Source organism: Crinia signifera, chromosome 9 (assembly GCF_055691185.1).
Source record: "Crinia signifera chromosome 9, ASM5569118v1, whole genome shotgun sequence".
In the NCBI taxonomy this organism is placed as follows: Eukaryota; Metazoa; Chordata; class Amphibia; order Anura; family Myobatrachidae; genus Crinia; species Crinia signifera.
The window spans coordinates 129,146,234-129,218,322 of record NC_139225.1 but is presented as its reverse complement, the minus strand read 5'-3'; the positions used below and the strand labels follow the sequence as shown (position 1 = coordinate 129,218,322).

Sequence of the window (72,089 nt, the reverse complement as noted above, 5' to 3'; positions counted from 1 at the left end):
TTGACTGGTTTGTGGTTAAATAAAGACCATCGCCTTGCTTTGTGTACACAAAAATCAAAACATCTCCCTTTTATGGCAATAACTATATTAAACGTTTACAGTCCAATGCGTGTTTCACAATAATTATATACAAATGTCTAAATAAGAACAGAAACATCCAGACGAATAAATAAATCCAGGAAGTGTGAACATACAGTATATGAGATGAGCAACCCAGGCTTAATTCACCGGGATACAAGAGCCCCCTCCCCATCTGTCTGGTAAACACAGGAACGTGCGCAGATGTGCAGAAAGTGAGGACAGTCCTTGGCGATCCAGACAGACCACGGCCAGCTGGAGTAATGGAACAAGCACCAGTTTATCAAAACACAGCAACTGCCTGGGTTTAATACAATAAAACCAATAATATGCATCTATAAAGCAATGCTTTTTATGAGCCTATAACCTTTTCTCAAAGTGACTCATAAGGAAGCCATGCAGGATTGGTGCACATGGAAAAAAGGTTGTGTAGTCATAGCAACCAGTCACCTTTGCTTTTATTTTGTGAGGTCTACTACAGAACGGACAACTAAACCTTTATGCTTGATTTTTTTTTTTTTTGTGAATGGTACAACCCGGGTCCAAATTCCCGGGTCTCCAGCTCTGCTCTTTACCTGGGTTGGAGCCCCGACCCCAGTGGAAAAAAAAAACCCTTGTTGAAAGGCAAATTACCGGTTAGAACTGCTTCACTCGGTAAGTTGACTAGCAGTGAGAATGCGGATGCAGTCTCCAGCATTTAAATGCCGGGTAAAAGCAGGGTTGTTCTCACTGGCAGTGTGCACGTAGCATTAGTCAAAATTCAACTCCAAAGGGGGAGAAAAGGGTAGTATGCTCCACCCAACAAACCATTGACCAGTTAAAATTGGCCCCATCAACTTCCGGCTGTAGGTCAACACCAAAAGGTCGACAAGGTCAACACTGGCAATGGTGACATGACATGACAATGGTGGACACATAAACAGGACAACATGAGTTTTTAACTATTAGAAAATAATATTTTGGGACAATTTCATACTTTAACATCCATATGGACTCCAATTGGGAATAGTAAAGTGTTTCTGTGGTGCCAAAATGTATGCATCATAAATGTAGTAGCTGAGGTAAAAATACTGTTTTAAGATTCCTAAATCTCACCATACACTAGTGCAATTTGGGCACTTTTCACCCAATTTCCGACGCATCAGGCCGAGAAATCACGAGAAAAGTGGCAAATGTGCCTAACCGCCGATTCTGATCATTGGATTGTAGCCGGAGATCGCAGGGGCAACACCTAGGATTTTTGGGATCCCGCCACCCTTACTGGGATTGCATGCGATATATGGTATGCAATCCTGCTGCCCGGGAAGGTCCCTGGTGGTTCTCCTAGGAGAAGTGGCAGTAGCAGAGGCGGAACTACCATTGGTGCAATGCAACAGGGCACCTGCTACCCTCTTCCTGTAACCCACTGTGCTTCCCTGGCACACTCTACCTCTCCCTGGGCCAGATGTATCAAGCTTCAAAAGTGATAAAATGGAGAGTGATAAACAGCCAGCCAATCAGCTCCTACCTGCCATGTTACAGGGGATTCAGTATTAAATCCCGGCGGTCGGGATCCCGGCGTTCAGAATCCTGACGCTGGAATCCCGATTGCCGAAATCCTGACAAGGGGGGGACGTGGATGGCCCCCCCTTGCGGGCTCGCTGTGCTCGCCACGCAGCGAGCCCGGTGCCTCGCTACGCTCGGCACACTAATTTATTCTCCCTCCGTTGGTGTCGTTTACACCCCCGGAGGGAGAAAGTGTCGGGATTTCGGCGATCGGGATTCCAGCGTCGGGATTCTGAACACCGGGATCCCGACCTCCGGGATTTACACTGCATCCCGTTACAGGCTGGGTTTGAAAAATAACAGGTAGTAGCTGATTGGCTAGCTCTTTATCATTCTCCATTTTATCACTTTTGAAGCTTGATACATCTGGCCCCCTGTCAACCACTGCTGTGTTGCATATTGTGAACTTGGGTTGGGGTGGAGGACGGGGTCCAAATTATAATTTTGCACCCGGGCACCACCCACCAGTTCCAACACTGTGCAGTATAAGAATAGTTTAAGTGAGTGCGACAAGTTCATCATTTCAGTATGTTTTCCTCTGCTGTTGGAGAGAGCAATGACTGCAGTAAGAAGGGGAGCTGTGTATAAATGGGAATTAGGACGTGTATATCTAGAGATGATCTCTGCAGTCACACGGAGGTACGAGTCTGCTACACAAGCAGCATGTGATGTTTTCCGAAAAGAAGCCCAAGATGTTTATATGTATGAAGGGGTGTTTCTCATTACTGCATTCTTCAGTCCCGTTAGTGCAGGCACTGACTGTCACTGGGAAATACTGATTGAGGCCACATGTCAATCCCTGAATGAAGAACAATAACACAATGATAATGGGCTCGGAAACGAGTGGGATCTGTACAACATCTTCAGAGGGTAGCACTGGGAGGGCGGCGATCAGTCAGAGAGTAGGGGCCCAAATGTATTTATTTATTAACTGTTATTTATATAGCGCACACATATTTTGCAGAGCTTTAAAAGAGAATATTTTAAACATTCACATCAGTCCCTGCCCCAGTGGAGCTTACAATGTATGGGGGTTATTCTGATTCACTCGGAAAAGCACAATCACTCTCTAATGGACAAAATCATGTGCACTGTAGGTGGGGCTGATGTAACGTGCAGATAGTTACATTTGGGTGGGGGTGTACTTCAAACTGATATCTATGTTGCAGTGTAAAAATAAAGCAGCCAGTATTTACCCTGCACAGAAACAATAAAACACCCAAATCTCACTCTCTCTGCACATATAATAACTAGAACACGAACACTAAACATTTCAAAAGGGAAAACTTGCAGCTGATTTTTGGGGGGGTTCAACAACTCCCACAAAGCTCAGACCTAAACCAGCAAAGTGGAGATTTGAAGAGGAATGCTGGCATCTGATGGACCAATGACGAGCTAAAAACATAATAGTTTGTGATTGGTCCAAGTGAGAGCACATTAGTAAATATTTCCTGCCAGGGATGTGGAACCTTTGGCCCTCCAGCTGTTGTTGAACTACACATCCCAGAATGCTTAGCTACAGTTTTAGCATGGCCAAATAGCAAAACTGTAGCAGTGCATGCTGGGATGTGTAGTTAAGCGACACCTGGAGGGCCAAAGGTTCCCCCTCCCTGTCCTAAGTAGTGCAGCTTTTAAACCATACTTGCCGACTTTGGCATACTCCTTTCCGGGAGAAGCCCGGAGAGGAGTGAAAGGGGGCGGGTAGTGGCTTCGTTTTGGGGGCAGGGCACGGGTGATGTCATCAAGCCACGCCCCCATGACGGGCTGAAGCCTCAATTTGCGGGTCCGTGGGTGGGGGGAGGGGCTAAAAATGACGCGAAATGCAGCGAATTGCGTCATTTAGCCCCGCTCCCTCCCCGCGAAAGTCATAGTTTTTAGACCACGGGGAGAGGGGGAGCCGGGGCTGTAGGGAAATGCGGGAGACTTGCCCCCCCTTCCCGGGGGAACCGATTTGTGGGACCCTCCCGGCCATTCCGGGAGGGTAGGCAAGTATGTTTTAAACAAACCAAATTAATTTGAGATGCCCAGTGGATGACTACATGTTACACAATGCGACCCAGCAGGGTTCCGTCTTCAACAAGTTCAGAAAGTGCTGACTGTTGATGGGGGGGGGGGGGGGGGGATTCAGTGCATTCCGCAGCATGGTTCCTACAGCATGGTTCATCCTCTGTCGTCCTGCATGTACAGACAAAGGATGTCTCTGAAGCATAGCCAGCGTCCCTGAGCGTACACACTGGGCGATATTTTGCTTTTGCTTTACACTCCAACGCTGGATCTCACAAGTACTAGCTAAGCAGACGAATGACACTGATTACTGGAATAAGTGACTAGATTATTAGTATTATAGACCAGAGATTCTCAAACTCTGCCTTCAAGACACATTAAAGGGGTGTACACACTGTTTGACCCGGCAGCCATCGATACGATTCGATATCGATGGGACCCGGTGGGTTGCCGGCATCAGCCAGGAGGGAGGGGGAGATGCTGCATTAAGCAACATGGAACTGCGGTACTTATGTAGTATCTGGGCTGCCGATTTAGAAATCGGATCGGATCGCATCGCATCGTATCGCATCGCATGCGACCAAATCGTATGCGATGCGATGGTCAAGATTTTTCCATAGGATTCAATGTTAAAATGGTCTGAGTCCATTTTAACATAGAATTCAATGGGAAAATGGGGTACTTTTCCTTTCCCCACTATCCAAGTGGGCATGGAGTTGGATATAAACCTGTGGCGAGCGTAGCGAGCCACCGAGCCCGAAGCGTGGCGAGCGTAGCGAGCCCCGCGAGGGGACACAGAATACTTTTTAAGAAATATGCGGACGCTCGCCACGCTTCGGGCACGGTGGCTCGCTGCGCTCGCCACGCTATATAAAATCAACTCTATGCCCACTTGGATAGTGGGGAAATGAACAGGACCTTCTTAACATTGAATCCTATGCAAAATCGCATCGAATCGCATCGCATCGCATCTGATTGTATGCCTTAAGGTAAGGCATACAATCACAAAATCGGCAGCCCAGATACTACATAAGTACCGGAACTGCTTCCAATCTGGCAGATCGAAGCAGCTATCTACTTGCCTGCCAAGACAATTTCTGCTTTCAATTCCAATATTCCTAAAGCCTGTACTATTAGTGTACAATGCGAGAAGCACTGCTATTTGCTTGTGTTTTTGCTCCATTTCACATTAATCGTTCCCCTTCCATCTTTATACACCCCAGGATCATGTTTGCTTTGCAGCAGCCTCCTGGTATACATTTGCTGAACTATTTTCCATGTCCTATTCACCGCATAAATAACAGTATTGTTACCACAATCTAGTAGTATTCCATTACATTTATCTATGTTACCACAGCTTCCATCTCTGCTGTACTGTTCTGCTCTATATCAACAACCCTACATAGCTCAGTGTCATGTCCTAATATGGACACCTCTCTCCATTCCATCTAAAGGCCATTAATAAAACGAGTGAACGCCACTGATCGCTGTGGTAGACCAGCCGCTGACATCTTAGTCAGGACAACGGGTCTTGTCTTTAGGGTTGTAAACAAATCTGCATTTCAGATCATCCATGTGATAGAATATCACATATACACACATACACACACACACACAGTATAACCTATATGATAAGAGGCTATTGCTGCTCTCATCTATGTGGGAATTCAAGACTTTTGCAAGCAGTGGTCACTAAAAGGTGCCCGATGGGGAAATTAAAGTGTTGCTCTGTTTGGCCTGACATTGCCGTTATGTTAAGTAACTAGTGTATATAAAAAGCTAAACACTGCTCCTCACCTCTGTGGTCCCACTGGCACCCACTGGGGGGCACCTGACAGAGCTCCTTTTCTACATACATACACGTGTGGCCGATTTACCGCAAAGCTAACTGCTTAGGAATAGTCAACAGGGCTATTTGCTTGCACTGGCGCCATATGTCTCTCTGTGTCATACCTCCCAACATGACCCTCTCCAGGAGGGACACAATGCTCTGTTTCAAGAGAATGAGCTGAAAATAGCAGCGAATGAGTATAAAAGCTCAGCCTGTGCCCCACAAAAGAGACATAATTGCTGCAGGGGGGAAGGCAGGTAGGGTAGGTGCCAGCTTAAAGCAAGAGGGAAGATAAGGTAAATCCCAGCCCCCCAGGCGGTTACATGATTCAGTTGTGATAAAGATAGCACTGCGGTCCACCAGCCCTTATCACCCAAATTAAGTAACAGTAAATTTGTAATCAAGTTAATAAATTGTGACCATTTAATTTGCCCAAAATACTAGACTCCGACTGGTTATTTCAGGTACAAGGGGAAGGTTACAAAAGGGGAAAGAAGGGGAAGAGATGGAGCTTTGGGTTCAAGGTTAGTTGACTGGTGAGGGGCATCAGGCGCTCAGCGGTTTATGGACTTCTCTCTTCATTTATAATTACCACCACCTGTTTCTTATCAATGAACCCGTTTTAAACAGGTGATGGCAAATCATAAATGAAGACAGAAGTCCAGAAACAGAGCATTGTGTCCCTCCTGGAGTGGGTCATGTTGGGAGGTATGCCGTCTTCTCTCAAGAATAAAGAACTGTGCCAGCGCACAAGAATAGAATGTGAGGTGAGGTGCAACAAGGGAGATTTGTAGCGGCAGCAGACAGTTGGGAGTATGGAGCAGCAGAAACGGATGATTGGGAGTTCCTGATTCACCACCTGGAGCTTTATGCAATCCTCCCCACTTCTAGCTCCATGCTCATCACTCCAGGTGCTGCTATATGTCTCTAGGGGTGAGAGTTATGGTGCCCATACACTTAGGTGATCAGATGTGATGTGCCATTGCATCTTTGGGTGCCCTTTCAGCACTCAATGTCGCATGCTATTTTGTGACAGCACATCGGGTGCGGGAAGAGGAGGGCAGGAGGAGGCAGAGTATAGTGTAGCGCTAGCAGGCGTCAGCGGTGCCGGGAAAATGGTTTAAAACACTGGGCTGCCCTCTGATTGGCTGAGAGAGCTCAGCCAATCAGAAAGCAGCCCAATGTTTTAAACCAGGCATGTCCAACGTTGGCCCTCCAGATGTTTTGAAACTACACATCCCAGCATGCTTTGCAATAGTTTTAGCATTCTCTAATAGCAAAACTGTGGCAAAGCATGCTGGGATGTGTATTTTCACAACATCTGGAGGGCCAACGTTGGACATGCCTGTTTTAAACCATTCTCCCGCCACCGCTGACTCCCATCGCCCGTCCTCTTCCCGGCTGCATTCGGGACCTGATCTGGACAGGGACTGAGGCAGAGACGGCTCAGCACATGCGAGTATGTCCTCCCGCTCCCATGCTGTGTCCTCCATGCCGCAAGTGGTCCCTTTGGCCCCCCTCTATCCAAACCCCAAGCCGCCGAAAGCGTCCCCTCCGCCCCACCTGTGGATAGCATTCCATTGATCGCATGTGGTTAAAACCTACATTCGATCGCTCTTGAAATTCCATAGATATTCTGTGCAGCACATAATATCTATCGACGCAACATTAGACGGAGTGCCCGCGCATTGCAATGAATGGCACCTTAAAAATGCACATGATCATTTGCTTTATCGTAGAAATCGAATAATTGTATGCAATAGCTCACGTGTATGGGCAGCATAAGGAGGTGGTGTGGCGTATGGTGGTTAGCGGCTGATGCTGTATTCTTCAACTCCCCCCCCCCCCCCAGTAAAAATGACTTTTACTGGCAGTACCTGGATACACAGAAACTTCTGTACCTCTTCGACTCTGCGATTGTGGAGAATGTACTGTGCTCCTCGATACTGGTCTGGTACGGCTCTGCCAGCGAGAGAGACAAATGCAGACTCCAAAAGGTAGTCAGAACTGCGGAGAAGAACAACGGGACGGACCTTCCCACTGTCCAGGACCTGTCCAGAAAAAAGCGGGCAACGAAGATAGCCAAGGTCAAACTACATCCTGGGCATGGCTGGTTTAACCTGCTGCCACCAGGGAGACGCTACAGGGCTATTCCTACCAAAAGCCTAAAAAGTTTTTTCCCTCAAGTGGTTCACCTGCTGGCACGTAAACTCCTGAACACCTCACTGTCTAGTCGCGCCATAACCCTCTGCACCCTCAGAATATCTTTCTGTATGACTGCACGTTTTTCCCAGCTGTTTATATTGTATATTGTTCACTTGTTCCCACCCTGGCTATACCGAAAACAACATTCCTAGTATATGCAAGTACTGTATAATAAAATAGAAAAAACCCAAAACACACGACCAAGTTCTTCCAACCATATAGTACCAGTAGTACTATGGTACACTTGTCATAGAAACATAGAAACATAGAATTTGACGGCAGATAAGAACCATTTGGCCCATCTAGTCTGCCCCTTTTTTACCCTTCAGGTAAACTCAACCCTTTTTAATCCTTATTTCTTTGTAAGGATATTCATATGCCTATCCCAAGCATGTTTAAATTGTTCTACTGTCTTAGCCTCTACCACCTCTGATGGGAGGCTATTCCACTTATCCACTACCCTTTCTGTGAAGTAATTCTTTCTAACATTTCCCCTGAACCTACCTCCCTAAAGTTTCAGTGCATGTCCTCGTGTTTTATTACTTGTTTTCCTTTGAAGAAAATTTCCCACCTGTACTATGTTAAAACCCTTGATATATTTGAAGATTTCTATCATGTCCCCCCTTTCCCTTCTCTGCTCCAAACTATACATGTTAAGATCTTTTAGTCTATCCAGGTAAGTTTTGTGATGTAGGCCATGAACCATTTTAGTTGCCCTTCTTTGTACACTCTCCAATGTATTTATATCCTTCTGAAGATATGGCCTCCAGAACTGGACACAGTATTCCAGATGAGGTCGTACCAATGACCTATAAAGTGGCATTATTACGTCTTTTTTTCTGCTACCGATTCCTCTCCCTATGCAACCAAGCATCTGACTAGCCTTCCTCATTGCTTTGTTACATTGCCTCCCTGCCTTTAAGTCACTTGAAATAGTGACTCCTAGATCTCTTTCCTCCTCAGTAATTTCCATTATAGTACCCTTGATACTATATTGAGCCTTTGGGTTTTTGAGTCCCAAGTGCATAATTTTGCATTTTTTAGCATTAAACTGTAGTTGCCATTCTCTTGACCAATTCTCAAGTTTACTTAGATCATCAGTCATTTGATTTACTCCTCCTGGTGTGTCTACTCTGTTGCATATCTTTGTATCATTTGCAAAAAGGCATACTTTCCCTTCAATACCATTTGCAATGTCACTAACAAAGATATTAAAGAGCACTGGTCCAAGTACAGATCCCTGGGGTACTCCACTGGTAACATGTCCCTCCATAGAATGCACTCCATTTACGACAACTGTCTGTTTCCTATCCTGCAACCAGGTTCTTATCCATTTAATTGTTTTATAATCCAATCCCACACTTTCAAGTTTATTTAGCAGCCTGCGATGTGGGACAGTGTCAAATGCCTTACTAAAGTCTAGATATGCCACATCTACAGCCCCCCCTTCATCTAGTATTTTGGTCACGGAGTCAAAAAAAGTCAATGAGACTTGTTTGGCATGATCTCCCTGCAGTAAAACCATGCTGTTTTGGATCCTGTAAGTTGTTTAATTTAAGATATTCCACTATTCTTTCTTTTAATAGTGTTTCCATTATTTTCCCTACTACTGATGTAAGGCTCACTGGTCTGTAGTTACTTGCGGTACTTATGTAGTATCTGGGCTGCCGATTTTTTGATTGTATGCCTTAAGTTAAGGCATACAATCAGATGCGATGCGATGCGATATCGCATCGCATCGCATACGACCATGCGATGCGATGCGATGCGATGACCCGATTTTTCCATAGGATTCAATGTTAAAATGGACTGAGTCCATTTTAACATGGAATTCAATGGGAAAAAGGGGTCCTTTTCATACCCCTACTATCCAAATGGGCATGGAGTTGGATATAAACCTGTGGCGAGCGTAGCGAGCCACCGAGCCCGAAGCGTGGCGAGCGAAGCGAGCCCCGCGAGGGGACGGTATTCTGTGTCCCCTCGCGGGGCTCGCTACGCTCGCCACGCTTCGGGCTCGGTGGCTCGCTACGCTCGCCACAGGTTTATATCCAACTCCATGCCCACTTGGATAGTAGGGGTATGAAAAGGACCCCTTTTCCCATTGAATTCTATGTTAAAATGGACTCAGTCCATTTTAACATTGAATCCTATGGAAAAATCGGGTCCATCGCATCGCATGCGATATGGTCGGGTGCGATGCGATGCACCCGATTTCAAAATCGGCAGCCCAGTTACTACATAAGTACCTTACTTGCTTCTTCTTTGCTTCCGCTTTTGTGCAGTGGAACTACATTTGCTTTTCTCCAGTCCTCAGGAACTGCACCTGTATCTAGAGACTGGTTGAATAAATCTGTTAATGGCGCTACCAACACATCTTTTAGTATCCTTGGATGCACTCCGTCTGGCCCCATTGATTTATCCACTTTCAGTCTTGAAAGTTTTGTTAGGACTTTCTCCCTAGTAAATGTACCCCCATCTACCTTATTTTTATGAATGTCCTTGCAACTTAACTGTGGTCCCTTCCCTTCTCCTTCTATAGTGAATACAGAGCAAAAGTAATTATTTAGATGATCTGCAATTGCCTTGTCTCCCTCCACCAAATTCTCAGTGTCTGTCCGCAGTCTTATTATTCCTCCATTTGATTTTCTCCTTTCACTTATATACTTTAAAAAATTTTTGTTTCCTTTATCTACCGACTGAGCCATTTTCTCCTCAGCTTGTGCCTTGGCACGCCTGATCACTTTCTTAGCCTCTTTGCGTCTGGCAAGATACACTTCTTTGTCATTATTATTTTGAGTCTGCTTGTATGTCCTAAAGGCCATCTTTTTTGCTTTTACACTAGTTGATACCTCTTTTGTAAACCACACTGGCTTCCTTTTCCTGGTACTTTTCTTAACCCTTTTGATACAAAGGTCCGTTGCCTTTAGTATTGCACTTTTTAATTTTCTCCACCTCTCCTGCACTCCTTTCAAGTTCATCCAATCCGCTAATGAGTCGCTTAAACATCTCCCCATTTTTGCAAAGTCAGCCTTCCTAAAATCCAAAACCTTAGTTTTTGTGTGACTGGAGTTGGACCCTGCCTTGATACTAAACCATACTGCTTGATGATCACTGGATCCCAGGTTCTCACCCACATATATGTCTGATATCCTGTCACCATTTGTGAGTATTAAATCTATTATTGAGTCTTTGCGAGTAGGCTCCCTCACCAATTGCTTGAGAGAGGCTCCCTGTAGGGAATTTAGAAATTTGCCACTTGTAGATGATCTTGCAAAAGACTCCTCCCAATTCACATCAGGTAGATTAAAGTCTCCCATGATTATGACTTCTCCCTTTAAAGCCATTTTAGTGACATCAAGCAATAGGCTCCTGTCCAAATCCTGCCCCTGGCCTGGTGGCCTTTAGATGACCCCAGTACGAATAATGTCCTTCTCCCCCATTGCTATGGTCACCCAAAGGGCCTCAGTTTTTTCTTCAATGTTTTGTATTAAAGTAGCATTTATGTTTTTCTTTACATACATTGCTACCCCTCCTCCGATTCTTCCCATTCTGTCCTTCCTAAATAATTTGTATCCTGGTATAGCTACGTCCCAGCCATGGTTCTCATTCCACCATGTCTCTAGTGATAGCCACAATGTCTAGGTCATCCCTTGTCATTATTGTGATTAGATCAGGAATTTTGTCTCCTAGGCTTCTAGCATTTGCACACATAGTTTTAAAAATTTTGCCTGTGCATCTGTTATTCCTAGCCATGTTACAAAATACAAAATCGAAATCTAAAGTTGAAATTACCTGTTTGATGATGTTGTTCAATGTCTGTTTTTTATTTTTTTACTGTTCAGAAAAGCTGCAGGGCACTAATTCTAAGAATATAGTGAGTCTGTTCAGGTCAGGCTACACCTGAACACTAATGGCCAAATGGTCAAAGGGGATAATTTGCACTGTGTTTGAGTAGACATCAGGCAGAATGCAACACTAAACTATGCTTCACTGAACAACTTCACCAAACAAGTAATAACAATTACAATCAATTCATTAAATCAGAACTTTTCAAATCATACAAGAGTTTGCATAACACAGAAATAAAGAGAGCATATTGGAGGTGAATTACATACTCTTGAGGTATCAATGCAGTCCATGTGTGTTTTTGATGATTTGTAGTAGTTTGCCTTGAGTTTTCCTTCGGTGTAACGCAGGTATAACGCTCGTAGTTATGACTCTGTTTTCCCACTTTAAAACGGTCCACTTCAATACAGGGCCACAGCTAAACTATGGCCACAGCCGTATGCAATGAGAACTAATATACTCTAACAAAGCCTTCTTCCCAATTTCCAATAATTGGAATCTACACCCTCAGTCCCCACCCCCTGCTATACAGAGCAATAAAAGTGGCTTACAAAAACAGTTCTGGCATTCCAGGATACTATATCTCTTTTAGAATAAAAAATACATGCCTTACTACACACAGGCAAGGTACTGTTGTTATTTACACAGATCAGATATTTGGTTGAATTTACCTATAAGACAATCCCACACACAAGGGATGCAATGTTCTGCAGTGAAGACACTTGCTTGCAAATGTACCCAATAGAGTTCAAAAGCATGTGGATGTTACAGCAGAGAGAGATAGTCTGCACGTATGCCTGTCCTATTATAACACAATGCGTTTTCCTCCCTGTGCAAATACTAGCTACAAGAATGCATTGCACTTGACGTCAGCTTACTAGTATATCATTTAGTGACTCAGTACGGTCGGTTCTTAGCCAACTTTGATATCATTCGTTTCCCTCCTTGTACTTCTTTAATGACATCCAGTATTAATCAAATAATAGCTCATTTTCCCAACATACAGTATAGCTGCTATTTAATGTCTAAAGTACATACCGAAAATACCAGCAAAATATTTTTAAAAAATGCCAAGACTGTTTTAGCCTCAGTCCTTTCCATTGAAAGTCATCACAGAGTCTGCGAATTTAACACAGTACTATTGGTTACTCTACCCTCCCATACATAACTTGTTATAGAAACACATTTTGACCCTTATCAATATTCCCCACAGTCCCCATTACCACATGCATCTAATGTGGCACGATACTCTGTTATGCTGGTCGTTGATCAGCCAGCCGCCAGGGAATCGGGGAGATTTGGCAGGTTCAAGATCTTAAGATGGCCATACACCTACAGATTGATTGTCAGATTTGGCTGGTTGGAACAAAAACCTGGTAATATCTGAATGACAGTTTGGTAGTTTTCCAGCAATTCAAAGCAAATGGTCAACGGTCATTTGCTCTCATCCATTACCAGGATTTTGTTCCAACCAGCCCAATCTGACAATCGATCTGTAGATGTATGTGGCCTATTAGACTCACCAGATTTCTCAGATCTCACAACCCCAGCAGAACAAAGACAACAGGGTCCTCCCCAACCAAATGCGGCTTGGTACAGACTAAAGTCCCATGAAATGGAGAAGGGACTCCAGAATTTTACATAGAAACATTTCCTCCACAACAGGTCATAGGTGGTAAATAAAGTTTTATTAACAATAAAGCAACAGTAAAATAACAATGTTAATACTTATATTACAAAGAAACACACCTGTAGAAATATTTTGTATAAGGCTTGCTCAACATTATGTCAGTAAACTAGCCAGCAGTACAAAATGTTATAAAATGGGAGAGGGTCCGAGAGCGAAGTATTTAGGATTTTGCCATAAAGCATAGTATTTTTCACAAAGCCAAGAGTTTCTGGAGTCCAGGGTGTCTTTCCATATGGAACAGGTTTTAACTATAGCCAGATCACACAAAATGTCACCATACTTTCAGCCCTGCGGACATTTTGTTGGAGATCAGTAGGTAGAACAAGTGCAGCAGTGAATTGCTGATTTCTATTGTGAAAACTAGTGCTTTGCACGTGCCCCTTGCAATGAAACATGAAGAAAGTACACAAATACCTACAGAAAAATGGCATTTGCTGATATATTAATGTCTTCCAGAATAAAATAATAGCTCATTGTTAAGCTCTGAATGTTTTGTAGTAAAGCCATATCTGGGCCACAACGGCTGTCCATGTTATGTAGCACATGAGAGGCAGCCAGATTACAAGTTACTAAGGAGTCTTCAATAATAAGGTTACTGCATATCTGTGCCACAAGACTGAGCCCAAAAAGGGAGACATACAGTACTGTACACAAACAGATGCAGTGGCTCAGTTACATCTATGTCCAAATTAGTCACATGGGTGGTCAGATCAGGTAGAGCGGTTTGCTGCTCAGGCTTGAGATGCGATGGCGCCCAATTAATAAGGAGAGATGAAGATTGCAAGTCTTTGAATTGTTCAATTCTACAATAATTTTGGTGAGTGTTCCGTCCCCGCAGTGAGGCCGGCTTCACGATTTTCAAACGTTTCTCAAAAAAAATCTCCCGCAGCTGCCGCAGTTTAAGAGTCGCCGGTCTGTGTGGTCCGGCGGCTGTGCAGGGAGTCAAGTACAGGGGAAATCTCACGAGAGGTCGGTAGCTCTCGCAAGATTTCCCCTTTACTTGACTCCCTGCACAGCCGGCGGGCAGGCCACAAAGACCGGCTGCGGAGGCTGTATATGACCCGGGGCTGGAGTTTCCCCACCGCTGACCTAAGCAGTCCTAGTCAAAACCAGCTGACCTGTAGTGGTCTCTCACGTACTGTAGGTCAAAAATAGCTGAAAATTGAAATTATAAAACAGGTGCATCAGGATCCTCTGCATAGCTTAGCGGTGTATATTAGGTTGCGTGCGGTATGTAGGAGGTAACTGGCAGAATTCAGCAGCTAAGGGGGGCCAGTCATTTACATATAGAGGCAGCAGCCATGCCATTGGCTAATATACTCATGCAGCTTATCAAATCAGTAAGAATTAGCTAAGTAATAACCTCCCATACATCAGCAACATGTGCTGCTCCCCTGATGGCTGGGTCGAGAAATCGGGAATATTCATGGACCGGATTTCCCAATGAATGGCAGATCATCGGCACATCCAGCCAGCTGATGCACTGGGACCTTAACTTAGTTGTTGATGTATCAAGCAGGGAAAAGATCGGAAAAGAGGACCAGTGAAGAAGTTGTTCATGGCAACCAATTATGTTCTACCTATCATTTTATAGAATGTATAATATAAATAATACCTCAGAGGATTGGTTGATGTGGGCATTCTCTCCACAGACCTGCTTCTGCCTTATCCCACAATGAGGTAACGGATTACCATTAAAAAGGCTATATCTGGGGCCTGATGTAACAAGGCCAGAATTCGGCGAACCTGCAGGCCGATGGCCGAATTAGGAGGTTTTTATAAAAGGAACAATCAGTCACAACAGTGATGGCTAACCTTGCCACTCCAGCTGTTATTGAACTACACATCCCAGCATGCCCTGCTACAGTTTTGCTATTTGGCCATTCCAAAACGGATGCAGGGCATGCTGGGATGTGTAGTTCAACAACAGCTGGAGTGGCAAGGTTAGCCAACACTGATTTACAAGGCATAGTTTTGCTTTGTAACTAATTGCCCCTTTAAAAAAATTCAAAGTCTGGCCAACATCCTGCACATCGGCCAAACTTGGGACTTCATTACATTCTGCCCATTGGTTCAGACTACAACACGGATTAATATCGCTGTGTGTAGAAGAGAGGTACAGATCATATTTGGGAACTAGTTCCATAAAGAATCTGAATGTCTTTTCTTCTATTCAAGGTGTCTTTTTTAAGGCGATCAATGATATATTGCTGTAAAATACATCAATTCTGCCACTCAGTAAAGAACAGGAGATAATGCAATATGGCGTCAACTCTGGCTCAGGCTTCAAGGCCTGTAATATGAAAACAAGATGAAATGTCTTGAAACAAGCGAAATGGATAAATGAACATGGGTACATGGTCCTATCAGGCGGAGTCACCTCCGGCAAAGTCCTGAGGTCACACAGGTCATTCTAATTCACCAGCTTGTCTTTGTAGGAATGCTCTGTACACCTTACATGCTGACCTGCACCCCCAGTATATAAGTGTCAGTCTTGTGGAAGGGGGGGGGGGGGGTGGTGTCACACGTGTTCCTGAATCTGCTCTTCAGTCCTGACCTCCAGTCCGTTCTTCCTCAGCAGAGTCTGTTTCTGGAGTCCTTTTAACTTGAAGAGAAGATCCCGTATAAACACCTGCACAACAACAAGGGACAGCATTACCTACGGGGTTCATTAAACGTGATTGTGCCATGGTTTGGAGAACAGAAAGAACTTCTACGTTACACATTTGAATACAACGTGTAATACAACAAGCCCAAGAGGACGAGGTCTGTGGAAATATTTAAACCGTATCGTAATTTGGAATATTTTATAGTTTAGTAATCCAACTTCACAGGAACGCCAAACATTGCCCTTGCTCACTGCAAAGGGGTATGGGCCACTAGATCGACCAAATTAAGGTCAACATGCATTGGGTCGACAGTAAGGTTGACATGGCTAAGGTTGACAATGGAAAAATCAACATGAGTTTTTCCCTTTTCTCCCGAATGTCGACAGACACCATATTTGTGCACCGTATCCGCTCACCAGACTCTCCGTCCACGCCCTAGTGTATGGTAGGGCACATGTTGGTTCAAAAAATAAAGTGAAACATCATGTCGACCTTTGAATGTCAACCTTCTTAGGTCATCCATTTGACCTGGTCGACCTTAATCATGTCAACCTAATGACCGTGTACCACTGCAAAGAGCTTGGTGGTTTTTAAAGATCATTTGATGCGCTAAACGGTCGATGAGACCTATTTAAGTTTTACTGTATCTCTCTCCATGGGGGAAATTTACTAAGATGTTAGTTCTATGTCACATGGGATGTTGCTATGGCAACCAATCAGATGCTATCTATTATCTCCTAGAAGGTGCTAAATAAGTTGATTCTTATTGGTTGCCCATAGCAACATTCCATGTGACAAACGCCTATCTTGCTAAATTTCTATATACACTGTACATCACTAAGGTTCATATTTCTAGATTGACTCTTTTTGTGTTAGATGGGAGATCAACAAAGGGATTAGGTGCTTTGTGGTGTTCCGATATGGCACAGCTATATGACAAAGTCCAGTCGGCGATGAGTTGGTAGACACCTAAATAGGTCGACATTAACATGGTCAACACAGGAAAAGGTAGACACAAGTTTTTTTTTTTGGTTTAAACCAACTTGTAGTAGCTAATATGCGGTAGCAATCTGGACTTGATAAAAAAAAAAAACACACACTTATAAGTCCATTGTAGTGATCAATGTTTCAGACCTTTAATGTTCCCAAAACATTTAGGACTACAACAGACACAAGTGGTGTTTTTTCATGCCACCTACACACTTCTCCCCAGCACTGATGGATCTATAGCTCTGTACAGACAATATGCACGTTAATGATAACCACAAGGCTCAGTGTGTATGAACGATAACGACGTGGGCTCCTGAGAGTCATTATCGACCCCCTTTCTCATCTGCACATGCAGTCAATTTTGCCTATATTGTTACCGACTAGGCGCATTCACTGTGCACGAAAGATAAAGACACATTTTGCATCAAACAAGATGGTCAGTGGTAAAGCAAACTGTGCGCCGATTCTTCCAACAGTGGAAATATCGGCAGTTAAGGTATTCAATCCCGTCCAGGACTCTCCATCTCAGCCAGGATTCACCTGCTACAAACCCGCCTCCATATGGAAGATTAGGGCAGATGCACTAAGCCTGGAGAAGAGATAAACTGGAGATGAAAGGAGATAAAGTACCAGCCAATCAGCTCCCAACTGCCATTTTCAAACACAGGTCATTGGCTGGTGCTCTATCTCCTTTCACTTTACCTCAAGTTTATCTCTTCTCCAGGCTTAATACATCTGCCCCATAGTCTATTGTCAGGAGTGGCTGCGTTTTCGACAATCCTCAAACTTTCCGACACTTGACCAGCCGGAACATTGGATTATGGCTGTCGAGTGAAACTAAAACGGCCCGGGATTCCGACCGTTGTAATGCCGGATTGAATCCCCCTTTTATCTTTGTCTTTATCATTTGAAGTTATTCAGTGTGTACAGTATGCTCTATATTGTTCATTCTGTAGCTCTGGGGAGTACAAGGGAAATCGTTAACGATATCATTCTCTGCTTTTCTAGCATAGTGTACAGTGGGTAGTCTGTTGTAACACAGGTTCCCTTACTTAAAGTTACAGAAAATCAATCAAAATGTTAAGACCAATCAACATATAGGCACTATAGTAACAAACAACCCCCCCCCCCCTCCAAAAATATAATAATAATAAAAAAATAAAAAGAATGTAGCCTAGGTGAACCCACTTAGCTGACTAATAGATTTGAGCATTGGATATAGGGGTCAGGTTGCCCCAGGCAACACAGCAATGGCCGTCCCTTAATTTGATTTTTATTTTCTTTGAAAGTGGCGCCCCTAGGCACATCATATGCCCAATGGGAAATTCACCACTGGATTTTTAGAGCTCACCCTCCTACAGCTGGCTGGAATGTAATTCTAGTAAACACTTAAGGCCCCAATACACTAGCCGATTTTGGTCAGATTTCGGCCAGATCAGTTGGATCTGGCCGAAATCGGACCAAAATCGGCTAGTTTTGATGTCCCCTCAGATCCGATGCACGGTCCCGTGTGCATCGGATCTGCGTCGGGTGGTCGAACCTGCTGCACGTCCGACCACCCGACTTGGGACCTAGTGGGGAGGCGTGGCGGTGGAGGGAGCAGGGGGGCTGGGGACGCTGCGGGGGACACAGGCAGCATAGAGCCAGGCAGGGGGAGCCGGGAGCTGTCAGCACTGAATAAAAAAAAAAATCCCATACAATGAATGGGCGGCCTGTGATTGGCTGAGCGCTCTCTCAGCCAGTCAGCAATTGGCTGAGAGAGCGCTCAGACAATCACAGGCTGCCCATTCATTGTATAGGCTTTTTTTCCTAGCACTGACAGCTCCCGGCTCCCTCTGCCCGGCTCTATGCCGCCTGTGTCCCCCGCAGCGTCCCCAGCCCCCCCTGCTCCCACCAGCAGCCCTGCTCTGTAGCCCCCCCCCCCCCCCCCCCCCCCCGCTCCCCGGGTTTTTTTACATGTGATAAATCGAGACGATTTATCACATGTAAAAAATGGCACATCAAGTGCCAATCTAATCAAGCTCCCCCGGGGAGCAGCCGGAAAAGCTCAGGGGGAAGTCGGGGGCGACTTGTCCTAAGGACAAGTCGCCCTAGTGTATGGGGGCCTTTAAAGATTGTATGTACATGCATCCTGTGTAATCCTCGGGTAAACATTGCAAGCAATGCCAGGAATAATCATGATCTGTGGATAATATATGCAGCTTAATCACTGTTACAGTACATGTACAGTATCCTCACATTACTTGGAAAAACTCCCCCCAAAATATATATAATTTGCATTAACCTCCCTAGTAGTTGGTGAATTGTGAAGGTTATAGGATAAAGGGTCGATAGGTCCAAACATGAAGAGATCAAAATTAGTTTTTTTGGGGTGTCAGTTTGTAGATCACGTGGACCCTAAATGAACGCACTGAGGGTTAGATGTATGAAGCAGTGATCCAATGAGGAGAAGTGGCCCATGGCAACCAATCACCTGCTCTGTATAATTTTATATTATGCAAATTATAGATGTTACTTTGGTGCTGATTGGTTGCCATAGGCCAATCCTCCTCTGGCTCACTTCTCCCTTATCGCGGCTTCATACATCTACCCTGTGTCTTCTTGTATGGCTCTTCACATTGCACCTGTCTTCAATCGGAGTCTATGTGGATGGAAAAAAATTCAAATAAAACTCATGTCGACATTTCCATATGTCAACCTTATCAATGTTGACCATACAGTGCTGCCCGATGGCCCGGATACAGATTATGTAATCTTATAGATATTAGAACTCTAGTAACCCTAGCTGGTACTTTTATAGGTCGCCTCTGGCTGAGAAAGCACATTAAGGTTAAACTTCCTCTGCGTGAAAAACTGAATCATTTGTGTTATTCAGAGAAATGCTGTCAGCTGCCGTGGAATGATCTTTTCCATCCTGTCATACAACATATGCACAACTTGGTTGTGCCAGAGGAGGGAGAGTGGATATATTACATAACCGTGTAGGTAGTATGAAGGGCGAGCATGAGAAATATCTGCTCATGTGACATGTCAGTGCAGTGATGGTTGTATTGGTCACAATACTGGGGATCTGAGGGAGTGCTGTGCATTACTCATTCGCCCACCAAACAAAAAAAGGGTACTTGTGGAGTATCACGGCTCCCATCGTATGGCATCGTATGCCATATGTAGTGGCATACGATGCGATTTTTACAGATTTTTGAGCATTTTTGTTCAAAAATCGTATGCGATGGCACCCGATTTTGCACTGAAATGCATCAAAATGCATTGAAATGTGTAGTAAACATGTTAATTGGCCCCCAACTGTCATTTTTCACTGTGTACCACCCCCAATATCAACGCCAACCCGAAGCGTGGTGAGCCCGCGAGGGGCGGCGGTACGCGTCCTACGACCTTTTCATACCCCCACTATCCACGTCGGCGTGGAGTTGAGAATAGAAAGTGTGGCGAGCGCAGCGAGCCCCGCGGATACCTGTGAAGCCCGCGAGGGGACGCGTATAGCTGTGAAGGTATCCGCGTGCGCTCGCCACGCTTCGGGCTCGGTGCGCTCGCCACACTTTCTATTCTCAACTCCACGCCAACGTGGATAGTGGGGGTATGAAAAGGTCGTAGGACGCGTACCGATGCGCTTGCCACGCTTCGGGTTGACGTTGATTGTGGGGGTGGTACACTCTGAAAAATGGCATGTGGGGGCATTTCACAACTTTACTACACATTTCAATGCATTTTGATGCATTTCAGTGCAAAATCGGGTGCGATCGCATGCGATTTGATCGTATGCGATTTTTTTGCATCCGATCAAGGTCGTGGGAGCCGTGATATTCCACAAGTACCAAAAAAAGTCTTGCACAACAAAATGGTGGGTTACAACTGATGGCTGGCAGCGCTACAGTGGAGGTATGTAGTGATCTGCAACAGCTGGTTTCTACATGGGTTGGTAGGCTGTATGATTTTGTCGCTATAGCCTATGGGTTACATTCCATTGAAAACACCAGGAGAAGGTCCTTAGGAAATGTATGTATTTTTTTTAGTTGCTGTGAGTAGCGGTGATAAGAAATTGTAATTACCGGTTCTGAATGTGCCAAATTGCAAATTTACTACTTTATCTTTATTTCATTTTTTAAATGTCCTGTTCTATAGGGCCACATCCCTGATTTCCTTTGGTGGACCTGAACACTGCTGACACAGCCATGTGATATTTCTGTACACGCACAGCACACCCTTAACAGGAAAACATTTACACTGGGGTTGCAGCGAGGGGCATCACAGCCCAAGCAGCTCATTTATCATTGCCAGGTGGAGGAAATGTCCTGGACATAAACACAACAGATACATTTTGCAGACAAATGTGAAACCCTGGCTATGGAATCTGACACAAGCCGGTTATTGGTTCTGTGAACACTGCACAGAGTGTACATTGCCCAGATACAGACACAGTTTTCAAAACTTGACCCTCTATGTTCCCGGACCAGCACATACAAATACGTACAGATCTCATCATTCATAAGAAGAAAACCATTCATCTAGGTCTAGGATAAAGGCTTGGTTTTACCAAAGATGGTGCCTCTCCTTATTTACCAAGCTCTCTCGGCTGATTGTGCAATAAGCGAACAACTAACACGCTGTCTTGTGCATAGAGATGGCCACTGCTGGTATCTTGCATACATCGCTAACATACAACAGCGGAAACATCAGACATACGTTGAGAAAGTCGATGCGGTTTAATGCTGGGTACACACCAGGACGACTAGGGCCCGATCCCCACAATCTAGATCCAATTCCGATCAATTGGATGTAGATTGTGTGCTGATTGGGCCCTTTTCTGACCTGGTGTGGACCGATACCGATCCGATGCGCGGTCCTGCGGGTCGGTCGGTCGTTATTGAGATCCTACCTGCTGCAAGTAGGATCTCAATGACGACCATACAGCCGGGTGCGGGTCGCCATCGGATCGGACCCGCTCACGGTGCACATCGTGAGCGGGTCGTGCCCCCCGCGTCACCGTGAGCAGGTCGGACGAGACATCGTGAGCGGGTCGTCCTGGTGTGTACCCTACATTAGACCGGCTCCCCCAAGATGTCGAGGGCTCTCCAACTTTGGACGAATTCGCAGTAGCCGTGTTTGGCATGCACAGAAAATGGTCCTGACTCCCCTGTGTTACTCTGACCACTGTCACTTGCTTTGCAGCTAAATCCTCATTAGTCCCTACACTGGCGCAGAGCAGGCACGTATGCAGTGGCCAAAAATAAACAATACATTTAAATAATAAAATCCCTCTACTGTGTACATGTACATTGTGTATATCTATGACCTGGCAATGCATGTTTAGAAACTTACAAGAATGGCTGGTGAGGCAGAAAGAGGACTCACAGTGCTGCCAGCCATTATCGCCTGGTAGTTATGGTGCCCAAACTCAGTGTGATCTGTGCGGCATTGTACTAGATTGCATCTAGTTCAAATCGCATGCGATGCACTAAAAGAAGAGTAATTTGAACTAGATGCGATCTAGCACTGCCTGCACGGTTCTTTTTGTACTTTGTGATATGCCCGTGCAGCGCGATACCATAAAACGTTCAAATCGTATGTGACCATTAGTGATAAATCCTTGTAGAGGGGAGAAAACAAAAATAAATCTATCCACATTGACAGAACGATGACTCATAAGCAGCCTTGTGGTCGGCGCAGGTGATATTCATGAGAAGGTAGCCGCTGAATGCACCGGGCTACTAGAACACATTACTGTATTGCTATATACATGCCCATCAGGCAGCATACTGGCGGAGTGCGTCATGTATATAAATCGCTCGATGAAGAATTTCCTGGTAACAAGCTCCTCTCCCACCCAATAAAGCACATCTGATGTTTATTAGGTCAAGAACATTAGGAATTCTCAGTAATTAAGTAAAAATGACTTTTCCCAAACAGTGTTTCCCACAACTATCAAGTAGATTAATAGGAGAACTCTCAAGGATTAACTTCTGCAGTGTAAACACATCATTAGGACTGCATTCCTCCACCTGCACTGCCTTCGCATACTGGCCCAAGTGTGGGGCACCGGATGAGGGGGTAGTCGATATCAGGGACACCCCCCCTACCGATTGCTAGAAACTTGTGTCCCCATATATGAAGGCGATATACAGCTGTCACTGCTCCTGCTGTCTTACAGATTATACCATTGATGCTGCTCAGTCTATTGAGAATTTTATTACAATCATTGGAAATGTAATTAACTTCGTTACAACGATGCAGCGCACGATGCTTAAAATATCCGCTAAAAATGCATCTGTTCTTTTAGTATAAATACAAATACAGCCGAATCAATTCAATTGAAGTTTAGTTAAATAGTGCACCCAAACAAAGAACATTCGCCTGCATTTTAACAGATATTTTGAAGATCTCACAGCAACGTTGGCACTACAAGGGTTAATAAAAAAGGCTTGATTGGCAATATTCATAATTTTTTTTTTTTAAAGGCATTCCAAGGGTTAAACAGTCAATGGTCTGGGGAGAGGGGGGGGTGGGTAAAGAGTACCATCATCGAATGGTAAATGGACTATAGTCTCCCTGGCAAAATAGGAAGTGGGGGGGAATGACCATACTGACCTTGCACTGCATAAAATATATATATATTTTAAATACAGATGTAGCTCCTGTCATTCAATCCCGGCGCCCACCAGAACATCCCCTCTGGCGAGCGCCGGCGGAGAGGGACTTGGACGTGTGTCAAACTCTCTCAGCGGACAGGCAGGGTAAGGGGGGGGGGGGGGTCAGGGCAGCGATGGGGACGACGGAGAGCTCCACCGCCACAGGGAACATGAGCGTCTCTTGCTATGCCACGGAGTGATATACTCAAGTGGCATCGGTCTCAAACTTGTATAGTCTCATTGCAGCCAAAAGCAGTAAATAATCTGTACATAATGCAACAGAATACAGTATAGTGCAATAAAATGCAATATCATAACTGCATGGTTCGTTTTATCAAACCACACACAGCTTTATGCTCATTTTATGTATGTATTTGCTACTTTATTTTTTAGGTGCATAATAAGTAGTCAATGATAATGTTATTTTCTGGGGGGTGAATGGAGTATTGTTAAGAACAGGGTACGTTTTTGTCATTCCTAGCAGAATGTACACTAAATATGAAACCCTGCATTTAATACAACTTACTACAAAATAATGTAATACTAAACAACTAATATTATAATTCAAGAGATATAATAAAAGCACAATATAGAAATCTTCTACAGCATGGATGTAATAAATACCTCTGTGCTGTTAGTACAGGACCGGAGGGTGATCTGCAAATAAACAGATTGAATGGTCAGAGAGCAGACAGATATAGAGGAATGCATCAAAGAGGACAACAACACTCATATAAAACCATCTTCTGAATCTCCACATATACTAGAAGGAGTTCTGCCCACATATAACAGACAACCACCATCCTTGAGGACCTGTATATAGCATAGTGTGCACATGAAGTGATATTTGGAAATTTTCTGAGCATTTAAGTAATTTCACTAAATTGCTCAGAAAATGCCTGAATATCGCGGTGTGTGTAGTGCACACAGCGATGTAAATGCGCGGCCCCACGGGTCTGTATCTGGGGCCCATTAATAACCCGCACGCAGGTTATTCAAATCGGTCAGGGCCAGTATTCTCAGCGGAGAACACAGCCCCTGACACATCGCTGAGCATTGTAGCATCGCTCAGAACGCCCATTCCCTCCTGTCGCCCCGTGTGTAGGACCCTTTAGTCTTCTTTTTAACAAGGTCCATGTTTTGGAGCAGTCTCTTATAGCAAGGACCATATCCAGATGTGGTCAGCCGCCTTGTCCTAGGGAGAGCGCCGTCAGAGTGTAAGGAGGCGTACACACCTGAACGATGTCGGCTCAATCAGCCGGATAGTACAGTGTGTATGCCCGCTTGCAGCATGGAAAATCAGAAGATATTGCGTACAATACTATGCTGCAGCATTGCACATCGCGACACCATCCCCTGCATTACTCTGGTGTGCACCCGACCTAACTTATCATCATCAGTGATTGCGGTCAGTGAAAGAATATATGGGACCCCTCACTTTATAATGCTGGGGTCCTACTCCACGGTTTCTAGGTCCCATCATATATTATGCCACAATGTCTACTCTTGGGGGGGGGGGGGGGGGGAGGAGAAGAAAGAGTGAGTGGAGTGAGCGTGTCGAGGAGAGAGGAGCAAGAAGGAATAGGAGAGGAGTGGTCAGTGAGAGAGGGCTTCATCGAAAAAGAGGGAAGAGAAAGAGGGTGTCAGAGGGAAAGGGGTTAGAGATGGAGAGAGGGAGAACGAAAGCAAAGAAGAGTTGAGAAAGAGAAGGGGAGAAGTGAAAGGAGAAAGACTAAGGGCAGAGAGATAGATTCAGGGCCAGATGTATCAAGCTTCAAATATTGATAAAGTGGAGTGATAACCAGCCAATCAGATTCCACCTGCCATTTTTCAAACCCAGCCTGTAACATGGCAGTTAGGAGCTAATTGGCTGGCGGTTTATCACTTTCCAAAGCTTGATATATTTGGGTCATAGAGAGGGTTGGGAGAAAGAGAGGGGGCATGGGGAAGAGAGAGGGAAAAAAGGACACAGAAGGTGAGAGAGACAGGTGGGGGAGAGAGAAAAGGGGACAAGTTGAGAGCAAAAAAGTGGAAAGACGAGGTGGAAGGGGAGAGAAAAAAAAAAAGGTAGAGAGAGGGGAAGGTGATAGGGTGAGGAGAGGATACAAGGGTGAGGAGAGGATACAAGTCTCCTTCTCACCAGCATCCTGGCTGTTACAGCTCTATGGAATGCAGAATTGCCTCCACCATCCCCCCTCCCGTGGCCTTCTGCCAAGTGTGCATGTACTTGCTGTCCGCTTAACAAGAACGATGGGTACACATTTTGTCCAGTGTGTAACCAGCTTCAAAGAGGTGGTATGGAGAAAGGGAGAGAACCAAGAACAGTATCTTCGGGATACCTACAGTTAGTGCGGGGAGCGAAATCATGAGAGGAGGCAGAGAAGGAATGGTCACAGAGGTAGGTGGACAACCAGGAGAGGGCATTATCATGCAGATCAAGGAAGTGAAGGTTTGCAGAAAGAGGGTGGCCCACAGCATAAAAAGCAGCAGAGAGGTCAATGGGAATAAGGAGAGAGAAGAAGCCTTTGGACTTTGCAACAAGAAGGTCATTGCAGACCGGACAGTTTTAGTGGAGTGAAGAGGATGGAAACCAGGCTGAATGGGTCAAGCAGTGAGTGGGAGGAAAGAAAGGCAAAAATCCAGATGTAGACAATACACTCAAGGACTTTGGAGGCAAAAGGGAGGAGATGGTTCAGTAGTTGGAGAGGATGTTTGGATCATGGGAAGTTCTGTTAAGAATAGGAGAGAAAATGGCATGTTTGAATGCAGACAGGACAGTGCCTCATGATAGCAATAGATTGAGGAGGTGGGCAAGATGAGAACAAGCAGAAGGAGAATGGTACTGGAAGAGGCAGGAGGGCATAGTGTCAAATGGAATGTGGTGGGGGTGAGGAACAGATGAGGGCCATGAGTGACATCTTTCTCCCATGTATCTGATGAGGAAGAGTCGGTAAGGAGGATGAGGAGGGGTGGTAAGGGAGAGGAGGTGGCTGGTTGCTGATGTTCTGGTGGGATTTGAGTCCATTTTGGATGTAAAGTATTGGCAAAGTCCAGAGAAAAGATTGAGGAGGAGAGACTAAGTAGGGTTGGGCGGAGAAGGGAGTCGACAGTGGCAAAGAAACGCTGGGGTTTAAAAGATGGGAGGAGAGGAGATTCTTGCAGTACGACTGTGTAGCAAGGGAAAGGGCAGCACTGACAGAATAGAGCAAAGGTTTGAAATGGAGAAAGTCTTCCTTAGAGAGCGATTTCCTCCATTGTTGCTCAGCAGCATGTGAGCATTTTATAGCAGAAATCTGGTGCATTTGGTGAGCCAAGGTTGAGGAATTGGGGGGGGGGGATTCTGATTGAATAGATCCTCCCGTGCGTTTGCACAGGGGACTGATTGCTTGCAACTGCGCATAGGTTTTTATGCTGCTGTGTGTGAGCACCCATAAAAGTCCAGATGGGGGCTCATGGGGTGGCTGGCTGGGCAAATTGCATATGGGAATTCCCAGCGATTTATGGGTGTTCCCATGCAAATTGCCAGGTAACGCGGGTGTGGGGAGGTCCTCACACAGGATGCCTTGGGACTCAACCAGAATACGGTCCGTTATCTGCAAGAGTAAATTGTGGTCAGTGGAGCGACACCATCAAGAACAGAAGTATTACATAGTGCATTAAATAGGGAGGAGGGTTGAGCAAAAGCTGGGAAAGAACACAGGGGCAGATGTATTAAGCCTTAAAGAGAGATAAACATGAGGGTGATAAAGGTCCAGCCAATCAGCCCCTAACTGCCATATTTAAACCAGCCTATAACATTACAGTTGGCTGGACATTTATCACACTATCGTTTATCTTTTTAAGGCTTATTACATCTGTCCCACAGTACTGTAATTTTCCACCGCTGTTCCCCCCCCCCCACCCCCGCTAGAGCAGAAGGACTGCCTGCAACTCCCCGAAGCAGCGGGTATGCCCGCACCCCCCCCTCCCTGCTGGTCTCGGTAGACCACCCGCTCCGGCGTTGTTGGCAGACCTGCTGTTCCGGTAGGGGGGTGCAGGCAGACCCGCTGATGCAGCAGGAGGGGGGTGTGCGGGCTGCTTACCTACACCAGTTGGATGTGGTGTATAATGGTGGATGGTGGGCGGGGGCGGTGGTGTGTCCCAAGGCAGAAACTATTTGTGTATAACGCTGTCAATCACTCTTGTAACCCCGCCCAGCATTATACACACAGGGGGTGAGTTAAGCTGTGTACACATGGGGGCGATAGGGGCTGAAATCGCTGGAAATATGGTCGCTGGCGATAAATCGCCGGGTGCGCGCTCCCGTTTTCAGCCCCATTCTAGCTCCTGCGACCAGCTGATTTCCTCTGCCGCACCACCCAGCATGGTCGCTGATGAAAATGAGAAACTGAGCAATATTTTCCCCCCCTTGTGTGCGCACCTTAACAGATCTGGCTAAATATAGAAGAGACTGGGCAGTGTATAATTATTGAAGGGCCATTAGAAAGCTCTCATGCCACAAAATGAAATCTCATAACCATGGAACGCCCTTGCTGCACTCAAAGTCTCCCAACAGTATATACTTCTAGCTTGTAGACAAACTCATTTTGGTGTAAGTTCAGGTACACTTGTGCACATTACCTCCAAAAGTGCACCATGCCCATTTTACATTCTCTGAATGAAGCCCACGGACTCCGACAGTATCTTGTATTGATTGTGGGCATTGAGGAGAGGTGGCAATAAACAACTGTAGAGCTTAGTAGAACCCTCCATACATTATCTGTCTATAATGGGGTCATCAGCTCAAGTGCAAAAGGAAGCCACTAAATTACATAAGGATATTGACGCAGGGAGTGGGAGGTTGGGGGGCTGAGAGCACTGTAGATAGAGACTTGTGTTTAGTTTTCCCCAATGGTTTTATCTGCCCACTGTATGTGGGAAAGGCATTCGTTGTAGACCACATCAAAGCTGGGAGAGTCTGAGGGAACTACTCCGAAATGTTACAGATTACAGTTAATCAGCTGAATGTTATTCATCCTCTTGCAGATGTTTGAAGTGTTTTATCTCCTCTCTGTGTAATCCCCAAACATAGCCAGACAGCCCATCATCACAAAGACTCTTATAAAACCATCTTAAAGCAACACGGTCAGGACACGAATTGCCTCACAAAACAGTAGCACACACAGGGGGTGTTTCCGTGTACCCTGAAACCATAGACAGACAGAGGAGAGAGGCCAATATTACTAAGACAATATGACATTAGAACTGGCGTCTGCATCACTATGGCCCCACCCCCTCCGGATAGACCAGCGAATCTCGGGGCTTAGTAATATTGTGCCTGCCCCCCCCCATCTACATATTGTCGCTGCTGTAGGTAAGTGTGTGTGTGAGTGTATGTATGTATGGTGTATATGCATGTCTGGGTAATATATGTAGAATCCCCCCCCCCCCCAGCAGCTGGAATGTGCAGAAGGAGTACTAGTAGAAGTATAAGATGAGCAGGAGGGTTACATCATCTCTGAGTGGGAAACTTCTCTATCTGCAGCTTCTCCATGTCATCAGTTCATTCAAATAATACAATACCACAAAATGACACAAGTGTTTCCATTGCAGTGCAAAATGAAGCCCGATGATAGCCCATAGCCTGTATTTAGCAAGGGAAACCTCAATATATTCCATTCATTAGTATAACTTGCTCATTCTTGCACCCTCGCAGATGCCACCATCTTGGTTTCCATTTCTATGATAAATTCTATTTGCTTGTACAAACCAAGCAGCATGAGGTCATGTATTCAGTGTCTGGCCTCCCAGTCTCACAGCTCCCCAGATATAGAAGAGTAAAGAGAGGTTCTTTGGGTCTATCTTCATTCACCAAGTGGTCAGGTTTAAAACAGAGGAGCGGCAGAAAGGAGGCGAGGTGAGAAGAGTGTGGCTGGAGAGTGTGCTAGGGAAGGATGTGCCGGATTGGGTGAAACACTGACATCTAGGTAATTAGCATTGCTGTTTAATGTAATTAACTCCAAGCAAAGTACATCTAGCCTCCATGGTATACAAGTCATGTTATACACAAGGCCGGCGCCACCACTAGGCAGGATTAGGCCACTGGAGGGCGGCACTATGTATGGAAGTGGAGGCGGCTGTACCCACCATGGAGCCAGGTTACCGGTGCCCACAGCCCTCCCCCTATGAAGACCGGGTCACAGGTGACTGACTGCCTCCTAACCACCCTCCCTCCCCTACACCCCCACCACCCGTGGATCACAGCATACATTGCGCGTATCACCCCTGCCCCGTGGAGCAAGGGGATTGGTGTCAGCACCCCCTCCCGTGGACCAGGTCGGAACGGGTGTTGAGCGGAGGGGAGTGGGAGAGTGGTGTGGCATCCGTGCCACCCCCGCCCCTTCCCCCCTGTGATCGGTGCCAGCAACCCCACCCCCGGACCAGGTAGGAGCTGGTGGTGAGCAGCGTTAAGCAGCGGGGCGTCTGCAACCCCCCCCCCCCCCCCGGACCAGGTGAGCAGAAGGGAGACGGGGAGCAGAGGGGGGAGGGCACGAGGGGGATCGCCTGGGGCGCTGACAGGGCTTGCACGGGCCCTTGTTATACAAAACACTGCTTCCTGTGGCACCGTATTGTTAGGTGCTTTTTTTCTTCCTTTTTTGTTAAATATCATCTTACTGTACTTGCAAAACAAATAGGATCCACAAGCGGCTTCTGCTGGATAAAATGATGCGTGGCATGCCTATATTCTGCAGCTGTATCTGCATAACAAATGGAACGTTACAGCATTTTCCTGGAAAACTGTGTAATATAACATTTCCTATGCAGGTACTACCAAGTCGTACACTGAATATAGACATGACACATTTTAATCTGCAGAAGCTGCTTGTGCATCTTATTTACTTTTTTTTTTGCAAATAGAATGCCATTTAACAGAAAATGTCACATAAAAAGACGCCCAGCGCTATAGTCACGCCATGTCTGTTTACCGCGGAAGGAGGCTAAATATAATGTAAGTGGATGCATCTGTAGACTATTTTATAGAAAACCTTTTTTGCTTTCACATTTTATAAACAATAGGATGGTGAAAACCATGTATCTGCCCGCTTTCCAATATAATCTTAACATTTTCAGAATGTGCCCCCTCTGAAATATGATGGGTGACTCTGAAGTAGCGTTTTGCTTACACTTTCAATAAAACTTATATAAGTGATGTAGTATTACCTGTTGTGGTGGCAATGGGTCATTAAGAAGACTCACAGACAGAATGAACTTGTATTAACCCTCAGTTAGCAGGTTGGGGTTTCAATACGATCAGTAACTTGCCATTACTGGCCATTCCGCTTATGCAGCCCGCCTAAACCAGCCAAACATCAACTGTGTCCACTGTGCAGAGCTCATGGGTGTAAGGCACGCAGTGCAAACGGACTCCCAAGTCCATTTAAAATACTTCTATATCTGTTGGCTCTAGAAGAAAGCGCCTGGATTCCCAAGATCTGTGCCTGTGAACTACAATCACCAGGGAAAAAGCATCTGAGCCATTTTCCTGTAGATCAGCACAAGAGTCTACTGAGGAGTCAGCCAGAGAGATCCCCCCTGGGAGTACAGCAACATGGCACCCCCAGCTGTAGAACAGCAGTACTGCTACCATGTCACCCTATGTTGTTGCATCACAGGGCTATTATTCTAGTATAGTTTAGAAAAAGAAAGAATGTATATTGGGTTTCTATGGGTTGCACAGTGTAGATGGATGGATTAGATCACAAGTTCTCCAACTCGGCCCTCAGGACCCCACACAGTGCATGTTATACAGGTCTCCTCACAAGGGTGTATTCAATGCCGGGGGCGAGCGGTGACAGCGAGCAGTGCTGCCTGCTCGCCCGGTCAATAGTCAACTGACCCCCCGCATACGCTGATTCCCCCTTGCTCTTATTTTGGAGTGAGAGGAATCAGGGTATGCGGCCGCAGAAACCGTGAGATTTGCGGCTAAATGCAGCAGGCTCCCTGCATTAGCCACAAGCCTCGCTGTTTGGGGGAATCCTCGCTGTCCTGTGACCGTGAGGTTTTCCCCCCGAACATTGAATATGGTGAACAGCCGGCGAGGTAGGTTAACAGTGAGGACCGCTTGTTTTCTGCGATCCTCGCCGTTTAACCCCTCACCGGCCGCATTGGGGTTACGGGCCTCAGAATCAGAAATTAAATTCTCCCGAGTTTGAGAACCCCAGGATAAGATTCAATATTTTTTTTACATGTGCCACAAATTTGGTATGTCACTAGTGTGTCCCAGAGAGAGTGTAATAGATATTAAATGGTTTCCTTACTTTGGGACAAACATGAATATCAGATGACTGACTTCCTGTAACTGAGCCCTTCCTGGTGTTATACAGAGAGTGCAGACTGAATTATCTGCTTAGTAAGCAGGAGATGTAATCAGGGAGCATGAATGGAGGAGACTTGTGCCCAGATCACCCCATTAGATGTCTGCAGAGCAACTTGTTGGCTTTATGTACAGGACGCAGTTTGAGATGATTTTTGGATTTGGCATAATTAATTGCATCCCTTAAGTTAGATCAGTCAAGTGTGTTTTAAGTATTACAAATGGATACTTAAGTTCTGCGCATTTATCTTACATTTACCAAGCACTTCTCCTTGTGGCAGAGTGTTGGTAGGTGGTGTCCATGTAGACATGTCGACAATAGGAGAAAAAAAAAACATGGAAAACTCATGTCAACCTTTTGCCATTGTCAAACTAATGCTTGTGTCAATCTTCTAACCCTGTCGACCTTAGCCATGTCAATCTATTTCAGGTGTCGACCTCCAGTGGTCGAACCAATGCATGTCGACCTAAATAGTCGACCAATGGCTCATACCCCTCACACGGGGCAATTCTAGCCAATATTGCTCAGGATATGGTCGCGGACCATTCCCCCATGTGTATGATGCGACAGACGCAGAGTGCTCGTTCCTGAGACCGGCCCTGAATTGGCCGCTGGTTGCAGGAGCATGTCCCTGTGACCAGCAGCTTCCCCCGTCAGTGTATCGTTTTCAGTAGCGACCATTGCTCGTCGCTGATGAATACGGGACAGTGAGCGATATATCATCGAGGGAGCATATCGCCCCGTGTGTACAGAGCTTTAGGGAAGCATTTAGGAATGTTCCAACTACTTTACACAGTCGGCCCAAAAAATAAAGGAGAATGTCATGCGGACATACACCGTGCAGTTTGGTTTGGTCCTATCTAGGTAATACGCATGGCCATCTCTGTGTAATAACCAAGTATCACGCAACACCGCTCTGCTACACAAATAGAATGGGCAATAGAACATCTACACTGCTTACCTGTAAGCTGCTTCTCCGCTGCTCATCTGTGTCCATGTCCAAGAGATCATCGATATTCACCTCATCTGGCATATCCATCTCCTGCAACAGAAGGAACATGGGTTGGTGCGAGGAAAGGGTTAATCTTGAGAGCTCAGACAGGGCCGATATCCACATTGCCATGATATTGGTGTGGAGGATGTAGCAGGGGGAGGTGTGGAAGCTACATGTCTCCAGGATGGATGATGTGTCCCTCGGGGGGCCACTAAACCCCCTAATAGGGTTATTATTCAATGATTAGAAGGCGCAGTTCCTGGAAGAAACCAAATTGTCACTGGGTAACAGAGTCTGTGCTAAGTGTGTTCATGGAGCCATTCAGAGGTCGCTCTGTTAACTCAGCAAAATGACCTCATCGGAGGAACTTCCTAAATCCAAGCCCTAACTGATGAACAGCCATCCTCGATGTGGGATGAAACCAATGCTTACAGTAGCAGTTGGGCCTGCCGGTGGTATAGAGGGGCGGTTTTAAGCAAGCCAGAGTACATCTGGGTTGAGCAGGGGCATAGTGAATTCAGTCCATGTTTTGGGCCAAGTATGTTGGTAAATGACTACAGTACTTTAAACCTATGCTTATTTCATACGTGCCAGCTCTACCAGAAGAGTCTGGCAATCTGATTGGTACTTCGGTATTAGCCGGGCGCCCAAAATGGCATGCGATGCGATCTCACTACGTTGCCGTACGTATGTAAATTGAGCGCCCGGCTAATACATAAGTACCATCTGATTGAACTTTAAGTCCATTATGTAACTGGGGGTTGGTTTAGAAAGTCGACAGTAAAACAGGTTGACGAATAGGAAATCTGAAATAATCCATTATCCAAAATGCTTCTGGTCCTGAGAATTTTGGATAAGGGATATTCTACTTGTATCAGACGGATATAGAGAATAATTTTGCTGATGAAAAGGTGCATCCGCCAAAGGCACAATGTACAGGACTGTATTAATCATCCACAATAGCCATTACTATATAGCAATATTCTTATATAAAGTACAGTATATAGTAGTACAATATGTAACACTTAGTGTTCATTCTAGCACCCTGCACCTTTCAAAACCTGTGCCATTCCTCTTCCCTGCCTGCGGTATCTCTGCCTGCTGTGATGCTTCCAGTACAGTTCTGGTCTGCTCAACAGTGCAGAAATACAGACCACACTGTGCTAGAAGCACCAGCAGAGAGACACACCACAGGCAGGGAAGAGAAACTGCACAGGCTTTGAAAGATGCAGGGTGCTAGAATGAACACTATTTAAAGCATTACACTATTCTGTCACAGAGAGAACTTGGTTTGAATCCCATGAAAGATAGGCCATTTAAAGTTCTGCAAGTTAATAAATCTGAAGCTTCCAGGGCTCCCATTACTTTACATTGATCTTTGGATAATTTTTTCTGGTAATGACATCTAGCATCTCTAATGATCTTACAGGCATTTCATTACCAGTCTAATACACCCTCAATACCCAGGGTGCAATGCAACTGCTAGACACACTGGAGATCTGTGCTACCCTGCAGAGGTGCACGTCCGTGCCTCAGTTACCCGGTCCCTTAGATGTGACCAATTTGCATGCAACTGTACCTCAGGCCACTATGTGCATAGATTCAGTACAATTAGACTTCTTTTTGTGGAAGGTTGCGCTTCCCCCCCCCCCCCCCCCTCAAACGGCAAGCTGAGAGTAGTAAGTTGACTGTTATGCTGCCATTTTAATTTGCCTTCCAGAGAACTTTGCGAGAGAGAGATAAATGATTTGGAGAACAGTGGTGTAAAATTACTGCAATATGCACCCAAAATAATATACTTAATTAGAAATCTAGTTAGTGCAGGTTTGTTTTTTAACTTATTATTTTTAACGGAACTCGTTCTGTCACTGTAGCCTGTAATTTGTAATTTAAGTGAATTGAATTTGTAGCCACACTTTGAACAATATTAGTCTCTCCGTCAGTAGTTACACAGAGATTTTCCGGTCTCTGTAACGGGCAGCTTGCAATTATCCATACTTTTTAACTATCACCCGTCCCAACGTACTGTAGGAGGTAAACTGCCAGATGGCTGCCAATATAATGGGGCCTACACACAGGGATATTTTGCTGAGTGATGCTAGATGGCTCAGAACACAGCGCTGCACAGTGATGTGCGCCGAGCGATCCGTCAAGGCCAGTGATCTCCGGTGAGAACACTGGCTCTGACCGGGGATCTAACTAGATTTATCCAGCATGCTGGATCGTAATCGCCTGCCGATACTGCCGCGTGGGGCCGCGCATCGCAATGGCCCCTATACATGGGACAATGTAGGGGCATTTTCTAAGAGATCTAGTCAAATTAAGGCAGATCGCTTAGAAAATTGCCCCGTGTGTAGGCCCCACCACTTACTAATGAAACCATTACTTTATGTACATTGTGCTACAGCACCAGCTGGGCAGCCTATAGCTAGGTCTCCTTCACATGCCACTAGATCATACATGCCAGTTGTATAACCTTGGCGAGTCCCTGAGCACCCATACATGTGTGTAGCAGCACTACAAGGGGAGATACATGTGTATCAGCCTAAGGCAATTGGAAACTTTAATCAGACCGATGTGACCAATGGCGAGTCACTGATACGATGCTGCATCCTTGGAGGCAGGGCAGATCACTACTGCAGCAAAGGGTGTCTACATGTAATAGATGCCTACTGCTGCATTCCAAGGAAGTATCAGTGAGAGCAACTCCTGAGGACCACTACTTGTGCATACAATGCTGTCGCACAAGTAATAAACTAAAGAAGAATATAATCCACTGCTTTTTGTTTTAAAGGAACGGAATAAGGGTTAGAATATAAAGTGCAGCATTACTCAGCTCTGGTCACCTAATCATATGCAGCTTATACAGATGGACCCAGCTGCCATATTAGCAGATAATTGGCTGATACCCCAAGGGGGAGAAGGTGACACTCAAAGAGGGGGATGTGCCACCCAGGGGACACTAATCACTGTCACATAGGCACAATATCCATTCAGGATTATTGGAAGATGAATGATAGATGTCTCAGAGAAGGCCGGGGACTGAATGAATAATTCATACAGTGTGTGCGTATGGAAATAGGAACATGATACAGGATAGACAAAAAGAATACAGTTTTCAAGCGCTCCTCAGTGTAGTTTAATACCACATCTATGAGAGTCCACTATTATGTAGACCTTGGAAAGAAGTCCAAATCTCATTCAAGCCATACACACACACACACACACAGATTTGCTTTTGATTCAATGTTAGAATAGATTTTCTATTAGATCTGGCATTAGATCTTTCCATTCGATTTGGCATTAGATCTGTACTTTTGCATTAGATATCGAATTCGATATCAAATTCAATATACATTCATGGTACATTGTACACATTCGATTTACTAGATCGAATTCGATATTTCCTTGGCTGCACAGAAGATTTTTCTGTTCGATTTTGGGAAAACGCATCAAATCGAATGTAGATCGAAAGTGACACAAAAAAACATTCGATTTCACTTCTATAAGCAAAATCATATCGAAAATTGAAAAAAAAAAAAAAAAAAAAAAAAAAAAAAAAAAAAAAAAAATCGATGCATGTGTACAGGGCTTCAGAGAGATATCTCCCCCTGTAGGTGGATTTCCTTGATGTACATAGAGGGAAAAAGGAACCATATAGATTGTGATATCTTTCAGCACCAGATCGAATGCTTTTATGCTGTCTTTGTCTACTCTTTATGTGGACATTTAAACTCGGTGAGAGTCCATTGTTTGCACTCATGAATTTTATTATGTTTTTAAAAATTTCATTAAACGTTACTTCACCATTGGAGGAATACTTTTTATTTTACATGATGAATATCTTCAGGGAAAAGGAAAATTGATGTTGGCCCTGCATCTTCCCCTTCCTTTGTTTTAAGTGTATATTGTCTACTTGATCAGAGTGGACAAATTTACAGGGTACGGTTCTTATATTTCACCATTTTAAAATAATTAGATCTGGTGCTGAAAGATTATCACACTATGGGGGGATTATTCGGGTTCACCTGGAAAGGCACAATCACTCTCTAATGGACAAAACCATATGCACTGCAGGTGGGGCAGATGTAACATGTGCAGAGAGAGTTAGATTTGGTTTACATAATAGTGGACTCTCAGATGTGGTATTAAACTACATTGAGGAGTGCATGAAAACGGTCAGTATTCTGTTGGTTGTCTTGGTGTTATGTGTTATATGTGTGGTGATGTATTAACTGACTAGTGCAGGCTGCCCTCAGCGCAGTAATCTATCCCTACCTGTGTTTACATATGATACAGGATAGAGTCTATAGGGATACGCAGGTTTAGTATTCCGGGTCTACAGAAGTGTGTGTACATTACTGGCCAGAAGATCAATAGGCTAGACACAGAGCTGTATATGGTGGGTGATGGACTGCGATGGGAGAGTTAGCATATGAATACTGTGGGTATGAGCAGGATAACATGGCACAATACAGCACATATTGGCCATGTGGCATGGATAGCCAGTATAACGCTGTATGTGGGCATGTGGCCGTGTGATGCTCTTATGCGGAACACTGGGTAGTGTGGCCATGTGTGTGGTGGACATGAGGCCGTTATTTTGGATTAGGACTATTGGAGTTATTAAAGTTCCTTCGGTCCCCCGTGCATTCGCATGGAGGACCGATGTTGCGCATCTGCACATGCGCGTCTGTGCAGATGTAGGGTACGTGCACCCACGCCAAACTTTCGGTTCGCCGGGTCCATGCACTTATGCATACCTCCCAACTTTTGACCTTAACAAATAGGGACGCCCGAAAAGGGGGCGGGTTGTATGCAAATGAGGGCACGGCTTATGCTAATTAGCCGCAACCTCCTTTTCATACGAGAATAGACGCTGTGTGCATGCGCACAGCGTCTATTCTACTAGATTGGGGGGTCTCCCAACTGCCACCCCCCGCAGCGGGACAATGCCTGCCGCGGGTGGGACAGCGGGACAGGACCCGAAAATCGGGACTGTCCCTCTAAAATCGTGACAGTTGGGAGGTATGACTTATGACGGCATGCGGGGGGGGGGGGGGGGGTGGGGGGCGGAGAAAGGCTGGGGGGCGCCGGGCTGCCCCATCACCATATGGATCCATAAGCGTTCTCATGGTAATGAGGCGGTGATGTGGGAGTGGGGGGCTGGCAGCTGACATCACTGGATATCAGCTGCCCGCCCATATCCATGCCAGCGTGCACGCATATATAAGTGACTTAAAAGTCACTTTTATATGCGCGTATCTTCCACATCTTTCGATGGTCGCCGACCATCGAAAGATGTGGGACGTTACCCACAGGCATACGAATGGATGTTTATGCTAAACATCCATTCGCAGCCTGTGCGGGCAAACCCGCGCTGCGAGGGGGGCGAGCGGACGTTCATTCCTCGGGCAGGGTTTGGTGGATTTGCAAGGCTATATTCACTATTCCTAACATAGAGCTGTTACAAAGGATGCCCGGACCTTGGCCTCTGCCCCATCCTGTGTATATTACGTAAATAATTGTTGCAAGCTGCCCAGGAATGAACATAAAAGAAGGTCAAACAACACAAATGCAGTCAGTCATTCATGAAGTAACGCACAACCCCCCCCCCCCCCCACCATTTTGCCCAAATTAACTTGAACTCAGATACATAGATACAGGCCACATTCTGGGACTGGCCTCTTTAAAAGGACTTTATTATTATTATTATTATTATAATTTTATTTATAAGGCGCCACAAGTGTTTCGCAGCGCCGTTCAAAGGAACAATACAGGGAGACAAAACTTGGCATAACATTGAATAAATAACAAAAATACAGTACAAATAAAGAGCACCACAGTTCAGTACACATTACAGCTTAAATGTAAGTAGTGAGGACCCAATCAACATACAACTAGAGGCTTGAGGCCAATGATGGAGATGAGTATGAAGATGGTCACTGAGTGTTGGAGTAAAGGAGAGCTGTGAGTGAAATGTGAAGAGAAGTGGGCTTTGACAACAGGAGGGAAGAGGGCTTTGTACCTTCCATTGTGGAATCACAATCCAGCCAGAAACGTGTACGATAAGAAGGGATAGCGTGTCTCTCCACAACACAGCCTGCTATTACTTTAGGGCGGCAGTTGGAGTCCCGGCGTTCAAAATCCCGACAGGGGGGGGGGAAGTGGTTGCCCCCCTCTTGCGGGCCCGCTGTGCTCGCTATGCTTGGCACCAGAGCCAGATTAAGGTCTAAATGGGCCTGGAGCTGAAAATTATCAATTGCCTATTATGAACAATAATAGGGGTTGTGGCCAGCACCTAATAATGTGGGGGGAGTGACCAGTGTTCTGTTTGGGTGGTCTGCTCATGGGTATGTCTCTATTTGTGTAAATACTTTCAACTAATTCTATATACCTGGAGAAAGGCAGGGGGCTGGCATAAGAAAAATGCAGGGAGATATATTGGTGGGTGCCCTCCAAAGGTGCACATGCAGGATACCGATGTTCTAAGATACTTGCAGGGTGAGGCAGCATTCCAGTCATAAAAAAAATACTGAAAGCCGAAACTTGGTAGACAACATTTCAGCACCTTTTATGTGGCTACCTAAATTTACCACACCATATACCACTTATACAAATCATGCAACACAATAGTAACCCCCTTATACTGTACTTGCCTCTTACACATTGTGCCACATGGAATGAGCCAAAATTCACACTGACTGAGCCAAAATTCACACTATGGCACACAGATTGAGTCAAAATTCACGTTATGCCACACAGATTAAGGCAAAATACACATTTTGCCACATGGATTGAGCCAAAATACACATTATTATACCAAACAGATTGAGCAATAATGCACAATATGCCTTATAAATAGGGGCATTGCGCGCTGAAGGCGCGCATTAAAAATTTACACCATAATGCCCATTACATGTTAAGCCAAACACCATATTCTCCATTACGTATTATACCAAACACCATAATGCCTATGAAAAATTATGCTACTTAAGTGTTGCTTACCAACATGTTCATTGCCAGGGGTTCCATGCTTATTGCCAGGGGTTCCATGCTCATTGCCATGTGGGATTACATGCTCATTGCTAAGGGGGAATACATACTTGCGGTAACTGGGGGATAGCCGCCGCCGGACAGAAATGACAGCCATTGACAGCTGGGCAGAGAGCAGGTGGCTGCCTGGCTGTATTCAGAGCACTGCATGTCCCAGCTATTTGAAATAATACCCCTTTCACACCAGAAAATGCAGGGATTTACCCGGGAATATGGCCCCAAGATCATGCAGGGACATTCCCGGACTGGATTGTTTTACACCAGCCTAGTCCCTGCATTTTTTTGTGTGAGGGGGAGAGAAAACAACCCCCGCCCCCCTTTAACCCCTTCAGTGGTGGGTTTTTTTTTGGGGAGTGCTCCCCACTGGGCGAGTTTTTTATGAGGAGCGCTCCCTTTAAAAAAACCGCACCACTACCCCCCTGGGTCCGGGCAGCGCCGCTGAACTGTCAATCAGCGGCTGCCCGGACCTGCGCCCCCCCCCCCCCCGCCGCATCGCTGTCCCCGGCAGCCGGCTTGTCATAAGCCGGCGCCGGGGACTTCTATTGAAAACCCGGAGGGGAGGGGGGAGGAGGAGGAGGAGGCGACGCCGCAGATGGGAGGGAGCCGGGCAGCGCAACGCTGCCTGAGATCAGAGTGAACTCAGCAGCGCTGCCCGACTCCAAACAGTGGCAATCCCGAGAATTTTCCGGGCTTGCCAGACTGGGCACTGAGGCACAGCCCGGAAAATTCTCGGGATTGCCACTGAAGAGGTTAAACAACCAGCTACATCTTCGGAACCAACTGACCGATTTACATGTAGGCTTCAAATGAATTTGGTCCCGTGAAACTGGGCCATTTGGTTCCAGAGAAATCTGTCAAACAACATGAACAGCCATGAAAATAGGATTTTGGGTACCTACCGGTAAATCCTTTTCTCGTAGTCCATATGGGATACTGGGCTTCACTACTATGGGGATTGAGACCTCCGCAGGAGAGACAGGCACATAAAAGAACTTTCAGTGTGGGTGCACTGGCTCCTCCCCTCAATCTCCCTCCACTAGTCAGTTAATGCAAAAACTGTGCCGAAGGAGAGCATGTGAGGAGTATGTGATAATGTATTGTGGTGAGATTCATCAAGCACACCCAACCGAACAACAACATATAAAAGAGGTGAATCCTAACAACTTAAGAGGACACCTGTAACTAGAAACAAATCTATAGATATATCTATCCTATAGAAAACAAGGCAATAAGCCTAACAATGAAATAGTATCTGACAGCAGAAAAGCCGCACCGAGGTGGGCTCCCAGTATCCCATATGGACTACGAGAAAAGGATTTACCGGTAGGTACCCAAAATCCTATTTTCTCTACCGTCCAATGGGATACTGGGCTTCACTACTATGGGGAGGTCCCAAAGCTACCAGAACGGGTGGGAACGTGCGGATTCTGCTGTAGAACCGCATTCCCGAACTGGGAATCCTCCCTGGCCAGGGTGTCAAACTTGTAGAACTTCACAAATGTGTGTTGCCCTGACCAAGTTGCGGCCCTGCAGAGCTGCATTGCCGACACCCCTCGAGCAGCCGCCCAAGAGGTACCTACAGACCTGGTTGAATGAGCCTTTACTGAAAAAGGAAGCGATAAACCAGCTGATGCATAGGTCTGTTGGATAGTACATCTTATCCACCTGGCAATGGTACGCGTTGAAGCAGGTAACCCCTTCTTCTGCGCATCATAGAGCACAAAAAGGCTGTCCGTCTTCCGGATCCTCGCTGTGCGCTTGACATACCCTTTAAGGGTTAGGACCACATCTAAGGACTCAGGTATATCCGGATGTGCCGCGCTAGAAGGGACCACAATAGGTTGGTTTAGGTGGAACCCTGACACCACCTTTGGAAGGAATTGTGGTCTGGTCCTGAGTTCCGCCCTATCGTTGTGGAACACAAGGTAAGGGCTCCGACATGATAAAGCCCCAAGCTCGGATACCCTCCTGGCCGAAGCCAGAGCCAGCAGAACAACAGTCTTCCAAGTGAGGTGTCGCAGTTCAGACTCCTCCAGTGGAACAAACCGGGCAGATTTCAAGAAAGTGAGAACCACTTCCAAATCCCATGGTGCAGTGGGAGGCACAAAGGGGGGCTGGATCCTCAGAACCCCCTGTAAGAAGGTTTGCACTTCCGGCAAGGCCGCAATCTTTTTCTGAAAAAACACAGATAGTGCAGAGATTTGGACCTTTAAGGAACCCAATCTGAGTCCCTTATCCAGGCCAGCCTGAAGGAAACGTAGCAGACTGTTTAACCGAAACCTGGCCGGAGGCAAGTCATTCTTCTCACACCAGGCAATATATCTGCGCCATATTACATGATAATGAGCAGCCGTCACCGGCTTCCTGGCTTTTATCATTGTAGTGATGACAGAGGGATGGAGACCTTTGTGGACTAAGATCTGCCGCTCAACCTCCAGGCCGTTAAACGTAGCCGCTGTAAGTCCTGGAAGACGAACGGACCCTGGAGGAGCAGGTCTTCTCTTAGGGGCAGACGCCACGGGTCTTCCACTAGCATGGCCTGAATGTCCCCGTACCAGGCCCTTCTTGGCCAGTCTGGTGCCACCAGTATGGCCTCCGTCCCCTGATGCCGGAGCCGCTTTAGCACCCGAGCCAACAATGGGAGAGGTGGGAAGAGGTACACCAATTGGAAATCCCAGGTCCAGGTGAGAGCGTCCACCGCTATCGCCCCTGGGTCTCTGGTCCGTGCACAGTACATTGCTACCTTGTGGTTCAATCGTGAAGCCATCAGGTCGATCTGAGGGAGCCCCCACAGATCCACTATGGCATTGAACACTTGAGTGTGAAGGCCCCACTCTCCCGGGTGAAGATCGTGACGACTCAGGAAGTCCGCCTCCCAATTGTCGACCCCCGGGATAAAAATGGCAGACAGGGCCTGGACATTCTGTTCCGCCCAGGACAGAATTTTTGACGCTTCTCTCATGCAAGGCATGCTCTTGGTACCACCCTGCCGATTTATATAGGCCACAGTGGTGGCATTGTCCGACTGGACCTGGATCGCCTTTCCCTGTAACAATGGAGCTGCCTGTAACAGGGCATAGTAGACCGCCCTCAACTCCAGCTTGTTGATATGAAGGCCTGACTCCAGTGGAGACCATCGACCCTGTAGGCGGACTCCCTGTGTCACAGCTCCCCAGCCCCTCAGGCTGGCGTCCGTGGTTACCAGAATCCAGTCCTGGATCTGGAACCGTCTGCCTGCCAACAAATTGGATGAATCTAGCCACCACTGTAGCGAGATCCTGGTTCTTGTTGCAAGGCCAATCCTTCTGCGCATCTGCAGGGGGGAGCCGGACCATTTTGTCAGAATATCCAATTGAAAGGTCCTGGAATGGAAGCGGCCAAATTGTATTGCTTCGAATGAAGCCACCATCTTGCCTAGAAGCCGGAGGCAAAGATGGATCTGTACCAGAGGTGACTGTAGGACCTCCCTGACCAGCTGTTGTATTGCAGTGACCTTTTCCATCGGCAGAAAAACTTTTTGGTCTGATGTATCCAGGATCATGCCCAAGAAAACCATCCTCTGGGTTGGAACCAGCGATGATTTGGGCATGTTTAGGATCCACCCGTGGTCTCTTAGCACCTGTATGGACAGATTGAGAGCACTGCTTAAAGCCTCCGCCGACCCTGCTTTTATTAGCAGGTCGTCCAGGTATGGCACTACATTCACCCTTCGGAGCCTGAGTAGTGACATCATTTCCGCCATTACCTTTGTGAAAACCCGCGGGGCTGTCGACAGGCCGAAAGGTAACGCCCGGAATTGGTAATGGTCGTTCCCCAAGGCAAACCTGAGATAGATTTGGTGTGGGGGCCAGATAGGAATGTGTAGATAGGCGTCTTTGACGTCTATAGAGGCCAGGAACTCCCCTCTTTCTAGGCTGGCGATCACAGAGCGCAAGGACTCCATCCTGAACTTGAACACGCGCAGGAAGGGGTTCAGTGACTTTAGATTCAGGATGGGTCTTACTGAGCCGTCTGGCTTCGGTACCAGGAATAAGTTGGAATAATATCCCTGGCCCTGCTCCGTGACTGGCACCGGTACAATTACCTGAGACTGAAGCAGCCTGGTAATGGCCCCCTGAAGGAGCACCTGATCTTCCTGGGATGCTGGAAGTGCCGACCTGAAGTATCGTCTGGGAGGGGGTTTGTCGAATTCCAGCTTGTAACCTAGAGAAATGAGACCTCTGGCCCAGGTATCCAGACCCGAGGCGTCCCACACATGGCTGAAATGCAACAGTCGCGCTCCCACCGCGAGAGAGTCTCGTGGCGGGAAAACCCCGTCATGCTGCAGGCTTAGAGGAAGTCGCGGCATTTGGACGGTCCTGGGTGTTGGAGGTGTTAGGCTTCCTAAACTTGCCTCTCGTGCCCCTGCTGGCATTGGAGGCGCCCCTAGCCTTGGGGCGAAACCTGTTCCCACGAAAGGACTGCTGGGAAGCACCTGTGAAGGTACGCTTTGCAACCGTGGGGGCTGATGGAAGGAAGGTAGATTTTCCTGCCGTGGCTTTGGAAATCCAACCGTCTAATTCACTGCCAAACAGCCATTCTCCTGTAAAGGGAATACCCTCCACACTCTTCTTTGAGTCTACATCTGCAGACCACTGCCGCAGCCACAAGGCCCGTCTGGCTGACACCGCCATGGCTGAATTGCGCGCGTTAATTGCGCCCAATTCCTTTTGTGCCTCGCACAGGATTTTTGCGGTATCCTGAATGTGACGCAGGCTGTCCCCTATTTGGGCCACAGTCATGTCACCCAACAAGCCTTCCTGAATCTGGGTTGACCAGGTATGAATAGCCTTGGCCATCCAGCAGCTGGCTAAAACTGGACGCTGGGATGCCCCACTAGCCGTATATATGGACTTGAGGGTAGCTTCCAACCTTCTGTCCGCCCCGTCCTTAAGGGTGGATACCCCTGGGACTGGTAACAACACCTTCTTAGAGAGGCGGGAAACAGAGGAGTCCACTACCGGTGGCTCCTCCCATTTCTTTCTGCCCAAAGGTTCAAAAGGATATGCATTTGTGAACCTTTTTGAAAGAGTAAACCTCTTATCAGGGTTTTGCCATGCAGCCCTGAAAGCAGTTTCTAACTCTGCCTGCTCAGGGAAGTACACTGGCTGTTTCTTCTGAGTCATGAAGAAATGATCTCCTTCTGTGGATACCTCTACAGGGAGATCTAAAACATCCCTAATGGCCCTGATAAGGGGCTCGGGACCATGTACTGCCGTCTCAGGAGCTGGTTCCTGCAGACCCTGCTCCTCACCCTCCTCCAATATGTCCTCATCGTCCTCATCTGTGTCAGGATCCATAGCAGTAGCCTGCCTCTTTTGAGGCTGTGCGGGCGGGGGAGGTACATTTTGGGTATGAAGAATATCCACCCTGGCAGATAACATGGACAATTCCCTCTGAACCCTCTGCGTTTGCTGAGTGTTAGTGGAAAGCTGTGAAGCCACAGAATCCAACAAGGTCTTTATGTTGGAGGCCCACGCAGGCTCCTGCTCGTCTGCCTGCGATTGCCCCGCAAGCTGTGGGGGAACCCCACTGATCTGGGTGTCAGCACTACTGGGCTGTGGTGACATACAAGCCTCACAAGTAACCTGGGACTGTGACTTGGGCACAAACTTGGTGCTACACACCATACAAGTGAACTTTTTCACCATGATGAGATAGTACTACAATGTCTGTAGTAACAAACACAACCCCCACGCAGTCACACACGTGCACACACTGCTGGATGTGTTTCCTCTGAGTGAAAACAGACTATGTGCTTGCTTTATGCTGTAACTAAACAGTGAGGAAAAACAGAGCAATTGGGGAGCCAAGTGCACCCTTAACCTGAACTCACAGATCTGGGTGAGCTGGTAACGCTAAACACAGTGATATAAACAACACAGTGTCTGACTAAGCTAGATAGCGCAGCAGCGCTAAATCGCTATAAAAACCTGCTGTCTCTGCCGTGCTGCAAGTACCCGGATCCACCACGCCAGTGAGGAGCCCTGTAATGGAGTCTGGCAGCGTGTGAAGAAGCAGGAAGTGACAGCGCGCGCCCAGCAGAGCTTGGTCCCGCTCTGAGTGAAGCCCCGCCCCCTTACACGGAGCTGGCGCTTACATATAATTATACTGACATTATTAAAGGTGTAAAATATATATATCATACATTATACCCTGAGGGGTGTCCCTGGTGGTCCAGCGGCAGCACCCCTATGCCAGTTATCAGACGCGGTGTTCACGCGGTCCCTGCTGGAGAGCCGCCATTACTAGCCGTCGTCTTGCCGCACTAGAAATGGCTGCGGGGACCCCTTGTGGGACCCCCAGCCTGTACTCACCACCGATGTCTTCAGACCTGTCAGGGGTGTGCGGCGGCTAGGGGACTTGCTCGCTACAGCGCAATGCTGTGCGGTGACAAGTCCCACGCAGGACTGGATTGTCCTGTAGCAGGGTCAGCTCTGCACCTGAAGAGGTCGGGGACTGACCCTTCCCCTGACACCCACGAAGCAGGACAGCTGTGTGGTCACTACAGCGCCCCAAAATAACAAACTTGAAAATAAATGTGGAAAAAACTCTGGAGCATCCAGAAGCACTGCCTCTCCTGAGGCACATTTTTCAAAACTGACTAGTGGAGGGAGATTGAGGGGAGGAGCCAGTGCACCCACACTGAAAGTTCTTTTATGTGCCTGTCTCTCCTGCGGAGGTCTCAATCCCCATAGTAGTGAAGCCCAGTATCCCATTGGACGGTAGAGAAATTACATTTCAGAAATGAAAAAAAATTGGTTTACCCGCAATATCTCTAGAACCAATGAACCCATATGGACCAGGTATCAGATTGAAGGCCCAGCGATTTGGGTTCGACTGAGATCAACCTCAAGCTTCTGTGATGCCGGAGGGGGAACTGGCAGCCGTTGGAATCGGGTGGAGGTCGTAATTAGCGGGTCCCATGTTATCCTATGGGGAAAACGTTCCAGGTTTGCCTGTCGGTATCTCCGGTTCCCGGGGGCTACCGACACAAGGCTGGGCTCGTTGGAAAGCTCTGGACCTCAGCTACAGAATGGGCCTATTTGGAGAATGGGCCTGGAGCTGTAGCTCCATCAGCCCCATTGTTAATCCGGCCCTGCTTGGCACACTAATTTATTCTCGTGGACACCCATAGGAGGGAGAAAGTGTTGGGATTTCAGTGGACGGGATTTTGAATGCCGGGATTCTAACTGCATCCCACTTTAGGACCCTACCTGACTGACTGACATACACACACACACACACACACACACACACACACACACACACACACACACACACACACACACACACACACTGGAATCATACCTAAATGTGTGTTATCCTCTGCGGGATACTGGAACGTAGGGATCCATCATTTCTCCCTCTGTACTGTACCTCCAATTGCATTTAAACAAAATTATTTGTAGATGAAAATGTTATTTCCCATGGAGCAGGAGGCACCTGGACCCGTAGTAAGGCTGGATATACACCAAAAGATTTAGCTGTCCAATCTATCTGGTGGCTACAAATATCTGGTAATGTATGGAACATATGAGATAAGAGTATTTGCTCCCAAACACTCGAAAACAGACAATGGCCATTCAGACAAAATGGTTAAATCATTAAAGTTTAACAAAATTTATCCAAACAGTTTTTGCAATTTTTCAGCGTATGGGGGCCAATGGCTGATTGTTATATACTCCCAGATATTACGAGAGATTTGTTCCCATTAGACAGATTGGACAGAAATCTTACTATGTGTACCCAGCATTAGAACGTCTGCCCATGAGAAGTTATAAAAATGTTGCAGCAGATGAAGACAAGAAGCAGCACAGAGATCATGGGATCTCTTTAAAGAGCGTACAAACTATGCAATGTTACAAGCGATAGTCGCTCATTTGGACCCTTCTGACCATTTAAAATATTTCCCTGTGCGTATGTTACGAACGATAAACGATACTCTACCTCCCACATGTCCTTAACAATCCCCCACTCCCTGTCTGTACATGCAGCTCAATGTGACTATATCGTCAATAACATTATGTATGGAGCAGAACTATGTCACTGAATGATATTGTTAAATGACATTGTTCAGTGTGTATGCACTATATCAGGGGTGGGCAATTATTTCAGCTGGGGGGGGCCACTTAACACTTCCAGTAAATATTCGAGGGCCGCACTCCAAAAAAGGGGGTGTGCCGGGGGCGGGGCAGACGGCTGAGCAGCTGGGCTCTGAGTCCCGGCGCCTGGGTGGAGGGGGCAGGCCATCTGTGTGGCAGGGGACCAGTTGGCTGAGCAGTGGGGGGCCCAGACGACCGAAGACTGGTTTTGGGCCTCAGATCATCAGGGCCTGGCACGGCTGTCCTCTTTGAACCCCCCTCCCCCCGTCGCTGGGCCTGATGTCAGCAACTATGGTGTTACATACACATACACTGTATATAGATTACAGATATACACACATAAATGTAGTGCACACACTGACATCTAGAGGGAGGATGCCACAGCAGCTGTCAATGATACCAGGTCTGGGCAGCGGCACTTTCATCTGTAAGCAGCACTCAGTGGCCACTTCTCAGGTGCGGGACCCATAATTTGCGGGCAAATATGACGACAGGAGTGCATCATAATGGCGTACCCCCTTATCGCTGACCTGCGAATCACAGCAAATAGTCGCGATGGGGGGGGGGGGCAGACTGACACGAGGTCAGTATATATTTAAAAAAAACAAAAAACGGTCTGCGCTAGTGGAGCAGACTAGCAGTGTGGATGATGCAGGAGGCGGGAAACAGGCACTTTGGCTCTGCCCCCATACTGCTAACATTACTGCACTAAAATCACAGACAATGGGTCAGATGTACTAAGCTTCAAAAAGTGCTAAACAATCAGCCAACCAGATCCGGTCATATTACAGGCTGGGTTTGAAAATGACAGTTAGGATCTGATTGGTTATTTATCACTCTATCACTTTTTGAAGCTTAATGAATTTGTTCCAATATATTCTGATTGGCCCGCAGCACGGCCAACCAGAAGATGTTGCATGCAACCCATGGGAGTTCTCAATCAGACATACACTAGACCAGTGGTTCTCAACCTCGGTCCTCAGGGACCCCCAACAGTGCACATTTTCCATGCAGACTCACAGGTGAAATAATTAGCATCACCTGTGACCCTTTAAGATGTGTCAGTGAATAATGAGTGCACCTGCAGGGTGACCTGGAAAAGGTGAACTGTTGGGGGTCCCTGAGGACCGGGGTTAAGAACCACTGCACTAGACCAGTGGTAGCCAAGTCCAGTCTTCGAGAGCTACCAACAGTTCACATTTTCCAGACAACCTAGCTGCTGCATAGGTGCACTCATTACTGACTGACACATTTTAATAGATCCACAGGTGGAGCCAATTACTTCACTTGTGATCCTGTGAGGAGATCTGGAAAACATTAACTGTAGGTACCTCTAGAGGACTGGAGTTGGCTACCCCTGCACTAGATGATATACATGATTTGTCAGTCTGATACCACAATTATGCCGATATCCCTATTGCTTAGACCGGTACCTGGTCTAAGCAATATCTATAAGGGTGGTATGCACTAATGGAAAAATGCAGTAAAACACCTTTCTGGGTTTCATCACATTTCCTGTATGTACTAAGCCCCAGTAGCTGGATTTCGGGGTGGAGGGCAAAAGCTTGCGTTACCCTACAGAGACGCCTATGTGCCTCTTTCCACATCAATGCTGTCAGAAGGATCCAATCAGATCCCCCTCCAGCATTACTCAAAGCCACGTGTCCTTCTGTGCATGCACACACAGACTCTTATGGGCCCCATACATCAGCAATCACAATTTATGGATTTTCAGATATTGGGATATTTTGGCCAGATAAATGGATTTTACAATCTGACTTTGCCCACACATTACAGTTTTTTTCAGTGATCGGCAGATTTTTCCATCTAAAGATTGCATCTTCATATCTGGAAATTGCCCCAATCGATTGTCATTTCAGCTGTTCATAATGTAAATAGATGAAGAAAACGAATTGGGAATGCCCACACATATAAAAAAGATCTGCAGATAATACCAGATTATTAAACATGTTTAAAAACCTGATTAAGCAATCGATTGGCGATTGGGATTGCCAAAAGGGGGAGCCCACACATCTAAAATTAATTGTGGCAATCATCTCCATATCTGAAAATTGTCACAATTAATTACTGATGTATGGGGCCCTTTAGGTCATAGACCTGGACGTCCATCGCAAAGGTCAGCTCTTATAGTGAGAGCCGCCCATTGTGTTACTCGTCGCATATGTTGATAAGTGACGGAATGTACTGTGCAAGGTTGGTACATCCTGGCCTAAAAGGTGCCCTAACACTACTACAATTATTGCATCAATGTATGGGGGGGATTGGTAGCAGGTCCGACCACCGGCTCAGGACCGATGCGCACGGGACTGTGCATCGGACCAGAGGGGGACATCAAACACATCCGACTTGGGTCGATTTCTCGGCCCAAATCTGTCGGGATCGGGTGAAATTGGTCCAAATCGGACTAGTGTATGGGCACCTTAAGACTGCAACATTTATGTGTATGCAATGTAAATATCATATGACACAGGAATTTCAGAACTCGTTCCAGTGGGTGTGTCAAAAGAAAAAACATTAAATAAAAGACTTTTACTCCACAGATCATGTTATGAACACTATGTGGGTAGAGTTCCCCTTAGCGCCATTTAATGTGTCACCCTCTTATCATTCCAATTATTTATTTAGAAATTGTGTAGTCTTATTAAAAATGTATACTCCAACATATCCTGTGATAAGATCTGTGTTCTTTTATCCCACACCTCATGTTTTCAGGATATGCTCAATCATGCACAGGTGACAGTTTTATCCCACAGACAGACATCATTAGCTATTGGGAGTGTGTGAAACGTTGGTTTAACTCTATGATCACCGCTAGCACACTCACCCTGCCCAGGTAAAGCTGCTCCATACTGTCATCTATCCACTTCTCCACGTCCAGCCTTTTCTGCAGTTCCTTGCGGTCATACTTCACCGTGACCCGGGCGTGCCTCCGCTGTATGGCTTGTCCTGAATCTCGGCTCCGGGATGGAGAATGCGTTTTATTGATCATTCTCTTCCCAACCTTATTTGCGGCCATTCCTGCAAGTCCTGATCTGCGCAGAGTAGATACAGTATGTACGGCAGGAGATGAGGCTCGTGGGGTCCTCTGTTCAGGGCAATTAATGCATTCAGTTAGGACCAAGGTTTGCAGGCATTGCCAGAAGAAGAATGAACGATGTCCAATTGTAGGTTTCCCCGCAGATTACGAACGTGATGTAAGATAAGTTAATTTCCTCAATGACTTCAATGTTCTTCTTGCATTAATAAGAAGCTGTACCACTGCAGATCACAAATCTGTCAGATCTCCAGTGATCAATCAGGATGGTATCACAGATGTGACCCAGAGATTTGCTGTTAGACTCTGGTCTCCACGTGTCCAAAAAATCCAGAACAATACAAAGGACTTACTGTGATAGAGACAGACATTCTCTTGTGGTTGCTGGTGGCTCTAATCCTGGGGCGCACTCACTGCCACTCCTCACACATGCTTGTATAGCTGCACTACAGCTGTAGCGGTGTACATCCTAGCCCAGCAACTCTCAGACTGACAGACTGAGCAGCACAATGTCTCTGACTCTGTGCATGTGGGGAGGGGAGGAGCTCTTGGAAAAAATCCCTGTATTGTGCTGGATGCTAATCACCCACGGAGCCTGGGGCAGCAGGACAAAACCTCCAGGTCAGACCTCACAGCTCCTAATAGTCAGACATCAGGACACAGACCTCCCACCTTCTATTACACAGTTATAAGGACCAAGCACACACCTGGCAGGACAATAGCATCTAGTTCTCAGCAGATCACTGACCAGTTAAGTTGGGTACACAATTATAGCTATATCTGCAGATATATCTATATTATTTTAGTTATTTATTACCAGTTTTCTATTAATCTATATTCCTTACCACATGTACACACACACTCATGCATGAGTTTGAAGAAACTCAGGAGCCCGAGGTGTGCTCCCTACCACCAGTGCTGTGCCTAAACACGTGCAAAGGGGGCTGTGCGATCGAGTGGGCTTATCTCCCGAATGAGACGGGCCCCGTTTTTCCCCTAACCCCTCTCAACCATAAGGCCGAAGAGGGGAAAATAGGGAACGGTGGGTCCTCTTCGCCGAAGCTTAGAGAGACCCTCATTCCTCAACCCCCGGAAGGGTTAGGACGGTGGGTCCTCCGCACCCGAAGGTTTGGAGAGACCCTCAGTGGACTTCCCTCCGCCTTGCGGCTCGGGGTCGTCCTCGGGGGGACCGCTGCTCTCCCCAAAAGGCGAGAGCTTTGGCACATTGGGGAAATGGAAGGCCCGAAAGGGTCGACCACATTACCCAAAAAAAAACGTGACAAACTACAAAAAAACAGAAAACGTGAAAGTGACGAACGTGAGAAGGAAAATAAATAAATAATAAAGATACCCTAGCCAGAAGGCCAGGGTGGGGGTGTGAAAAATTGTCCTACCCCATCCAAAAGGACGAGGTAAGGACGCTACCTAGAGGGAAGTGCGGAGTGCTAGTGCTTACTAGTGCATGGTGATTTTGGGATCACCCGTGCATGTTCGGCACCCCCGAGTTTCCCCGGGGGCACAGTGCAGCCTCGGACTCCAAGCAGCCGACCGATCAGCGTCCGACCAAGTGTTTCTCTGCTCCCATCATAGGGCACTTTCCAGCCCCTGGCATGGGAATGGGTACTCCACTGGGCTTTTCGACTGACTCCCTTAGGGATTGCGACCCCCTCGGAAGAGCAATCTACTCAGTCTCAGTGTTTCTCCGATCCCAAGGTTAAGGTACTAAGCTGGGCCTTTCGCGGTCTCCCCATCAAAGGCTACGAACCTCTGGAACAGGAGCCATCTACTCAGTCCCAGCCTTTCTCCGCTCCTTGGGAATGGATACTAGACTGAGCCTTTTGCTGTCTCATCCTTTGGGGGCTACGAACCCCATCAAGAGAGCCAAACTCCTAGGCCCAGTGTTTCTCCCCCCCTCTCACCAGTGGGTTTACGGAAACAACACCTCCTACCACTGGCAGAGGTGAGGGTACTTAGCCAGACTTTTCACCACTCCCAGGCAAAAAAGAGGGGTCCCACACCCTCCGCCCATCAGAGCAGCTACTCAGTCCAGCCTCTCTCTATTCTCTGCCAGAGGCCAGTCCATACCCACTGATAAGAACAGATACTACACTTGATCTTAGCCAAAAGGCCGAGAAGTGTGCTAGGTGAGATTTGAGCCTATACAATGTGTGCTATGTGATTAGGACTGTACACACTGTGCTATTTGAACTACACCAGATTTTGACTACACAATAGTTCAATATGTAGTACAATAGCATGCGATGAAATACAAAAATATCTGCATGCATTCTTGTACTACAACACTGACTACGCGAGAGGGAAAATAAACACAGTGGGATTTGAATTAGATGCAATGGGTGAAATGTAATAGGATGAGAGATTTGGAAAAAAAACCTCAACTTTTTTAAAGCGGCAATCATTAACACTTCAAAATCAAACTGGATTTGCAGTGTAAATGATTGCCGCTTTAAAAAAACTGAAGATTTCTCTCACTTTCTGATTCTTTCATCCTATTATATTCCACCTAATGCGAGAAATGTATTAAGAGTTCTATTTCACATTGGATGTTGCTATGGGCAACCAATCAGAATCTACTTCTTATTTATATAGCACCTTTCAGAAGATAATATATAGCATCTGATTGGTTGCCTGTAGCAACATCCATGCCTCCCAACAATTCTGGACAGGGAGGTGGGCCAGCTTGTGTGCCGTAGCCTTGCGCCAAATTTGTTGGGGCGTGGCTATTAAAAAGGGGCATGGCCTATACCCACGACACTGCAGCGAGGCCATGCCCCGTTTCCCCCGCTGTGGGGGCATGCTCAGCAGCTGGCTATGCCCCCAGCCCCTCTGGATGCAAGAATAGAGCATCTATTCACGGACAACGGGAGCGATAAAGCCTTCCATGGGGTCTGGAGAAATCCCACCGCTGTCTGTAATGATGAAGGAGGGAAACAGGCCCCGTGGTCAAATGCAACAGATGCGGGTCGGGGTAAAGAGTACATGCCCCCCCCCCCCCCCCCCCACTGATCACCAGAGCTAAGGCAGAGGGAACCCTGAGAGTACTCGTCCTGCAAACACTCATCTTCTGCCCATACTAGAGGCTGCACGCAGTGTGCCCATACAGGGGGTTCACTTGGGTATTGGTCATAGTTTCAACAGCAGTTAGGTGGACAGTCCTTAGGTCGAACATTATAGGTCCACAGTCACTGGGTTGACACATAAAATTGGTCGATGCAAGCATTAGGTCAACATCAAAAGGTCACCATGAGGTTTTCATTTTTGCAGGTGTCTATGTCTACATAAGTCAACATGGACATCATAAAATTGTACCGCGTCCCCCCATATGGCTCGCCATGATTCAGGCACTGTGCATCACGAAATTCTCACTCTGTGCCCACTTGGATAGTAAAGTATGAGAATAACCACCTTTTTCTGATTTAAAAAGAATGAAAAATTGCATGTCGACATGCTTGTGATGACATGTCAACCTAATGCATGTTGAACTATATCATGTGTTAACCTAGTTAATGTCGACCTATAGTGGTCACACTAATGACTGTCAACCTAACTACTGTCGACATAGGGACCACATCCTGTTCCCAGGAGGGGTTTGGATTTTTAGATAGACAAGGCTATCCTCCTCCCTGCACCCGGAAGAGGATCATAGTGCAGGGAGGAGGAGGTTACAGGTCCGGGCAGCACAGCTCTGCCCGGACACAGGTGAGGGGGGGCGCGTTAGAAGCCCATAGGCGATGCCCCCCGACGCGGTAACCCGACAGGGGATGCTTAGAGCATCCCAAAATGCGGTAAAAACCCAGATAACGGTGTTTGTACCGCATTTTTTATTTAGAGAATCTCCCCCAAAATCTGATTGGTTGCTATGGGCAACATCGCATGTTCAATAGAACTCCCATCTTAGTCAATTTACCCAACAGTGCCTAGATAGACAGTCTGTAGACACCAAAATGTCACAAGGGTGAAAAATTTCATCATGGAAAAGGTCAACAAGTAAAAGGTTGACATGATCAAAAGGCAGACATGAAAAATGTAGACACATGAAAAGGTCAACATCAGTTTTTCACATTTTTGTGTCAATGTCGACACCTGTTGACCAATTTGTGTAAAATGTACCCTTGCATGGCTAGGTTGGCTGGTGACTCGCTTTACACACTTTACTATTCTCTCGTATTCCATGTGGATGGTAAAGTATGAAAAAGTATACAGAATGTGAAAATTGTGAAAAACCTTTTTGACCTTTTCACGTGTCTACTTTTTTCATGAAAAATCAGGTATCTGAATATGGGGTGTGTGGTCAAGCAGCTGACACAAGGATAAAGTCAGTTCCCAAATCGTACAGGTATAGAAAAGAAAACAGAAGAGTAGTGTTGATAGTATAATAAATTTAGATTATTTACTCCAATTAATACAATCCCGTCTGCTAAATTTACCCCCACCCCACCCCGCATCCTTACCTTACCCCCCTTATAAGTGTCTAACTCTAATCAGAGATGGCCATCGGCTATCGATGATTCAAAATCATTGATAGTTTAAGACCTATGTAGAATAGTTTGCCATCAAGGTTGACACAAGCATTAGGTCAACAGTCAAAAAGTTAACATGTGGTTTTCACTTTTTTGGTCCCATAAAGTTGACATGAACACCATATCAGTGCACTGTGTCCCATCGTGAGGCTCACTGCACTCACCATGCTTCAGGCACGGTGCCATGCTACGTTCGGCACACTGTTCTATTCTCCCTTCGCACCCTAGTGGATGGTTGGGCGTGAAATACTGCCTGTTGGCACATGTCGTGTGGGTGTTGACCTGATGCTTGTGTCAACCGTCCAACCATGTTGACCTTAAGTATGTCAACCTAACCCATATTGACCTTCAGTGGTTGACCCAATGTATGTCAACCTTTACTGTGTTGACCGAACGACCTTATACCTTGGGAGCAACTGTTCGATTCTTGTATGCTCCCATACATTACCAGATCTTTGTTCCCACCAGATAGATAAATCTGTGTGTGCCCAGCTCTACGGCATTGTTGAAAATACTGTTGTCCCAAAGTGCAGCAAGAGAAGTGGAGCTACGTAGTGTTCCATGAATAAGAATGAGACCCTACCGATGAGGCCATTCTCTGCGTTTATCAGGCGGATGGCGATCCAGCAGACATGAACGCGCATTGCTGAGAATGGGGTGTGCGATCCTCTCAGTGGTGTAGCTAAGTTTTGGGCGCCGCCACCCCACCAAGACCCGCCGCCCATGCAAACCCCCCCCCCCCCAATCCCCCGCAGCCTTACCTATCGCGCTGGTCCCGGCAGCTCCGTTCTTCTGCTGAGGACCACCACAAAATGACCGCCCCCATACAGCAGACAGTTTCAGAGAACTGTGTGCTATATGGGGGCGGCCATTTTGTGGTGGTCCTCAGCAGAAGAAAGGAGCCACCGGGACCAGCGAGATAGGTAAGTCTGCGGGGGATTGGGGGGGGGGGGTGTAACTATAGCACCGCAGCCCCCGGCGCCCCCACATGCACAGCGCCCCCCCCCCCTCGTGGTGGCTGCAGTGCTATAGTTACGCCGCTGCTTCCATAAGAAGTATCTTAGGAGACAAATGTACAGCATAAAAATGAACTGTACTGTGAAGACTGCAGCTACTGCGGGGGCATGCAACTGAGCTCACACAGCACACAAGCTCTGGATGTGGCCAGCACACATGGCAATAGCTTCAACGGAATGCTCTCTTCCCTAGAAAACACAGCTCTCGGAAATGCTGTATGTGTTTAGTCTGGTATGTATAGGAACAATATGTGATTACTGGCTCCTAGAAACAATGAACATACAAGAACACTCTGGTGTGATGACAATAAGATGTAGCTCATCCCATATATTAAAAGGCCAACATTGCTCCTCACCTCTGTGGGGGGAATTCAAGCATTTGGTGTCAGATCAGTGATTGATTGATCAGATCAGTGATTTTCAACCTTTGTACCTTGCGACACACAAAATAAGATTTTAAAATTGCCAAGGCACACCATGAGGTCCCCGCCGGGCTAAACACATTGGCCCCCACAGAAAAAAAACAAAAAACCCTATTGGCCACATATAAAAAACAATCACACTGGTCCCCACAGGTAACAAAAATAAAATACACTGGCCCTTTACATGAAAAGAAGAGACCAGTAAATAACAGTTGAACTGATGGTGGTGGTAAACTGGTGTGGTCATCTCTAGATCTGGAGGCACTTGAGAAAAGCTCAAGGAACACTAGTGCCACGACAAAGTGGTTGAACAAAACTGCACTAGATGAATAATGCATTTGAAGTGTTGATCCTTTGGGTCACGCACAACCGCTGGTGGGGATATTACTGTTATGCAGACTGGTGACAGCAATATTGATAATACTGATTCAGGGGGACTTTACTGCCGACCCAACGGCTATTCCATTAGTTTTTATACATCTATTGTCTATATAACACTTCATTTTATTATGTTATGTGAACAACTTTAGTAGTGCCAAGCCACATTTGTACAGTCTCTATGCTATCTCTAATATGTATAAACCTGCACACCTGACATAAGCCTGCTACTGTATAAATTGTCATTTGCTCACAAAAAATGTCCAGATTTCTATTCCAATCAGCCAGATTGGAAAGATATTCTTATTGTGTGTATGGGCCTTTGGTTGATGATAAATAGGCCCCTTTGTGTGAGAGGAAAATTAGTTGAATTATTCTTTGCCTCCATCTTGTGGTAAAAAGAAGTATGACTAGAGCTCTCAGATGCATATTATTAATGGTATACCTGAGCATTGTAATTTCTTATTGCTGTTATTTACAGCACAACAAATAATAATTAATTGAGATGTATTAATATACACAAGAAAGGAGAGTGGGGTAGATGTATGAAACAGTGATAAAGAAGGAGACGTGAGCCAGTGGAGACAATGTCCATGGCAACCAATCAGCTGCTCTGTGTAATTTAATATTATGTAAATTATAGCTGTTACTTCAGTGCTGATTGGCTGCCAGGGTGATTGGCTGCCATGGGCCACTTTTCCACTGGCTCTCTTCTCCCTTATCACTGCTTCATTTATCTACCCAATGTCTCCAAAAAGTAACAGCCTTAACATATGTCAGGAGTGAAGTGATCACATTACTCTAGAGTACTTACAATTCTGGAGAGTTTCACAGCCCTCATAGAAATCTATGGCAAATATGGAGTATTCTGCTGTGCTTCCTCCTCGATACATTGGGTGATACTTAACCCTTTGAGTGCCAAGTGAATTTGTCAAAATAGGTGTGAAAATTGCCAAGCAAACATTTTTATTCATCAGAATAACCTGTAATGTTTGGGAAATATAATATTTTTTGCACAATTTTTTTTTTATTTAATATTACATTTTTGGCACTTGTTTCCTAGCAGGGCACCCAGGACGCTGTAAGCGTACAGGACTATTCTCCGTAGCAAAATCGCATTGCATTGCATCTCATGGGCCATTATAGTGCCATGCGATGCAATTTTTTTATGTAATTTATTCACTGCTCTGTTGGCCCTAGGGGAAAAATTGCATGAGATTTTATAGGGTGCGATGCCATGCCATTAGCTATACACTTGTATGACATACAATGAGGTTTCACTGACCCCCCCCCCACTATCCACGCCACCCCAAAGCGTAGCGAGCACAGCGGAACCGCATCCTCCTGACCTTTTCATACCCCCACTATCCACGACGGCATGGAGTTGATTTTATATAGTGTGGCGAGCCAGAAGCGTGTGGAGTCCCGCGAGGGGACGCAAATTACTTTACATGTATTACGCGTCCCCTCGCAGGGCTCACTGCGCTCGCCACGCTTCGGGCTCGGTGGCTCGCCACACTATATAAAATCAACTCCACGCCGACGTGGATAGTGGGGGTATGAAAAGGTCAGAGGACGCGTACCGCTGCGATCGCCGCGCTTCGGGGTGGCGCGGATAGTGGGGGGGGGTCACTGAAACCTCATTGTATGTCATACAAGTGTATAGCTAATGGCATGGCATCGCACCCTATAAAATCTCATGAAATTTTTCGGGGGTGCAATGCAATCCCGTGCAATCCTCTAGGGCTAACAGAGCAGTGAATAAATTACATTAAAAAATTGCATTGCATCGCATGGCACTATAATGGCCCATGAGATGCAATGCAATGTGATTTTGCTACGGTAGCGTACGTAAGAACACTGGGCGCCCTGCTAGGAAACAAGTACCAAATTTTTTATTGAATTTAAATGTTAGAAATACAGGAATACAAACAAGGGGCATAAAAAGGGGAGAGTCAGGAGATTCCAAGTATACAAACATTCACCATGTCAGGTACTAAGAAAAAAAAAAGATAAGGGGGTACAATATAGCAAATGATGAATAAACAAAGGTAGAAAAAAGGGGTTTAAACCCACGTAGTTCAGGTTAGAATTGTAAAATATATTTAAATGTCAGATCCTGAGGCATGATCTGGCGAATTTAAAACGGATACGGAAAAGGTGCCACGGGTACTTGGGTAACCTGCTTTTGCCCTATATTCACTCCATCTGATCCATTTAATATGGACGATGCTTTCGTGGAGTAAACAGCATCAGAGGTTTCAAATAGAAAGTGTTTTATTTTATTTTCAATCATATGGATATTGGGTATGTCGGGACTTCCGGAATTGGGCAATGGAGGCTTTAGCTGCTATTAAGATATGACCTAGGAGATATCTATAGTCAGAGGGTAATGCCCCTGGGGAATAGTGGAAAAGTGCAATGAGGGGGTCCATGGGGACAAACTGGTTGAATACTTTGGCGATAAGAGCAGAGATTTCAGTCCACAAGGGACATAAAACTGGACAAGACCAAAAAACATGCAGTATATTACCCACCGAGCCACACTGTCTCCAGCACCGCGAGGAGACAGTAGCCCAGAACCTGTGAAGTCTATTCAGAGTGAGGTAAGCTCTGTGAACTAGTTTAAAAAACATCTCTGAATGGTTAATACACTTTGAGATTTTGAGGTGTAGAGAGCTGGTTTAGGGAGAAAGCAGGAGATCCAATGCCTAATTTGTAAGTATTAAGGGCGGGATGTATTAACATACATCGCCGCCCTTCGCACTGCAGCCACCGCGATGCTGCCGCATATGTACTAACATCGGGTTGCGGTGACGGAGACCCCGGCGATACCTGTGATGTGGGCTGCGGGGGTCTCCGTCACCTCCCGGCGGCTGGCAGCGTCCCCCTGCGTCTCCTCCTCCCCCTGAAGCCGGCTGTCACACTAGGGGAAGGAGGAGATTTTGGAGGATGGGAGGGGGGGGGGCGCGCGGACGTCGTACGGTGGGAGGTGAAAGAAGCCCATAGGCTTCTATAGGGTATCGCCACCCAGGGGGTGGCGATACCCAGCCTTGCGAAAACGGGGATTGATACATAGGTAAATGCCGTAAAACGGGGGTTTTACGTCATTTTCCCTTTAGTAAATCTCGCCCAAAGTCCCGTTTCGGGATCTGATATTGCATTTGAAGGTGGGAAAAGGGTACCACGATTCCATCAGAGAGTATATTGTGAACATGTAGTAGCCCTAGGGTAGCCCATAGATCTACGTTTAAATCAGGGATTAGGGATGCTATGGTTTTCAGAGAGTTAAGGCGAAGGCAGAATAATGTGTTCACTCGAGGATACTAATTTGTGCCATGACATAATTGTCGTGTGGACGGCTTTACAAGTGTTGACTTTCGGTATGATGACTTTTGGGGGCAGTTTGAGTAATTCAGGGAGATCAAAAGGGGAAATGGTGGCTCTTTCTATCGCTACCCAAGGCTTAACCTTGTCTATCAAAAACCAATCTCTTGTCTGGTTTAAGATGCAGGCAGAGTGATATTTCTCTAAATTTGGGTAGGCTAATCTGCCTTCATCCTTAGCAAGAGACAGGGTGGATTTAGCTATTTTAGGCTTAGCCCTTCTCCATATATAAGTAGACAAGTTATCAAATTTGTTACAGATCACAGAGGGGAGGGGGGCGAGGGATAGTGCGAAAAAGATACATTAGTTTAGGAAGGAGTACCATTTTTGCTGCATTAATACGGCCTACCCAGGACACCTCTTGCATCATCCAATCTTTTGTTAGGGTGCAAAATGCTCGTAGTAAAGGTTCGTAGTTAGATTCTAGAATGTCGCAGTCCCTAGCTAAATTAATACCCAAATATTTGATCGATATATCTTTCCAGATATATTTATAGTTAGCTTTTAAAAGAGTTATGGCAATATCTGGTAGGTGAAGTGGGAGAGCTTCCGTTTTTGTGGTATTAAGTTTGTAATACGAAAATTTACACAATTTTTTTTATTTGTTTAAAATTTTCATTCAAACAACAAATGTGAGCGACGCTGGCACTTTTCGTGAATATTCTGCACATCTCCCCCAGAGATGTTAGCACTCAAAGGGTTAATAAGATATTGTTGGGATATGCTGCAAATACTGAATGATAAAGAAGCCCCTTAATGTTTACTTTAAAATATATTGCGCTCTCTCTTAAAACAGAAAATAAAAACTAAATAAAACAAAAAAAACACTTATTGCAATGTTAACTCCCTTGCCGTTATAAACAATGGAAGGGGGTCCCTGTAGTTACATATACATGGGATATTTGTCTTCCCCTGTGTCTGAATCCTGCCGGGAGAGGGAAACTGCTCACAACCAGCAGAAACCAGAGGCAGGTTGGGAGTATTGTAGGAGATGTACAGGACGGGTACAGTTCTCGTACTAGAAGTGCACATTCCTGAGCCACAGGTGGGGAGGAGCCTGGCTTAGTATGGAGTAGACAGTAGTGATGGGAAATCTAGTTCGTTTTGGTGACTAGTTCATTATGATCTAGTTCACCCAAAAGATTAGATCAGAAGATTAGTTCATCTAGTTCATTTAGTTCATTATTCCAGCACTGACTCAGAGACTGAGAGGAGTGCATGGATCTAGATGAACTAGACTAGATTAGGACACACAGAGCAGGCATTGTAATACCAGCTCATTGTAGGAGTTATAGTCTTGTTAGAGTGATCATATACTGTATGTTTAATAAATCAGATTATTTTCTAGTTTAGAAAAGCAATAAGTTATACAGCACCTTCTAGTGACATGTTTATTGTTTAGCTCTTCAATATTAATCCCATTGTGGTTTTTATTTTACCTTCCATAATATTCCATAATATGCAAGTAAAATACCCAAATTCAGAGTAATTTAATAAGTAATTTTTTTCTGCTTTTAAAATAATTAGAAAAAAACATGTCCCCTTGCCCCAATGTAACTGACCTTAGAGAGAGATAAAGTAGAGACTTTGCAAAGTAACCAGTTGCTGATTGGTTGCTAGGGGCAACTGCTCCACTGTATGCATCATGAAGGTTCATACATATCCATCTCTGACTGTAATGTGGAGTAAACAGAGCTACTACAGTATACTGTATAACATGCAGCAGCCAGCACTGTGTCTGTGGCTGCATACACACAATACATGTGCCTGAGCACAGCAGTGCCACACATGGTAGCTCACAGGTACTGTACAGTCTCATTATGGTGTATAGTCAGAGATTAGTTCAGGGATCTGTATGATCAGTGAACTAATTGAACTACTGAACTATTTGCAGGACTCATGAGTCATCAGGACAATGTAGTTCATTTGGATCCGCAGAGTCCAGACCATGTCTGAGCTCAGCACTGCCATCTTTGGCAGCTACCATGTACTGCCTCCTGTGTATTGCATGAGAGCTGATAACATGGCTGCTGCAGAAGCTCCTACACAAGTCCCAACAGAAGATTTAGCACAGCAGTATGCTCAGGACCCAGTACCAGAAGCAGCAGCAAGTGTTTGGTCATCTGGACTAATCATATAATGATAGCATCACATAAAGGTGAGCAGCATGAGCACACATGCTCACTCACAGACACCCCACACATAGACTCTGGCTAGGCAATGCATACTTTTATTTTATTAGATCTGTATTTGCTGGGCTTTGTTGTACTTTTAACTTTAGCTACAGGAAGTAAAGATCCAGTAAATGAGCCTTATGGATCTGCTGGGCTCTGTCTGTCTGTATTACACCTCCCACTTGCTTTACTTCCTGGAGAACTAAATGAACTAATCTTTACCAGAGCAGTGATCTGAACGATTTAGTTCACTTTGAAGATTAGATCATTTTGAACTAATCATTCACGAACTACCCATCACTAGTAGACAGCAAGGAGACTGCAAACTTCCCGTTCTCATCCGTATTGTTAATCCTTTAAGGGCATATCTGGTAGCAGAGACGGATAGTAGCTACAGGTGACTCCCGGAGGACCCCCCTTGAGTTGTGTGCTGTTGTGTGGTGGAGGTACGGTGGTGTGCTGCAGGCTGGAAGCCATTCATGACCCCGCTGAGATCCTGCTGTGTGGTCCGGCGGGGAGACGCTTCCGGCGGGACTGTACAGCTCACCTGGTCCGGTGACTTCTGCCTTGCTCTCGGTGCCTGTGCAGTGGCTGGAGGGCACTCACTGCTGCTGGGACCTCTCTAGCAAACTTTCCCCTTGTGGAAGTCAGTGCCATTCTAAAGGGGGGAAAGAAGAGGAGAAAAAAATAAATAAATAAAAAGAGGAAACGCCAGAGGACACATTTACATCTCCACTCCAGTTAGTGACTGAAACTCCTGACCATGGTATTGAGTGAGAGGATAAGGGGACATAGCAACCCTGGAATCTTTGTGGGCTGTTGTGCATCACCCACTGTAGGAAAAGCTGCAGTGTTATTTCATATGTTTATTGCCTTTGGTCCCTGCTTGGAGTTCCACATTTAACACTCCACAGCATTAGTGAGAGTGTACCTTTGTATATTTGTATATGTATGAAGGGGAATCTGTGAGCTTATCCTGAGAAGTGAATTTGTCTATTTTTGCTATATTTTTTTTGAGTCCAAGCTTGGGTTTTTAAGAAATTACGTGAGAGAGTGGGTGGAGTGGAACAGAGAGTCAGTGATCTTGAGGATACCAATGCCCCCTTAAAAACTACCGTTGCTGAATTATCCTCTCAAATGGCGGCAGTTAAATCTAAGTTGTCTGATATTGAAGGACGCCTTAGGAGAAACAATATCAGATTCGTGGGTATTCCAGAACGTGCGGAGGGGTTAAATCCAGAGAAATTCCTTGAGGAAGGCTCCTAAAAATCTTCCATAAAGAAGATTTCAGCCCTCAGTTCGCAGTTGAACGGGCGCATCGGTTACCCTCTAGAGCCCTACCTCCTGGAGCCCCTCCACGCACATTTATTGCACGGATGCTTCATTATAAAGACTGGGATATGGTGCTTCGCTTGGCACGGATTCAGGGGATGCTGATGATGGATTCCCATCCAGTGACAGTGTTCCCAGATTTCACTACAGATGTACAAAAAGTCGAGATCTCAATTCATACACATTAAAAAGAAATTGCGTGATAGACAGATGCAGTACTCAATGCTTTTTCCGGCTCGACTTCGAGTAATATATAATAATAAGACTATCTTCTTCAATACGCCTGGAGAAGCGGAGACATGGGTGGAGAACCTACCACGATGACTTGTTGATCTATCAGCCTTAGGGGGTTATTGAGTTTCTGTTTTTTGATTTTTTACTAGCCTAGATTTCTTTCTGCTTATCTTTGAGTGACACATGGTAGTATAAGGGCCCTCACACACAGGGTTCAGCCATTATAAGATAACATTGAAAAAAAAATTCTCTTCTGTTTAGACTTAGTCACTGTCCATGAGAAGGCCTAGTTAGTTCATATAGCACTTAACCCTTTATGGTCCTGCTTGACTATTTGGTTGACCACACTTTTAGTCACTATATCTCATTTGAAAATGCGTTGATCTTAACTCAACCTGAATGAGCCATCTCTGCCGTTTGGTTTAGTTGTAAAATACAAAAAAAAATCCCATAGGTGGCACTGTTGCTTTGAGCAGTATGCCTTTTCAGTGTCCTGTCAAACCGGACGTGACACAGAGAAAATTCACTCTTCCCTTGATGACAGATATCGGCGGAATTTTCAAAGTAAGACTGTTTTTTTGTTTTTTTTTACATATTATCGTCTCAGAAGAGTTATCAGAATTATGTAACTTTATGTAACAAAAATAAGTTTTATAAGGGACGAATAATTTTTTTAAAACATGCTCTACCAAACGGTGGAATTGTCATATTATGGTAAAGTTAGAGAAGCTAGCTAATGTTGGTAAAATGTGCTATTTACAATTAAATACAAATGATCATGCATTGTTATTACAATTATTAATTTAATGTTATTTAATTGAACTTTGATTAAAAATAATTTATCAATATCATGTATGAGACATTTCATGTGTATTATGTACTGTATATGGCAAATATCAAGAATAAATTGGTAGAATTTATATAAATTCTGGTGTTACTGTTATGTCATAGTAACAAATTGTTTTCTTTCTATTTTCTATTTTCTGATAGATAGATAGATAGATAGATAGATGGAAATTTTACGGTGCAAGACCACGCACCTTTCTTGCCCTTGTGCCCGAAAATCCTCAGGACTCAGATCTGAGTGATGATGACCCTGTAGAGGATCCAGATTATCTGCCCACACCAGCAGAGGACAGTGGGGAAACATATTTTGATTCTTTGGATGAGGAGGAGATTGCCTTAGCAAGTACATCCTCGCAACCACCATCCAAAAAGAGGAGGAGAAAGGGGAAAAACTCCCTTAAAGTTTCTTTAGATGAGCTACAGGACACACCTGACCCATCACTTCCAGGTGCAAAGAAACCAAGAAGAAGTTTGTGGCTACATGAAGACATTGAGACATTCCAGGTTCCAGACTCAAGTTTTAACCCCCCTGATGCTGTAAAGACACCCTTTCAATATTTTCAAACGCTCTTTACAGTTGAGATGATCACACATATCGTGAGGCAAACAAATCTCTACTCTGCCCAGGAGCGGGGAGATCCAATCAATACCAGTACTGAAGAGATTGAAAAATTCCTGGCAATGCTTCTCTTCATGGGTGTTTTTAGCTTCCCAGCCATTGATGACTACTGGCACCATGAGTCGTGGTTCAGCGTAATAGCTGATATTATGCCAAGGAGGAGATTCAAGCAGTTACGCCGATTCATTCACTTCAATGATAATCAGCAGTGCCATGGCACTCAAGACCGTGTTTACAAAATCCGCCCACTTTTTGACATGCTTCGTCAGCAGTGTCTTTTGATCCCATCCACTTACCAGCACAGTGTGGATGAGGTCATGGTGGCGTATAAAGGCACGAGGGCTGGTTCCCTTTGCCAATATATTGCCAACAAGCCAGACAAGTGGGGCTTTAAATTGTTCTGCCGGGCCAGTTCATCTGGCATCATTCATGACCTTCTGCTCTATCAGGGGGCATCCATGTTCTTCAATGTTGCCCTAACTGAGCAGGAGGAGGCAATGCTTCTAGGGGCCAAACTTGTGACAACGCTCTGCAAGACTATAACACTGCCACGACTTTCAGTTGTTTTCTGTGACAACTACTTTACCAGTTTCGAATTGGTCCAAAACCTGCACGAGAACCTGGGAATCAGATGCATTGGCACTGTCCAATCAAACCACATGGGTGGAGCAATCTTAAAGACGTACAAAGAGCTGATGAAGGAAGGACGTGGAGCTTTTGACTACAGGTCTGCTGAACGGCTGCTCGCAGTGAAATGGTTTGACAACAAACGTGTGAGCCTTCTAAGCAGTGCCGCTGGGATTACACCTCTTTCCTCTGTCAAATGGTGGAGCAAAGAGGCCAACACAAAGATCGCCGTCCCATGCCAATCACTAATCCCTGCCTACAATCAGCATATGGGAGGCATTGATCTCTCTGACATGCTAGTACACATAAAACAAGTAGGTAAGAAGCACTTTGGGCGCAGATAGGTGAAAGCACATTTATTCCATAAAAAAAAAAATTGTAAAAAACAGACAATGATTAAAAAGTGGTAATCCTCCCTTACCCAGTGATGGGGGTGGAGCCTTAGGATGGTGAAACAGTGTTCCAGATGTCAAAGACTTGGCTCCACAAGTCTGCACTGGATGGGGTCCTTGTAAAAGCAATCCTGTTGGCCAATGCGTTTCAAGTCTTGTGACTCTTTTTCAAGGCTAATGTTTGCTTCTGTGTGTCCTGTATTTATCAGAAAAAAGGTGGGAAAATGGCGGCGGGAATAAACAGGACCTCGCCCGGAAGTCATAAGTGTATACTTGGAAAGAGAGTACCCCCTTACATGTCCGCCAAACGCCAGCTCCAGCGGACATGGCTTCACTTCCGGTTCCGGTCTATGAGGCGCCGTAAGTGACATGAGAGCAACTTCCGGTCCTCGGAGTCGAGGAATTGACATTGCGGTGGAAGTCGGCTGTCCGTGACTTCCGGTCTGCGAGTTGTGATCTGACAAAAGGTTCCCATCAATAGTGTGTCCTCCAACTTCAGGTCCGCGGACATTCATGAAAACAAAGGGGATTGCCTCAATCTTTGTTATGGTTACATAAGGCCTTATTCTGGTTGGTGCGGTCCATTTCGAATTCTTTCGGAGGGCGCTTTTTAGCCATCTGCGCACACGTAGGCAACGCAATGCGCATGTGCCACGCATGGTCTCCGTACTCGTTCTCACTAATACCGTCCAGAAATGTTCACCGAATTTACACTGCAAGCAATGGACAGAAATTTGTGAGTATGTGTTAGTAATAATAAGCACATTGTAAAATATTGCATTTGACGTGCAATTATTATATAATATACATAAAACATAGGTAAAGGGGCATCAATGAATTCATACCACTTAACATGAGGTAAGGGTTAATCTAAAGTAGTAGTAATGTGTTTAAGTATCCATTAGGAAGTAATTGATTACAATAAATAACAATCCATTTTTTATGAGGTTGCCTAATTGCATAAGTGTGTCATGTGGCAGATGTATGAGTTTCGATTACAGTAGTGTTGTTTGTGGAAATACACCGAATCGGTGCGTACGGGCAGCTTCCCGTTTGTTCGGACGCTGTAAGACCGTGCAGAATCTTTGTGTTCCCACCGCACATGCACGGTTTGGATGTAGTCCGAAAACACACCCTCTTCTTAGAGAGTCAGTCCGACCGAATGCGGACGACCTGTGGGCGTTTGTTCTTACAATGTCCGCACAGCATGGCGTTTGGTCAGTTCCGAAAGAATTTGGACCTCCTGGTTGAACCCAATGCACTGGTTCTCTGGTTTAGGAGAATGGGCGCAAGGAATCATAGCTAACATCGGAAAACTCCTTCTCTGTATCGGTGGTGCCATCATAGTCTTTGTGTTATTGTTTAAATGTGTAAAAATGGTGACTCGGGGAAAGACAAAACGTACTGAAATCATGAGTGTAAGAACGAGGGATGCAGAGGAAGATCAGGGTTTGGTATATGACCCTAGAATTGAAACCACCACCCACTAAAAGATACCATATTTGTGAAGATGTATATGTTGTAACCTCCCTTGTTTTTATTTTTATCCCAAAAATTGTACATTATCCTTCGTCACCCTGAGTAGATTGTTCGATAAATGCGGCCCATCATTTATCCATGATCCCGGATCGGCCAAAGAGCAGATGGTTTACTCCCCTTATATGTTTAATTCACGGATGCCAATTTCTCTGTTAGGATTATGAATTTCTGTATTGTTATGAAGAATGTTTGTACTGTGACAGTTTTATATTTACTGTCAAAGGGTGGACTGTTAAAGTCGAGTTGCACACACGCCATTTTAGGATGGTATGGCCGCCATTTTGGTTTGCAGAGTTGCGCAAATAAAGTATCCATACCCGAGTCTGTGTGACAAAGTGGACCAGAAGCGCAGCCATACTATTACACATAAATTCATAATACCATACTTACACCAAATAAAATATAGTTAAAGGTTTAGAACACTAGTTTAGTCAGCATTACATACTTCCGTCTGTATAATGTTTGGTACCGTTACGTTCCGTTTCCCATGCGCAGTATTCAGGTCATTGCGAATAAATCGCAATTCATACGGTCCGATAATTACGGACAAAATCCATATCTCCAAGACTGTTTCTGTTAAAAGGTGTGTTACAAAAGAATCTAGCTATAACCGGTTCTTACTGCTATTTACGACCCCTGACGACGATGCCAACAGACAAAGGACTCCAAAGTTCACTCCCCCTGCACCTATCCAAACCAGGTGCAATACTTTGCCCCAATCACAGAGGACTTGACATACGAACCCTGACCAATAGGAATGGCCTTTGACCTCCCCCTTCTGACCCTATAAGTTGGGTGACCCAGGGCGGCCTCGGTCACTTCGGCACAGCTTCTTTTCCCTGACCATTGACCGGGCTATAGTTCAACCTGAATATAGCGAGCTCCGACCGGACTGCGCTGCGCATATTTGATGAGACGGTAAACGGTTGCATTCACTGTACTTACTTTTATTGTATTGTTGGCTGATTGTATTCTGTGCCTGTTTTCTTTCCCTAGTAGAGCTTGATTAGTATATTCATTGTTAGACAATTGCATTACGTGTTATACTGTACTTTTCCTATTTCTGTAATCCCCTTTTGTCCATTAGGGACTAAATACATCATTTACGGAGTTTCTATCTCCTCACCTTTATACTGTGGTCTCGTCTGTTATTCGCATATAGCGATAAGGTATAGTACGGACATTGTCCTAAAAGGTGTATTCGCAGATTAGAGACAAAGTACTGCGAAGGGATCTCTTATTAATACATTGGTTCTACCGTGTACAATACACGATAAAGGTACGCTACGCTGCGCTACGTTTTGTTCGCACGTAGCTAGAAATAAAGGGTACGCAGGTTACGGACATAATACGTAACCTACGCTTTTCACTTATTGTTCTTTGATCATATAAATATCGGTATTGATAATTGGGGGCTGGCGTCCGGCCGTTTCACACTCTAGAACTCGGTACCAAACGCGCGGCTTGACCTATACCACCAAAAGGGTGGAAGTAATTATTATCCATTGCTGGATAGGCCAGGTCCGCGGCAGTGCAGGGTTTGAGAGGTGCTAGCGTTTGAACTCGAAGTACAATAAGTGAAATCCAAGGAAACATTAAGCCACGTGTTTTAAAGTATATTTAAGTGTTTAATAAACTGTACTTCTGCCTGCCACAAGTAGTTTAACGGGGTATAGTGTCTTGAGTTGCTTGTTCATTACAGTATATGTGCCACGTACGATAAGGTTCGCACACGTGGAGACAAAGGCCTGGGTTTATTATAGTACATAGAGGATCCCTTCTGTGCAAAACTATAACTTTTATTGTTAGTTACTGCAGGGCCAGGGACTCCGCCACGTGGCGATAAGTTCTGGGTCTTTTACAGTAACGTGAAGCGTCTATTGTGTATTACGCAAGGTGCGCGCGCACGTGCTTACATTGGGAAATTTTCGCATCTTTGTACGTAATTTACGGATTGAGTGCGGAATTTATTTTGCATCTCTGTACGTAACTTTCGGACGAAGTTAAGGGATTTATTCCATATTTATGCGCAATCACTGCGTATAGCGAAACCCGAGCGCGACCTTGCAAATACACTATAGAACACGTGGGTGGCCGATTCATCGGCGGCCTGTGAACAGGTTTAACAAACGCACGTACACACGTGGCTGTTCACTGGCACTGCACATGCAGCACACATAGGAACCCAATGGTGAACAGTATTTAATCACTAGCTTTATTTAAAACAGTATAGTAACATACTGTGGATAAGGCGGTGATTAATAAGAGAAAATAAGTTTTTCTTTTATTGTTCATTTTCCCAAAAACAAGCAACTCAAACATTATTTTAATAGATTCCTATAGCCATTTAAAAGGGATTTATACCTGCATAAGTATCTAGTGAGAAACTACCAACCTGGGAAGATTTTTCTGTACAGAAATATTTCAAGTTTAAGCATAAGACCAAGGTGTAACTAGCACCCAGTGTGAAACAATCACTGAGGTGAACGGGTGTGTGACGACACGACTCAAGCGTAGTAGCGCAGTCCAGTGTAGGACAAGGCGCACGTGACGATGTGCCCATAGGAACTGCCCCTTCCGTGGACCTACCTATTTTGATCCACCGGGAGGGTACAAGAAGCTAAATCGGAACCCCGTGATCTGATTAGCTGCTTTAGAAAATAGTTTTTGGGGACACAGGAAAAACAAGTTTTGTTGTGTCCTGGAAAAATTTGGCCGCACCTTGCAAGTTGACTAGCTGTTCGCTACTAGCCGAAAGACTTGGTGATTGAGTATTATTACCTCGTACCCTGCGCACCTCACTTGATTGTGGGACCGTTGCAGGTCGCTGAGGAGGAGTGTCTTGGGAGCGACTCACTGAATAAAGGACCCACCGGTGTCTACTAGCTGTGAACGTTTATTCCTGTAACGGGTCGCACAGGGATGCCGTGCTAGTTAGGGAGGAATCTAGTCGACCCAAAGGGTCGGCAGCTTTCATAATGTGCAGTAAGCACGGTGAACGAGCAGTTGTTTACCAAAAGAAATGAAAAAAGATGACACAGGGCAGCAAGTTAGAATTTCCCAGTGTTGGTAGCTTTGATCCAGAAATCTTATCAGCAGTAAAAGATGAGATATGCCTACTCTCCTGTCGTAAGAAGAGAGTGAAGCACATTGAAATTCTTAAGTTGTGGCAGAAGGAAGGGCAGGAACAATGGGGAATTGGATGTCTAGCAATATCAGATACAATCAGCCGCAACAGGAATGCAACCGCAACCGCTCCCCCACCTCCATATGTGCCGGAGGGGTTAATAACTGCTAAGCAAAACATCCGTAAAGATTTAACCATCTCTAACTTGTACCCTGTTTTATCCCCTTACAAGGAAACCAGAGAGGAAAACGATCAGCTGTTGACATTGGCCGTCTCCCATGCAATTAACATGCTTGAAGGAAAGGCTGAACCAGCAAAACCTGCTGCTGGGGCTCCAGCACAGGAAGAGGAGACGGCTGATGCCAACAGCGTAGTTATGGACTCAGGTAAGATAGCACCACACAGCACAG

General features: G+C 45.8%; 1 protein-coding gene and 1 pseudogene across 1 annotated transcript; both read right to left on the bottom strand.

Moving 5' to 3' along the window:
* Window positions 1-13,178: 13,178 nt before the first annotated feature.
* On the bottom strand, window positions 13,179-51,670 carry PPP1R14A (protein phosphatase 1 regulatory inhibitor subunit 14A). Its single transcript, XM_083159768.1, has 4 exons — window positions 50,836-51,670; window positions 32,758-32,838; window positions 24,067-24,099; window positions 13,179-15,831 (listed from the first exon to the last, which is right to left on the bottom strand). Exons 1-4 carry the CDS (start codon window positions 51,025-51,027, stop codon window positions 15,721-15,723), a joined length of 417 nt encoding a protein of 138 aa, XP_083015894.1. The 5' UTR covers window positions 51,028-51,670; the 3' UTR covers window positions 13,179-15,720.
* Window positions 51,671-52,978: 1,308 nt separating this feature from the next.
* On the bottom strand, window positions 52,979-53,185 carry LOC146039984 (U2 spliceosomal RNA; annotated as a pseudogene).
* Between the last annotated feature and the right edge of the window lie 18,904 nt (window positions 53,186-72,089).

Excerpts from the sequence above, each read along its gene's own strand:
- PPP1R14A (XM_083159768.1), bottom strand. The coding sequence starts at position 51,027 with ATGGCCGCAAATAAGGTTGGGAAGAGAATGATCAATAAAACGCATTCT. Across the intron at positions 32,839-50,835 it reads AGCAGCTTTACCTGGGCAGG|GAGATGGATATGCCAGATGA; the intron begins GTGAGTGTGCTA and ends CTTCTGTTGCAG. Across the intron at positions 15,832-24,066 it reads CCTGTACTAACAGCACAGAG|GTGTTTATACGGGATCTTCT; the intron begins GTATTTATTACA and ends GTTGTTGTGCAG.